Source organism: Gigantopelta aegis, chromosome 12 (assembly GCF_016097555.1).
Source record: "Gigantopelta aegis isolate Gae_Host chromosome 12, Gae_host_genome, whole genome shotgun sequence".
Lineage (NCBI taxonomy): Eukaryota > Metazoa > Mollusca > Gastropoda > Neomphalida > Peltospiridae > Gigantopelta > Gigantopelta aegis.
Window position 1 is genome coordinate 52,528,402 of NC_054710.1, and position 72,089 is coordinate 52,600,490.

Sequence of the window (72,089 nt, forward strand, 5' to 3'; positions counted from 1 at the left end):
GGGACAGGGATGTTTCTTTAAAGATTCGTTCCGGGGAGGAGATACGGATGTTTGTTTAAAAGTTCGTTCAGAGGAGGGGATAGAGATGTTTGTTTAAAGATTCGTTCAGGGGAGGGGATAGGGATGTTTGTTTTAAAATTCGTTCAGGGGATGGGATAGGGATGTTTGTTTAAAGACTCGTTCAGGGGAGGGGACAGGGATGTTTGTTTAAGATTCGTTCAGGGGAGGGGACAGGGGTGTTTGTTTAAAGATTCGTTCAGGGATGGGGATACGGATGTTTGTTTAAAAGTTCGTTCAGGGGAGGGGATAGAGATGTTTGTTTAAAGATTCGTTCAGGAGAGGGGATAGGGATGTTTGTTTTAAAATTCGTTCAGGGGAGGGAATAGGGATGTTTGTTTAAAGATTCGTTCAGGGGAGGGGACAGGGATGTCTGTTTAAAGACACTTGTTCAGGGGAGGGGACAGGGATGTCTGTTTAAAGACACTTGTTCATGGGAGGGGACAGGGATGTCTGTGTAAAGACACTTGTTCAGAGGAGAGGACAGGGATGTTTGTTTAAAGACACTTGTTCAGGGTAGAGGATAGGGATATCTGTTTAAAGACACTTGTTCAGGGGAGGGGACAGGGATGTCTGTTTAAAGACACTTGTTCAGGGGAGGGGACAGGGATGTCTGTGTAAAGACACTTGTTCAGGGGAGAGGACAGGGATGTCTGTTTAAAGACACTTGTTCAGGGGATGGAACAGGGATGTCTGTTTAAAGACACTTGTTCAGGGGAGGGGACAGGGATGTCTGTTTAAAGACACTTGTTCAGGGGAGGGGACAGGTATATCTGTGTAAAGACACTTGTTCAGGGGAGAGGACAGGGATGTCTGTTTAAAGACACTTGTTCAGGGGAGGGGACAGGGATGTGTGTTTAAAGACACTTGTTCAGGGGAGAGCACAGGGATGTGTGTTTAAAGACACTTGTACAGAGGAGAGGACAGGGATGTGTGTTTAAAGACACTTGTTCAGGGAAGAGGACAGGGATCTCTGTTTAAAGACATTCGTTCAGAGGAGAGGATGGGATGTTGTTTAAAGACACTTGTTCAGGGGAGGGGACAGGGATGTCTATTTAAAGACACTTGTTCAGGGGAGAGGACAGGGATGTCTGTTTAAAGACATTTGTTCAGAGGAGAGGACAGGGACAGGGATGTCTGTTTAAAGACACTTGTTCAGGGGAGAGGACAGGGATGTCTGTTTAAAGACACTTGTTCAGGGGAGAGGACATGGATGTCTGTTTAAAGACACTTGTTCAGGGAAGAGGACAGGGATGTCTGTTTAAGACACTTGTTCAGGAGAGAGCACAGGGATGTCTGTTTAAAGACACTGGAGGGGATAGGGATGTCTGTTTAAAAGTTCGTTCAGAGGAGAGGACAGGGATGCCTGTTTAAAGATTCACTTGTTCAGGGGAGGGGACAGTGATGTTTGTTTTAAAATTCGTTCAGGGAAGAGGATAGGGATGTTTGTTTAAAGATTCGTTCAGGGGAGGGGACAGGGATGTCTGTTTAAAGACACTTGTTCAGGGGAGAGGACAGGGATGTCTGTTTAAAGACACTTGTTCATGGGAGGGGACAGGGATGTCTGTGTAAAGACACTTGTTCAGAGGAGAGGACAGGGATGTTTGTTTAAAGACACTTGTTCAGGGTAGAGGATAGGGATATCTGTTTAAAGACACTTGTTCAGGGGAGGGGACAGGGATGTCTGTTTAAAGACACTTGTTCAGGGGAGAGGACAGGGATGTCTGTGTAAAGACACTTGTTCAGGGGAGAGGACAGGGATGTCTGTTTAAGACACTTGTTCAGGGGATGGAACAGGGATGTCTGTTTAAAGACACTTGTTCAGGGGAGGGGACAGGGATGTCTGTTTAAAGACACTTGTTCAGGGGAGGGGACAGGTATATCTGTGTAAAGACACTTGTTCAGGGGAGAGGACAGGGATGTCTGTTTAAAGACACTTGTTCAGGGGAGGGGACAGGGATGTGTGTTTAAAGACACTTGTTCAGGGGAGAGCACAGGGATGTGTGTTTAAAGACACTTGTACAGAGGAGAGGACAGGGATGTGTGTTTAAAGACACTTGTTCAGGGAAGAGGACAGGGATCTCTGTTTAAAGACATTTGTTCAGAGGAGAGGACAGGGATGTCTGTTTAAAGACACTTGTTCAGGGGAGGGGACAGGGATGTCTGTTTAAAGACACTTGTTCAGGGAAGAGGACAGGGATGCTGTTTAAAGACACTTGTTCAGGGAGAGAGCACAGGGATGTCTGTTTAAAGACACTGGAGGGGACAGGGATGTCTGTTTAAAGACATTTGTTCAGAGGAGAGGACAGGGATGCCTGTTTAAAGACACTTGTTCAGGGGAGGGGACAGTGATGTCTGTTTAAAGACACTTGTTCAGGGGAGAGGACAGGGATCTCTGTTTAAAGACATTGTTCAGAGGAGAGGACAGGGATGTCTGTTTAAAGACACTTGTTCAGGGGAGGGGACAGGGATGTCTATTTAAAGACACTTGTTCAGGGGAGAGGACAGGGATGTCTGTTTAAAGACATTTGTTCAGAGGAGAGGACAGGGACAGGGATGTCTGTTTAAAGACACTTGTTCAGGGGAGAGGACAGGGATGTCTGTTTAAAGACATTTGTTCAGAGGAGAGGACAGGGATGTCTGTTTAAAGACATTTGTTCAGGGCAGGGGACAGGGATGTCTGTGTAAAGACACTTGTTCAGAGGAGAGGACAGGGATGTTTGTTTAAACACACTTGTTCAGGGTAGAGGATAGGGATGTCTGTTTAAAGACACTTGTTCAGGGGAGGGGACAGGGATGTATGTTTAAACACACTTGTACAGGGGAGAGGACAGGGATGTCTGTGTAAAGACACTTGTTCAGGGGAGAGGACAGGGATGTCTGTTTTAAGACACTTGTTCAGGGGATGGGACAGGGATGTCTGTTTAAAGACACTTGTTCAGGGGAGGGGACAGGGATGTCTGTTTAAAGACACTTGTTCAGGGGAGGGGACAGGTATATCTGTGTAAAGACACTTGTTCAGGGGAGAGGACAGGGATGTCTGTTTAAAGACACTTGTTATGGGGAGGAGACAGGGATGTGTGTTTAAAGACACTTGTTCAGGGGAGAGCACAGGGATGTGTGTTTAAAGACACTTGTACAGAGGAGAGGACAGGGATGTATGTTTAAAGACACCTGTTCAGAGGAGAGGACAGGGATGTCTGTTTAAAGACACTTGTTATGGTGAGGAGACAGGGATGTGTGTTTAAAGACACTTGTTCAGGGGAGAGGACATGGATGTCTGTTTAAAGACACTTGTTCAGGGAAGAGGACAGGGATGCTGTTTAAAGACACTTGTTCAGGAGAGAGCACAGGGATGTCTGTTTAAAGACACTGGAGGGGACAGGGATGTCTGTTTAAAGACATTTGTTCAGAGGAGAGGACAGGGATGCCTGTTTAAAGACACTTGTTCAGGGGAGGGGACAGTGATGTCTGTTTAAAGACACTTGTTCAGGGGAGAGGACAGGGATCTCTGTTTAAAGACATTTGTTCAGAGGAGAGGACAGGGATGTCTGTTTAAAGACACTTGTTCAGGGGAGGGGACAGGGATGTCTATTTAAAGACACTTGTTCAGGGGAGAGGACAGGGATGTCTGTTTAAAGACATTTGTTCAGAGGAGAGGACAGGACAGGGATGTCTGTTTAAAGACACTTGTTCAGGGGAGAGGACAGGGATGTCTGTTTAAAGACATTTGTTCAGAGGAGAGGACAGGGATGTCTGTTTAAAGACATTTGTTCAGGGCAGGGGACAGGGATGTCTGTGTAAAGACACTTGTTCAGAGGAGAGGACAGGGATGTTTGTTTAAACACACTTGTTCAGGGTAGAGGATAGGGATGTCTGTTTAAAGACACTTGTTCAGGGGAGGGGACAGGGATGTATGTTTAAACACACTTGTACAGGGGAGAGGACAGGGATGTCTGTGTAAAGACACTTGTTCAGGGGAGAGGACAGGGATGTCTGTTTTAAGACACTTGTTCAGGGGATGGGACAGGGATGTCTGTTTAAAGACACTTGTTCAGGGGAGGGGACAGGGATGTCTGTTTAAAGACACTTGTTCAGGGGAGGGGACAGGTATATCTGTGTAAAGACACTTGTTCAGGGGAGAGGACAGGGATGTCTGTTTAAAGACACTTGTTATGGGGAGGAGACAGGGATGTGTGTTTAAAGACACTTGTTCAGGGGAGAGCACAGGGATGTGTGTTTAAAGACACTTGTACAGAGGAGATGACAGGGATGTATGTTTAAAGACACCTGTTCAGAGGAGAGGACAGGGATGTCTGTTTAAAGACACTTGTTATGGTGAGGAGACAGGGATGTGTGTTTAAAGACACTTGTTCAGGGGAGAGGACATGGATGTCTGTTTAAAGACACTTGTTCAGGGAAGAGGACAGGGATGCTGTTTAAAGACACTTGTTCAGGAGAGAGCACAGGGATGTCTGTTTAAAGACACTGGAGGGGACAGGGATGTCTGTTTAAAGACATTTGTTCAGAGGAGAGGACAGGGATGCCTGTTTAAAGACACTTGTTCAGGGGAGGGGACAGTGATGTCTGTTTAAAGACACTTGTTCAGGGGAGAGGACAGGGATCTCTGTTTAAAGACATTTGTTCAGAGGAGAGGACAGGGATGTCTGTTTAAAGACACTTGTTCAGGGGAGGGGACAGGGATGTCTATTTAAAGACACTTGTTCAGGGGAGAGGACAGGGATGTCTGTTTAAAGACATTTGTTCAGAGGAGAGGACAGGGACAGGGATGTCTGTTTAAAGACACTTGTTCAGGGGAGAGGACAGGGATGTCTGTTTAAAGACATTTGTTCAGAGGAGAGGACAGGGATGTCTGTTTAAAGACATTTGTTCAGGGCAGGGGACAGGGATGTCTGTGTAAAGACACTTGTTCAGAGGAGAGGACAGGGATGTTTGTTTAAACACACTTGTTCAGGGTAGAGGATAGGGATGTCTGTTTAAAGACACTTGTTCAGGGGAGGGGACAGGGATGTATGTTTAAACACACTTGTACAGGGGAGAGGACAGGGATGTCTGTGTAAAGACACTTGTTCAGGGGAGAGGACAGGGATGTCTGTTTTAAGACACTTGTTCAGGGGATGGGACAGGGATGTCTGTTTAAAGACACTTGTTCAGGTGAGGGGACAGGGATGTCTGTTTAAAGACACTTGTTCAGGGGAGGGGACAGGTATATCTGTGTAAAGACACTTGTTCAGGGGAGAGGACAGGGATGTCTGTTTAAAGACACTTGTTATGGGGAGGAGACAGGGATGTGTGTTTAAAGACACTTGTTCAGGGGAGAGCACAGGGATGTGTGTTTAAAGACACTTGTACAGAGGAGATGACAGGGATGTATGTTTAAAGACACCTGTTCAGAGGAGAGGACAGGGATGTCTGTTTAAAGACACTTGTACAGAGGAGAGGACAGGGATGTCTTTTTAAAGACACTTGTTCAGGGGAGAGAACAGGGATGTCTGTTTAAAGACACTTGTTCAGGGGAGAGGACAGGTATGTCTGTTTAAAGACACTTGTTCAGGGAAGAGGACAGTGATGTCTGTTTAAAGACACTTGTTCAGGGGCGAGGACAGGGATGTCTGTTTAATGACACTTGTTCTGGTGAGAGGACAGGGATGTCTGTTTAAAGACACTTGTTCAGAGGAGAGGACAGGGATGTCTGTTTAATGACACTTGTTCAGGTGAGGAAAAGGGACAGGGGTGCGAAATGACCAGAGATGACCAAAGGACGGAGGTGTGCTGTAGACACGTTGACCACTGACCTGTCCACATGGCGAAGACAACGATAAGCAGGACGAAGATTGGATCCTTGAACAGCCAGATGTTCGTTTTGTCGATCACCGCGTCCCAGCATGATCGCGACGTCCGCCTCACCGTGGTGTCCGTCTCCACCTCACTCGACTCACGCGTCATCCGTGCTAAGAATGACGTAATGTTGCCACACTGCTTGTAGTCAGGCAGCTGCTGCACGCTACCGCTGTAGTAGATGTCCTTCCGCATCATGGGACGTGACAGGCCGTGCCGGATGTGCTGTATGGCCGTGTTAGACTCGATGTTTGACTGACCCAAGAGCTGGGCGTGGTCGTGGATTACGTGACACGACGTCGACAGCAGACGTGGGCTCACGTCCAGGGCCTGGTCGCCCGCGTACGGCAGATGCTGCGCGCTTTTGTACAGTCTCGATTGCTTGGTGAAAAACTGCGAAATCAGCTCGTCCCTTTTCTCGGGAGCACCACTCAACCCATTTTGTACTTCCGGTCTCGTCATTCCATTTGTTTTCAAAGGCAGTTCCGAATCTTCCAAAGATGTTATCACTCCGTTTGTCCGCAATGCTAAGTCCGCGTTTTCGAGAGAGCCGCTACTGCCTAAATTGCAGTTATGCTGTACCCCTAGAGCCTCGTTTTCTTTCAAATAACGAAGCCTCCGCTTCAGTTTCTGCTCCACGACTGGGCGAAAGACGACCCCGCAGACGACGCAGTTGAGCAGGAGTCCTGACAGGATGAGGATGGTTCCCCGCCAATCGTACTCCTCCAGTAAGTAGTCGCAGAGATAGCCGTACACGAACACCCCGACCCCCGCGCCGCTCGTCGCGATACCAGTGGCGATTGCGCGCTTCTTGTTGAAGTACAGACCTACGATGATGATCGCAGGGATGAATATCATGCCCATCCCAATCCCTGAAACACAGAAAACAAGGCAGTGTGTTACATTCAATATGATGATAGCCAGGATGAATATCATCCCAATCTCTAACACACTGAAATCAAGGCAGTGTGTTACATTCAATATGATGACAGCCAGGATGAATATCATCCCAATCTCTAAAACACAGAAAACAAGGCAGTGTGTTACATTCAATATGATGACAGCCGGGATGAATATCATCCCAATCACAATCCCTGAAACACAGAAAACAAGGCAGTGTGTTACATTCAATATGATGACAGCCAGGATGAATATCATCCCAATCACAATCCCTGAAACACAAAAATCAAGGCAGTGTGTTACATTCAATATGATGACAGCCAGGATGAATATCATCTCAATCACAATCTCTGAAACACAGAAAACAAGGCAGTATGTTACATTCAATATGATGACAGCCAGGATGAATATCATCTCAATCACAATCCCTGAAACACAAAAATCAAGGCAGCGTGTTACATTCAATATGATGACAGCCAGGATGAATATCATCCTAATCACAATCCCTGAAGCAATAAAACAAACAAACAAAAACCTATGTTATAAACATTCCCCCACTGTAACAGAGCAATGCGTACCTCCAATGAATACTTCTGTTATTTCGACCTATGTTATAAACATTCCCCCACTGTAACAGAGCAGTGCGTACCTCCAATGAATACTTCTGTTATTTCGACCTATGTTATAAACATTCGCCCACTGTAACCGAGCAGTGCGTACCTCCAATGTATACTTCTGTTATTTCGACCTATGTTATAAACATTCGCCCACTGTAACCGAGCAGTGCGTACCTCCAATGTATACTTCTGTTATTTCGACCTATGTTATAAACATTCGCCCACTGTAACCGAGCAGTGCGTACCTCCAATGTATACTTCTGTTATTTCGACCTATGTTATAAACATTCGCCCACTGTAACCGAGCAGTGCGTACCTCCAATGTATACTTCTGTTATTTCGACCTATGTTATAAACATTCGCCCACTGTAACAGAGCAGTGCGTACCTCCAATGAATACTTCAGTTATTTCGACCTATGTTATAAACATTCGCCCACTGTAACAGAGCAGTGCGTACCTCCAATGAATACTTCAGTTATTTCGACCTATGTTATAAACATTCGCCCACTGTAACAGAGCAGTGCGTACCTCCAATGAATACTTCAGTTATTTCGACCTATGTTATAAACATTCGCCCACTGTAACAGAGCAGTGCGTACCTCCAATGAATACTTCTGTTATTTCGACCTATGTTATAAACATTCGCCCACTGTAACCGAGCAGTGCGTACCTCCAATGTATACTTCTGTTATTTCGACCTATGTTATAAACATTCGCCCATTGTAACAGAGCAGTGCGTACCTCCAATGAATACTTCAGTTATTTCGACCTATGTTATAAACATTCGCCCACTGTAACAGAGCAATGCGTACCTCCAATGAAGCCGTACGTGAGGATGAGGATGTCGACGGTGGGGGAGAACACGCTGCTGATGAACGAGGCGACGGTCAGGAGCGTTCCGCTGATCACCATCTGCCGACAGCTGAAGTACTTGAGCAGGAAACTCACCACGGGCCCTGCGTAAAGACAACACACAGTCACAAACTCACCACGGGTCCTGCGTAAAGACAACACACAGTCACAAACTCACAACGGGTCCTGCGTAAAGACAACAAATACAAACTCACCACAGGCCCTGCGTAAAGACAACACACACAAACTCACCACGGGCCCTACGTAAAGCCGACACACAAACTCACCACTCAAAGCCGACACACACAAACTCACCACTCAAAGCCGACACGCACACGGTCACAATTTCATTTGATCGGCCTCAGTGGTAGGATCTCAGGCAGCCATTGAAAGTTGGATTATCTTCCAACGGCAATTTTTTAAACCTTTTTTTTTTTTTAAAGTGCATACAAAATGCCACCACAAATAAATTTTGCAACAACTTTTTACAGCGGCACCACTGCTTGCCATCGCGAATTTCGAGGGCCGGGTAACGGCTCCAGTCCAGAGCGAATTTCGAGGGCCGGGTAACGGCTCCAGTCCAGAGCGAAGTTCGAGGGCCGGGTAACGGCTCCAGTCCAGAGCGAAGTTTATGTGTTCAGTGGTGACGTGTAATACCACAGCACCGACCTCTATCACTAACAACTAACCCAGTCCTCGACAGACAGCCCAGATAGCTGAGGTGTGGGTGCCCAGGACAGCGTGCTTGAACCGTAATGTGAAACAAGCATGAATATTGATTCTGAAGCTGATACCCAATGACAGACACTTAACGTCGTCATTGTAAAACTAGCCACAACATCCTATAAAGACCACATACCTGTAACACGTAAATCAAAAGGCTTTACTGTGGGCTACCACCAATAACTTGGCCTGGCATGCCTTTTTAATAAATAGGAGAGAGAGAGAGAGAGAGACAGAGAGACAGAGAGACAGACAGGCAGAGACAGAGAGAGATACACAGACACGGAGAAGAGACAGACACATACACACACACACACACACACCAGAGATCCTAAAATATTTTTTTTAAATCATTAAAAAAACCCAAAAAAACTTTGATATACCAACCATGCGGCAATGGTTGAGAGTTCATTAGTGGGATTCGATCCTACGTACCTCAAGCGTTGTACAACTAACCCCGCGAAGAGAGATAACACCTACCCATGATCATGCTCATCCCGAGGAGGGTGGATCCCACCCAGGCAGTTTTCGCTCGGGTCTCGTGGAAAAAGTCGAGCAGGTCGATGAGGAGAATCCCGAACGAGAAGAACGTCCCGTCCACGATCACGTTGATGAGGAACGAGGCGAAGCACACCATCCAGCCCCATCCGCCATCCGGGGCGATGGAGTCCAGGTCGAAATCATTGAGCAGCTTCTCTTGTGACTCGTCCGAATGTTCCTCGTTAGATTCCGTAACCCGATCGTCGACCTCGTCGTTTGTTTCCGTAACGGGTTCGTAAGACTTGTCGTTGTTTTGCAGACGAGACGAGTTTCGTTCCGTGGCCGGTGAAGATTCCATTGTTCCTTACTGTATATTATCACAGACGTTAGTTAAGGAATATCACAGACGTTAGTTAAGGAATATCACAGTGATTCGTGATTGGCGTTCAATATTCCAGGCCTGCTGTTGAAGCTAACGTGACGTCATACCGGAAGTTACCGTCACTTAACAAGTAGGCCCCTGCTCCTGAAAAGGACAAGAAAAGTGAAGGTGAATTGGATACGTTTGTATGTAACGAGTTGTAAGATAAGTGATATCTACAGGTCACAGATGTGGTAATCTATTCTTTACATGGGGTGAACGAGAAAACGAGGTTAAGCTGCTCATTTCGGACATACCTGGCAGCGTTTATGATTGTCCTAATTCCGCACACAACTTGTCAAGCTATTTTAGTAGGAGCCCGTTCATGCTTCAAGCATGCTGATAGTCGGCACATTGACTTCAAATTAAACACAGGAATTTACAGGCCAGACAAAACAAACAACAAACTCTCTCACATTTATCACAACAAACTCTCTCACATTTTATCACAACAAACTCTGTCACATTCATCACAACAAACTCTCTCACATTTATCACAACAATCTCTCTCACATTTATCACAACAAACAAACTCTCTCACATTTATCACAACAAACAAACTCTCTCACATTTATCACCAATGGCAGGACCGATAGCCTCAACTGTGGGCTGAAGAGTTTCACCCACTCAGATACTATTTGGTGCAGGGTCTCACTACACAGTTTACTTTCGGGTGAAAGTTCGTTGATCATGGTCCACTATAGCCCGAGTACTCTGACGGTAAGAGAGCTAGACGGACATTGGACAGTTATAATACTCTATAACCATCAGATACCACGCTATGTACATTCTGCGCAATCGCTGCCTACCAAACAGTAGTCAAAGATTCCCGCTCTAAAAGAGCAACAATTCTATGTATGACGTCAAATACATTTACATCGGTAATTTTCGAGCTCCCTGATAAACAGACAGTCACATATTAATCACTAATACACACACTACAGGACGAAACCCGTCAGCAAATATGTATTTAAACGGAACATTATTGAAAGGGGTGCAGTCGGCTGTCTTCGTCTGGTGCACAGGCTGGAACGAGAAATTGCCCAATGGGTCCACTGACGGCGATCGATTCCAAACAGACCACTAATCAAGCGAGCACTTTACCACTGGGCTACGTCCCGACCTGGTAAGGGGGAGGGGGTGGGTGAACGTCGGCTGCTGTCACTAGTAGTGGCCTTACACGTCCCAACTGAGTCGTTAAAACTCGCTCTGGGTGGGGGACGGTAGCGGGATGCGAACCGAGAAGCTACCAGCCTTAAGTCCGATTACGTCATAACGGATGGAGGGGCGGGACGTAGCCCAGCGGTAGAGCGTTCGCTTGATGTGCGGTCGGTCTAGGATCGATCCCCGTCGGTGGACCCATTGGGCTATTTCTCGCTCCAGCCAGTGCTCCACAAATGGTGTTACAAAGGCCGTGGTATGTACTATCATGTCTTTGGGATGTTGCATATAAAAGATCCCTTGCTGCTAATCGAAAAGTGTACCTCATGAAGTGGCGACAGCGGGTTTTCTCTCTCAATATCTGTGTGGTCCTTATCCATAAGACTGACGCCATATAACCGTAAATAAAATGTGTTGAGTGCGTCGTTAAATAAAACATTTCCTTACTTCACAGCGGACGGCCTAAATGTTCGCTTCAGACTGTGTGCGTACGCTTAGCAACCGATTTCATTAATTCAAAACATCAGAGGCACAGTGTCGTTACCATGATATAGGTGTTCAAATCGTTCCATGGAATGCTTCAGTGTGTTTCAACACTTCGATCCAATTCGATAATTAGCTAAACGTTTGTGAAATACATAAGATGATATTTAATGACGATGTTTTAACACACGCACAAATCTTGATACGGAGTTTTTGACGCACATATTTACTATGTTCTTGATTAACAACGAGCTAAGTAACTATTCAGTGCTACTGTATAACATTGATGTAACATTTCGTCCGCGTTTCAGACCATCCTCTAATGGTTATGGATGTATTTTATCCTACCGCGTTTTAGACCCTCCTCTATGATGCATGTTAATACGAGGGTACGGTGGCGGGTAACCAGTATTGTGCGGGGGGGGGGGGGGGTATGTAGGTCAAACACAGCGTCGTACAACGCTCCACCTGCTATAGTCATCATCACATCACCAGAGAACTTTGATTCACGACGACCCGACGAAAAACAACAACATGGAACTTTGGACATCAGAGCAAGGGCGGATCCAAGAGGGAGACCAGGGGTCCCATCCCCCGTAAATCTATTTAAGTGCTTCTCTTTTTCTTTTCTTTTTTCTTTCTTTTTCTCTTTTTTTTTGTTCTTCTAGCTTTGAAAAAAAAAATCATGGTGTTGCCCTTTTCACGAGTTGGTTCATGTCATGTCATGTCATTTCATAGGGTTTTACGTGCACATTCAGAACAAGCTGTTGTAGCGCACGCCTGTCGTGGGCACAACAGCCGGCCTTGGCCTTTTATACTTATCCCCCTCCATATATTTCTCGGATCCGCTCCTGAGCACGTAAGTTCAGCCAACAGTTTGTCGCTAAAGGTGACGCCACACTATACGAGAGCCCCATACGATAACAGCCGAGTGCAATACAAGCGATGAAATCGTCATGTGTGTCTTGTCAGTCGGCTATTCTCGCCGTTAGTTTCGTTCGAGACACTTGTCTTGTGTAGCGCCGCGTTAACGCTTGATAGACTGGTTTTAACGCTACACAATAATCCAAATGACAACTGCGGAAACCAATGAAAATGCATTTTGCAAACAGCAAAATAAATAAATAAATAAATAAATAAATAAAACTAAGAAACATGATCGCTAGACTGGTCTATGTGCTTCCAAATGACCACATCGGAGACAACTCAATTAATTTGCGAACGTTGGCGTCATGACTGTCGATGTCCCTGTTTGAACACTTCTCACAAACCTAGCAGTCTGTGGAGGTTGTTTTTATTTCTATTTTAGTTCTCTTTTCTTTTTGGAATGGGTCTTGTTTACGTCTTAAAATTAAAGACTTAAGGTTGAGTTAACGTAGATGAAAAAACAGAATATCTTAGTTATATTACAAATAAAATAAATGGTGAAAACAAACCACCTGTATTTCCAACAATTCTTGCACACTACATATTGCACACCCTACAGTTGAACACGAGCACAGCGACTACCTGTATTAAAGGGAGTAACCTCAGTTTTCTGCCAGTGTGACATGTTTACAACGTAGGGAGCCTCCTGCATTACTACAAGTACACAGTGTGACATGTTTACAACGTAGGGAGGCGCCTGCATTACTACAAATACACAGTGTGACATGTTTACAACGTAGGGAGGCTCCTGCATTACTACAAGTATACAGTGTGACATGTTTACAACGTAGGGAGGCTCCTGCATTACTACAAATACACAGTGTGACATGTTTACAACGCAGGGAGGCTCCTGCATTACTACAAATACATATTAAAGATATTTTCCTCTTTAGAATATCAGTCTTTATATTTACAAGTAGCCTAGGGGCGGGACATAGCCCAGTGGTAAAGCGCTCGCTTGATGCGCGATCGCTTTGGGATCGATCCCTGTCAGTGGGCCCATTAGGCTATTTCTCGCTCCAGCCAGTGTACCACGACTGGTATATCAAAGGCCCAGTTATTTGCTATCATGTCTATAGGATGGTGCATATAAACGATCCCTTGCTGCTAATCGAAAAGAGTAGCCCATGAAGTGGCGACAGCGGGTTTCCTCCCTCAATATCTGTGTGGTCCTTAATCATATGTCTGACGTCATATAACCGTAAATAAAATAAAGTGCGTCGTTAAATAAAATCATTTCCTTCCTTCTGTATTTACAAGCTGTTTGTTGTCCTGATGTGCCTAGTAGTCCTGATGTGCCTAGTAGTCCTAATGTGCCTAGTAGTCCTGATGTGCCTAGTAGTCCTGATGTGCCTAGTAGTCCTGATGTGCCTAGTAGTCCTAATGTGCCTAGTAGTCCTGATGTGCCTAGTAGTCCTGATGTGCCTAGTAGTCCTAATGTGCCTAGTAGTCCTAATGTGCCTAGTAGCCCTAATGTGCCTAGTTGCCCTAATGTCTAGTAGCCCTGATGTGCCTAGTAGCCCTGATGTGCCTAGTAGCCCTGATGTGCCTAGTAGTCCTGATGTGCCTAGTAGTCCTAATGTGCCTAGTAGTCCTAATGTGCCTAGTAGTCCTAATGTGCCTAGTTGCCCTAATGTCTAGTAGCCCTAATGTGCCTAGTAGTCCTAATGTGCCTAGTAGTCCTAATGTGCCTAGTTGCCCTAATGTGCCTAGTTGCCCTAATGTCTAGTAGCCCTAATGTGCCTAGTAGTCCTAATGTGCCTAGTAGCCCTAATGTGCCTAGTTGCCCTAATGTCTAGTAGCCCTAATGTGCCTAGTAGCCCTAATGTGCCTAGTAGCCCTAATGTGCCTAGTAGTCCTAATGTGCCTAGTAGCCCGAATCGGATTTTACCTTCCAAAACTTTCGAACATACGAAAACCTATATAGTGCGAAGTTAAAAATGAGCCGTGGTAGCTACAAACAATAACACACAGTCCCAAATGCATTCGATACACAGACACTGGAATTATATACATAAGACAATGTATTGGATATGTCACTGTAGCCTCTGTTAGTCGCACACATGTTACAATGGCTGCGAACTGAGGACAGTCCCTTTAACAATGACTACATTCAATATTACATTGACATGCGTCTTCTAGTTGGCTAGTACTGTGTCGTACAAGTATGCTTTACTTACTACCGTCAAAATAACCACAATATAGACGTGTTCGAAAATCTGGAGATGTGAATGGGGGGGGGGGGGGGGGGGGGGATGCGATTTTGCTATTTTTAAGTTGAAACAGAAACATATTCTACTAAGTGACCAATTTTAATACTTACGATGAGGGGTGTATTTACACAAACGAGTTATAACTACTGCAGTTAGCTAGGATGTAAATAGTTTATTCTACATTGTTATTACACTAAGTGACCAAGTTTAATACCTACGATGAGGGGTGTATTTACACAAACGAGTTATACCTACTGCAGTAAGCTAGGATGTAAGTAGTTTATGCTGTATTTCTACTACACTGAATAGATCCGTATGACCTCAATCCACCCAGCTGTAATAAATAAACAAAGTATAAATAAATCACTAAATAAAATCGATTCTATAATTATCAATAGCATTTTCATATCAGTGGGGCAATTAGTAGCAACTGCGAGGTTAAAATAAATTAATTAAATGAAAAACCAGCGAATATTCTTAACAACAAAACAGTAGCATATATATTATGTGTGTATGTTTATATGCATGTATGTATGTATGTATGAATGCATGTATATATGTATGCATAGATGTATGAATATTTATATATTGTATGTCGAGGTTGACTATTATATACATCGATATTAACGCACTGGCGCAGGGGATAATTAAATCCTTTCTGGCCTCACAAATTGTCCCATGTATGTATGTATGTACACACACACACACACACACACACACAGAGAGAGAGAGAGAGAGAGAGAGAGAGAGAGAGAGAGAGAGAGAGAGAGAGAGACGCGCGGGCGCACAGACACATACACACATATATACACACAGACACACACACATACACACACATAGAGACAGATACACACACACACATACACACACACACATATATATACACACAGACACGCGCGCATATACACATGTACACACATACAAACAGAGACAGATACACACACACACATACACACACATACATACACATAGAGACAGATACACACACACACACAGAGACAGATACACACACACACACACACACACACACACACACACACACACACACACACACACAATTCTGGGTTCACCCCTGATTATATACACAAATATCAAATATGTACCATCTAAGTAGCTGATTGAACAAAGCGTTGTTTTATTTTGTTTAACGACACCACTAGATCACATAGATTTGCTGGATGTCTAATGGTTAGTAATGTTGCCATATAGTAGTAGAGGGCGGGACGTACCACAGTGCTATAGCGTTCGTTCGAGGTACGGTCGCTCTGGGATCGATCCCCGTCGGCGACCTTATTGGGCTACTTCTCGTTCCAACCTGTGCACAACGGCTGGTAATTCAAAGTCCGTGCTATCCTGTCTGTGGGATATACAAAATATACCCTTGTTACTAATGGGAAAATGTAGCGGGATTCCTCTCTTAGATTATATGTCAGAATTACTAAATGTTTGACATCCAATTGCCGATGATTAATAAATCAATGTGCTCTAGTGGTGTCGTTAAACAAAACAGACTTTAAACTTTCAATATGTTCGGGTTGGGGGTCTCCCTGTGGATCAGCCTTTGAATGGGGATGTCCGGGGGTGGGGTGGGTGGGTAACACTTGTCAACGCCCCATATTATATTGCCCTGGTTATAACTCCCACTCACCCCCTGTAATTTCAGACTAGGTATGACCTTAAAACAATCCGAATTATTACGTTACGTAAACCTACGTGTCAGTAAGCTGCACTAAGGCATTTAACCGTGATCGCGGGACGTCAGAGAGAAAAAACTCACCAAAGAAGGGAATACGTACTTGAAACTCGAGTTCACAAATCGCGTATGGAAATAGAACGCCATAAAATTAACTGCTTCCATAACTGTGCGGTATGCACGAGCGAATACTTTGATGTTTATTCCAGCAGCCAATCAATATTTGTTTTCTTCTGCGACTTGCCGCTTCACCAGTAGTTGGGAAAACTTTTGAATTAGTCCTACGTGAATTACTACTACTAACTACCGGAAGCAGGCTCCGAGTTCTGTGTTACCTCTCTGCCGTCCGTGGTTGTAGCGAATGAAGTGTCGTCAATAGTCCGCATTCACCCATTCAGTGATCACTTGTATTTCTACCGTTTCGCTATCCGTCTCAACGAAAGAACACAGTCTACCCACGAATATCTCCATTACACTCCAACTAGTGTCGGCGACGGCGGCCGATACTCCGCGCGAGATTCGTCAGGAAACTATAGACGAGATTTCGTGTTAAGTATATCGTTTGTCACACCAGTGGGTTAACGCCAGGCGCGGAGCCAAGGGGGTGCCGGGTGCGAAGTCTTCCTCTGAAACTTACAAGGGGGGGGGGGGGGGGGATTCCCAGTATACAAAATAAAATAGTCTCAATTCCGTTTTATAGTTTGTTTAAATATTTGTGACTCGCGTGCACTCGACGTCATTATACTAATAAATAATTTCTTGAAAACCGATTCCTTGTATGTTGCATTTTCAACTCCATCAGTTCAGCCATCATGCATCACTGACTCAAAAGGATGTGCCTATAAAATATTAAAGCCCCTTTACACAGAGCTGCGACCTTTGTGCCAGCTTTGAGCGACCAAAAAATGGCCAGGACGCTCAATGGTCGCCTAAACCCAGAAAATCCTGTTTCTATGTAACTGCTCCAGCGATCCTTGTGCCTCCCTTGAACCATCAAAAATGCAATTATCGGGCATTGTCATGGCGACCTGTGCGTCCACTGAGCCACCTGCCTGCCTCCCCTGTGCTCCCCCTGTGCCACCTATGGCGACCCCCGAGCAATGTTTGGGCAACCATTGAGCCATCATCGACGACCAACGGCAATTACGGCGATCCGTAAAAATTGCAGCAGAACGCATTTATTACCTGGCGACCATTGGGTGACCACTGTGCCTCCATTCTGCAACCACAGCAATGCCTGTGCCTCCCTTCTGCCTCATTTGAGCCACCTTTGAGCAACCAACCTCCTCGGTGACCTTTGTGCAACAGTTTTGAACATGTTCAAAAATTTACGGCGACCATGGCGTCCATGGCGATGTCTGAACCTCCTGTGTACCACCTTTGACCGACCTAGGTAACCATTCTGCCTCCTTTGAGCCTCCAACGGCGACCTGGCACATTTTGTGGTCGCACAAGGGAGGCACAAAGGACGCCATCCTGTGTAAAGGGGCCTTTACTCGCTGCTAGAGGAAAACTGTAGCAGGTTTGTTGTACGACAATGTGCCTAAATTACGAGATGTTTGAGATCCAATAGCCGACGATTACGAAATCAGTAGTGGAGTCGTTAACAAAACAAACCATCGGCGCATTGGATGTCAAACATTTGGTGATTCTGACTCGAAGTCTTGTGAGGAAACCCGCTAGCAGGGAACTTTTATAAGCACTTTCCACATACAGCACAGCACATACCATGACATTTGATATACCAGTCGAGGAGCACTTGCTGGGACGAGGGGGGGGGTACGAGAACCCAATCAGCGAATGGGACCACTGAGATGGTTCGATCCTGGATCGCAAGCGCCTCAGATGAATTATTTTGCGACGTGAGAATATAACATATTGAAAGAATGACGTCACAAATCTCCTATGTCACAAGATATAGCTCGTGACAAATATAACATTTTGAAAGAATGACGTCACGACTCTCCTATGTCACAAGATATAGCTCGTGACAAATATAACATATTGAAAGAATGACGTCACGAATCTCCTATATCACAAGATATAGCTCGTGTTTATCACAAGATATAGCTCGTGTTTATATGGAGTGCGGTCATCTTACTCAGGGACAACCACCCCACCCCCACCCCCCATGCGAACGTGTCATTCCTTATTAGCCGAGACTACATACACGACTGTCGTGTACATAGCCACTTCTGTGTTAAGTGGCAGAGTTGGCGGCTTCCATTGCCGTTTTGTTTTCATAGAATTCATCTTTGTACGAAATATTTTTATAATCGACTGGACCTGAGCGCGAAAAGATCCTTGTGAAGTGCGACATCGGGTAAGTACAAATAATTCTGCAGGCAGTACAGATGAAAAGATCCTTGTGAAGTGCGACATCGGGTAAGTACAAATAATTCTGCAGGCAGTACAGATGAAAAGATCCTTGTGAAGTGCGACATCGGGTAAGTACAAATAATTCTGCAGGCAGTACAGATGAAAAGATCCTTGTGAAGTGCGACATCGGGTAAGTACAAATAATTCTGCAGGCAGTACAGATGAAAAGATCCTTGTGAAGTGCGACATCGGGTAAGTACAAATAATTCTGCAGGCAGTACAGATGAAAAGATCCTTGTGAAGTGCGACATCGGGTAAGTACAAATAATTCTGCAGGCAGTACAGATGAAAAGATCCTTGTGAAGTGCGACATCGGGTAAGTACAAATAATTCTGCAGGCAGTACAGATGAAAAGATCCTTGTGAAGTGCGACATCGGGTAAGTACAAATAATTCTGCAGGCAGTACAGATGAAAAGATCCTTGTGAAGTGCGACATCGGGTAAGTACAAATAATTCTGCAGGCAGTACAGATGAAAAGATCCTTGTGAAGTGCGACATCGGGTAAGTACAAACAATTCTGCAGGCAGTACAGATGAAAAGATCCTTGTGAAGTGCGACATCGGGTAAGTACAAACAATTCTGCAGGCAGTACAGATGAAAAGATCCTTGTGAAGTGCGACATCGGGTAAGTACAAATAATTCTGCAGGCAGTACAGATGAAAAGCGGGAACGCGGTCAGAACGATTGGAAAGTGTTAAAACGACTTGTGTATCATACCAGATATACTACAAACAAGCGAGTGCGTAAACAATGCCGTGTTGTTACGTCTTGGAGCAGATTGAAACAATTCGTTTGGAGAATTAAACAAAAATCTTCAAGACAATTAATATAAAACAGAAATACTTGTCTAATGTTTGCATGTCAGTTAATAAGTAATTAGTCACAAAAAAGCAGTGACATGTTTCTTTGTACTGAAACATCATCACAGAGTTTCATTCTAACACAGTAAGTACTTTGTCACGTCTGCAAAAGTAAATAATGATGTGCAACCGTAACATTTTTTATTAATTTTTTACATCAAGTATCCGATTTAGGTCAGAACTCCTCGTACTTTTTTCACCACTTGAGTGTTGTCGTTTTGTCGGGCAATAGCTTGTGTGTTAAGCTTAGTCAATAACAATGTGAACATTAGACGTCGCGTGGTTTACAGCATCGCACACGTGTGATAGCAATAACAATGTGAACATTAGACGTCGCGTGGTTTACAACATCTCACACGTGTGATAGCAATAACAATGTGAACATTAGACGTCGCGTGGTTTACAACATCTCACACGTGTGATAGCAATAACAATGTGGGTGGGGGTAATCACATTCTGCTTCACCTCCGCGCATGTTAAGGCGTCTCGGACGTATTTGCCTGGGATTATGTTATGATTATATAACTGCTGCGGGTGCTTATAAAAGTGTGAACCGGCCTCGGCGGTGGTGTGGTTAAATGAATGTTTAACGCTACCCCAGCACGAAACATACACCGGCTATTGGGTGTCAAACTATGGTAATGCAAACAAACAAAGTCATGATCAACATCAATAGAAAAATTCCAAATTTAAATAAAAACAGTGTAAAGAACTGTGCAAAAACACAAACATCACAGATAGATACTGACTTTTACTAAAAATTTCAATTATATCTCGAAAAAAACAAAGGGATTTGTGCTGTATTGGCCATTCTCAAAGAGAATGTTACACCCCTTCACCACGGTGAGGTTACAGCACGCGCAGGGGTTCTCGAAGTGAATGTTACACCCCTGCACCACGGTGAGGTCACAGCACGCGCAGGGGTTCTCAAATAGAATGTTACACCCCTGCACCACGGTAAGGTCACAGCACGCGCAGGGGGAGTGTTGTGGTTACACCCATGCACCACGGCGAGGTCACAGCACGCGCAGGGGGAGTGTTGTGGTTACACCCCTGCACCACGACGAGGTCACAGCGTGCGCAGGGGGAGTGTTGTGGTTACACCCCTGCACCACGGCGAGGTCACAGCACGCGCAGGGGGAGTGTTGTGGTTACACCCCTGCACCACGGCGAGGTCACAGCATGCGCAGGGGGAGTGTTGTGGTTACACCCCTGCACGACGGTGAGGTTACAGAACGCGCAGTGGGAGTGTTGTGGTTACGCCATCGGACCTCAGGTTGGGTTCGCATCCCGGTACGATTTCAACGACTCACTGGGTAGTTTTAAGACCACTATCACCGACCTCTCTCTCACTAACAACTAACCACTGACCTCTCTCTCACTAACAACTAACCACTGACCTCTCTCTCACTAACAACTAACCACTGACCTCTCTCTCACTAACAACTAACCACCGACCTCTCTCTCACTAACAACTAACCACTGACCTCTCTCTCACTAACAACTAACCACTGACCTCTCTCTCACTAACAAGTAACCACTGACCTCTCACTAACAACTAACCACTGACCCTCTCACTAACAACTAACCACTGACCTCTCTCTCACTAACAACTAACCACTGACCTCTCTCTCACTAACAACTAACCACTGACCCTCTCACTAACAACTAACCACTGACCTCTCTCTCACTAACAACTAACCACTGACCCTCTCACTAACAACTAACCACTGACCTCTCTCTCACTAACAACTAACCTCTGACCCTCTCACTAACAACTAACCACTGACTTCTCTCTCACTAACAACTAACCACTGAACCCTTTCTCACTAACAACTAACCACCGACCTCTCTCTCACTAACAACTAACCACTGACCTCTCTCTCACTAACAACTAACAACTGACCCTCTCACTAACAACTAACCACTGACAACTCACTAACAACTAACCACTGACTTCTCTCTCACTAACAACTAACCACTAACCTCTTTCTCACTAACAACTAACCACCGACCTCTCTCTCACTAACAACTAACCACTGACCCTCTCATTAATAACTAACCACTGAGCTCTCTCTCACTAACAACTAACCACTGACCCTCTCTAACAACTAACCACTGACCCTCTCACTAACAACTAACCACTGACCTCTCTCTCACTAACAACTAACCACTGACCTCTCTCTCTCTCTCACTAACAACTAACCACTGACCTCTCTCTCACTAACAAGTAACCACTTACCTCTCTCTCACTAACAACTAACCACCGACCTCTCTCTCACTAACAAGTAACCACTGACCCTCTCACTAACAAGTAACCACTGACCTCTCTCTCACTAACAACTAACCACCGACCTCTCACTCACTAACAACTGACCACCGACCTCTCTCTCACTAACAACTGACCACCGACCTCTCACTCACTAACAACTGACCACCGACCTCTCACTCACTAACAACTGACCACCGACCTCTCTCTCACTAACAACTGACCACCGACCTCTCTCTCACTAACAACTAACCACCGACCTCTCTCTCACTAACAACTAACCACTGACCCTTTCACTAACAACTAACCACTGACCTCTCACTAACCACTGACCACTGACCTCTCTCTCACTAAGAACTAACCACTGACCCTCTCATTAACAACTAACCACTAACATATCTCTCACTAACAACTAACCACCGACCTCTCTCTCACTAACAACTAACCACTGACCTCTCTCTCACTAACAACTAACCACTGACCCTCTCACTAACAACTAACCACTGACCTCTCTCTCACTAACAACTAACCACTGACCTCTCTCACTAACAACTAACCACTGACCTCTCTCTCACTAACAACTAACCTCTGACCCTCTCACTAACAACTAACCACTGACATCTCACTAACAACTAACCACTGACTTCTCTCTCACTAACAACTAACCACTGAACTACCTCTCTCTCACTAACAACTAACCACTGACCTCTCTCTCACTAACAACTAACAACTGACCCTCTCACTAACAACTAACCACTGACAACTCACTAACAACTAACCACTGACTTCTCTCTCACTAACAACTAACCACTAACCTCTCTCTCACTAACAACTAACCACCGACCTCTCTCTCACTAACAACTAACCACTGACCCTCTCATTAATAACTAACCACTGAGCTCTCTCTCACTAACAACTAACCACTGACCCTCTCTAACAACTAACCACTGACCCTCTCACTAACAACTAACCACTGACCTCTCTCTCACTAACAACTAACCACTGACCTCTCTCTCTCTCTCACTAACAACTAACCACTGACCTCTCTCTCACTAACAAGTAACCACTTACCTCTCTCTCACTAACAACTAACCACCGACCTCTCTCTCACTAACAAGTAACCACTGACCCTCTCACTAACAAGTAACCACTGACCTCTCTCTCACTAACACTAACCACCGACCTCTCACTCACTAACAACTGACCACCGACCTCTCTCTCACTAACAACTGACCACCGACCTCTCACTCACTAACAACTGACCACCGACCTCTCACTCACTAACAACTGACCACCGACCTCTCTCTCACTAACAACTGACCACCGACCTCTCTCTCACTAACAACTAACCACCGACCTCTCTCTCACTAACAACTAACCACTGACCCTTTCACTAACAACTAACCACTGACCTCTCACTAACCACTGACCACTGACCTCTCTCTCACTAACAACTAACCACTGACCTCTCTCTCACTAACAACTAACCACTGACCTCTCTCTCTCACTAAGAACTAACCACTGACCCTCTCATTAACAACTAACCACTAACATATCTCTCACTAACAACTAACCACCGACCTCTCTCTCACTAACAACTAACCACTGACTTCTCTCTCACCAACAACTAACCACCGACCTCTCTCTCACTAACAACTAACCACTGACCTCTCTCTCACTAACAACTAACCACCGACCTCTCTCTCACTAACAACTAACCACCGACCTCACTCTCACTAACAACTAACCACCGACCTCTCTCTCACTAACAACTAACCACCGACCTCACTCTCACTAACAACTAACCACTGACCTCTCTCTCACTAACAACTAACCACTGACCTCTCTCTCACTAACAACTAACCACTGACCTCTCACTAACAACTAACCACTGACCTCTCTCTCACTAACAACTAACCACCGACCTCACTCTCACTAACAACTAACCACCGACCTCTCTCTCACTAACAACTAACCACCGACCTCACTCTCACTAACAACTAACCACTGACCTCTCTCTCACTAACAACTAACCACTGACCTCTCTCTCACTAACAACTAACCACTGACCTCTCACTAACAACTAACCACTGACCTCTCTCTCACTAACAACTAACCACTGACCCTCTGCACTGGACAGACAACCCACAGGGGCGTAGGCTAGGGGGATTCGGGGGTTCAGACGCACACACACACACACACACACACACACACACACACACACGCTGAAGCAAATGGTCCGCTTTCAGAACTAACACATACAGGTTTATACATATGACGTTTCTGGTGGTGCAAAATCAAAGTAGAAAAAGGTCCAATTGGATCATATTCGAACCCCCCGGTCCAGATGACGCTACGCCCCTGGTCCAGATAGCTGAGACGTGACCAGGACAGCGTACTTGAATCTTAATTGGATATAAGCACGAAAATAAACAACAGCAACAATGTCCTAATATAGTTGTACAATACCAAATAAGAAACCGGGACCACAAGCTATTTCAGATCGGGTGTTTCTAAAATTAAAAATAAATTAAAGTTTAAATTTGAAAGCTTTAAAATTAATTTAGCCCTAAGGAGGAAAGGAGGGGGTTGGATCCAGGCCTAAATTAGTGGATGATTTAAAAAGGACCACTGTTCCTATCCGGACCTTCAGTGCGTGTGTGTGTGTGTGTGTGGGGGGGGGGGGGGGGTCTAAATTAGTGGGTGATTTAAAAATGACCACTGTTCCTATCCGGACCTTCAGTGGGGGGGGGGGGAGGGGGCCTAAATTAGTGGGTGATTTAAAAAGGACCACTGTTCCTATCCGGACCTTCAGTGGGAGGGGGGAGGGGGCCTAAATTAGTGGGTGATTTAAAAAGGACCACTGTTCCTATCCGGACCTTCAGTGGGGGGGGGGCCTAAATTAGTGGGTGATTTAAAAAGGACCACTGTTCCTATCCGGAACTTCAGTGGGGGGGGGGGGGGAGGGAGCCTAAATTAGTGGATGATTTAAAAAGGACCACTGTTCCTATCCGGACCTTCAGTGCGTGTGTGTGTGGGGGGGGGGGGGGGGGGTCTAAATTAGTGGGTGATTTAAAAATGACCACTGTTCCTATCCGGACCTTCAGTGTGGGGGGGGGGGGGAGGGGGCCTAAATTAGTGGGTGATTTAAAAAGGACCACTGTTCCTATCCGGACCTTCAGTGGGAGGGGGGAGGGGGCCTAAATTAGTGGGTGATTTAAAAAGGACCACTGTTCCTATCCGGACCTTCAGTGGGGGGGGGGGGGGAGGGAGCCTAAATTAGTGGGTGATTTAAAAATGACCACTGTTCTATCCGGAACTTCAGTGTGGGGGGGGGGTGGAGGAGGCGGGGGGATCTGGTGGGTGGTCTGTTGCCTACTGCGCTATCGAACGTTTGACCTTCATTAACCAGTCATCTTCATACTGAACCATGTCCTCATATATAGCTCTTAATATACTGTTATTTGTGTTACGGTAAGCAACTTTATCCAATATTTAAAAATCTGTAATTTTCTTATAATGTGCATTGGGAATTGTTCTAATTCACTATAAACAAAGTCATTACAAGTTCTTTTTTGTACCCCTAATAGTCTTTTACAGAACTGTATATGATTTTGTTCAATGTTTTGGCCAGGATGAAAACCCCACACTTCAGATCCGTAACTAAGAATACTTTTAACATAGGTGTCAAACACAGATAGCATTTTTTCACTATTAATTCCCGAGTTTGCTACAGTTTTTTTAATATGTTATCGACTAATATACTTTTTAACGATTGTATTTACATATGAAATATATTGTTCTGCATAAAATATTAGTGGCTGTATATTAAACGTGTTTCTGATGGTTCTAATATTTGTACTAGGTACTGAAAAAAATATTTTCGTACGTACAAAATTATTTGAAGACAAAATCCAGTTTGGGTTTCTTACAAATATTAAGACGATCGGAAACACATTGAATATACAGACACTGATATTCCAAACAAGAAAATATATTTAATATGTAAGTTGAATCGTAGAACTATTTTATTAGTCGGAAACATCTTACAGTGCATCAAACTCAGGAATGTACCTTTAAAATAATTAACATAATTATTATTACACACTTTCAGAACTGACAATAAAGCTTTTCCACCCTGTTCTGCTACTCTCTTCTCTGTACGACTAAATGTTTCATTATCAAAGAATAATATGCCTAGGTAATTAAATTCATCTACAACGTCTATCTGGCAACCATTATAAAAAACATTTCTAATTTTCATCGCACTTTCAAAGACCACGGTATGTGCTATCCTGTCTATGCGAGTGCTTATAAAAGATCCCTTGCAACAAATGGAACAAAAGTAGCGGGTTTCCTTTCTAAGACTATATTATGCAAACATTGCAAAACGTTTGACATCCAATAGCCGATGTGCTTTGTTAAATAAAACAAACCGTTTTTATGGAGCATATTAAAAGAATTACCTGTAGAACAATTACCTGTAGAACAATTACCTGTAGGCTAAACGACAACTAGTCAGCTATAAACATTTGAAAAGACTATTTCATTGTGTACATAAAAGTCGATATTACCGCAGTAACAATATGCAAATATATGTGTGTGTGTGTTTGTAAAAGCTCAGGCTTACTCACGCGACTGAACACGCAACAGTTGTTGCGCAGTTCGGACTAGTGTGAAACGCTTAGCGAAGAAGCCTCTTATTTGTCTATTTCCCCCGTGGTACGTGTACATGGTTCTACTGAGCCAAATCAACTGCCTTTGTTGATAATGTTAACATTTTGTAATGAAGCTGATATATTATTTAAAGAACCCAAAGTGTTAATCGGCACAATTTGAACCTACTGCATCGATACCCATGGCATTTTACAGACCACGCCCTTAACCACTCGACTAACGGGGACATCCAAACAAATGGAATCCCAGTTGACTGTACATAGTTAAATATGTGTGCTGTCAAATCCCAGTTGACTGTATATAGTTAAATATGTGTGCCGTCAAACAAGTGGAATCCCAGTTGACTGAACGTAGTTAAATATGTGTGCCGTCAAACAAGTGGAATCCCAGTTGACTGCACATAGTTAAATATGTCTGCCGTCAAACAAGTGGAATTCCAGTTGACTGTACATAGTTAAATGTGTGTGCCGTCAAACAAGTGGAATCCCAGTTGACTGTACATAGTTAAATGTGTGTGCCGTCAAAAAAGTGGAATCCCAGTTGACAGTACATAGTTAAATATGTCTGCTGTCAAACAAGTGGAATCCCAGTTGACTGTACATAGTTAAATATGTGTGCTGTCAAATCCCAGTTGATTGTACATAGTTAAATATGTGTGCTGTCAAACAAGTGGAATCCCAGTTGACTGTACATAGTTAAATATGTGTGCCGTCAAACAGGTGGAAGCCCAGTTCACTGTAAATAGTTAAATATGTGTGCCGTCAAACAAGTGGAAGCCCAGTTGACTGTAAATGGTTAAATATGTGTGCCGTCAAAGAAGTGGAAGCCCAGTTGACTGTACATGGTTAAATATGTGTGCCGTCAAAGAAGTGGAAGCCCAGTTGACTGTAAATAGTTAAATATGTGTGCCGTCAAACAAGTGGAAGCCCAGTTGACTGTACATAGTTAAATATGTGTGCCGTCAAACAAGTGGAAGCCCAGTTGACTGTACATAGTTAAATATGTGTGCCGTCAAACAAGTGGAAGCCCAGTTGACTGTACATAGTTAAATATGTGTGCCGTCAAACAAGTGGAAGCCCAGTTGACTGTACATAGTTAAATATGTGTGCCGTCAAACAAGTGGAAGCCCAGTTGACTGTACATAGTTAAATATGTGTGCTGTCAAGTGGAAGCCCAGTTGACTGTACATAGTTAAATATGTGTGCTGTCAAACAAGTGGAAGCCCAGTTGACTGTACATAGTTAAATATGTGTGCCGTCAAACAAGTGGAAGCCCAGTTGACTGTACCTAGTTAAATATGTGTGCTTTCAAACAAGTGGAAGCCCAGTTGACTGTACATAGTTAAATATTTGTGCTGTCAAATCCCAGTTGACTGTACATAGTTAAATATGTGTGCTGTCAAACAAGTGGAATCCCAGTTGACTGTACATGGTTAAATATGTGTGCCGTCAAACAAGTGGAAGCCCAGTTGACTGTACATAGTTAAATTTGTGTGCTTTCAAACAAGTGGAATCCCAGTTGACTGTACATAGTTAAATATGTGTGCTGTCAAACAAGTGGAAGCCCAGTTGACTGTACATGGTTAAATATGTGTGCCGTCAAACAAGTGGAATCCCAGTTGACTGTAAATGGTTAAATATGTGTGCCGTCAAACAAGTGGAATCCCAGTTGACTGTACATAGTTAAATATGTGTGCTGTCAAACAAGTGGGAGCCCAGTTGACTGTACATAGTTAAATATGTGTGCTGTCAAACACTGCGTACGAAACAATTAACGTAACAGTTTGGTATTACAGCAATTGTTAAATTGCATAGGAGCTGAAGTTTGTTTTGTTTAACGACACCAGCCAGGTGATAGAGCAGACAGCCAGGTGATAGAGCTGACAGCCAGGCGATAGAGCAGACACCCAGGTGATAGAGCAGATAGCCAGGTGATACAGCCAGGTGATAGAGCAGACAGCCAGACGATAGAGCAGACAGCCAGGTGATAGAGCAGACAGCCAGGCGATAGAGTAGACAGCCAGGCGATAGAGCAGACGGCCAGGCGATAGAGCAAGGTGATAGAGCAGACAGCCAGGCGATGGAGCAGACAGCCAGGCGATAGAGCAGACAGCCCATGCGAAAGTAGTGTTTTTAATGTAAAATGGGTGTACTCCGGCCTGGTTTAGAGGGTGTGTTTGTTTAAACCAATATGTTGGCAGAAAGAGCTGGACAACAGGGGTTGTCCTATTCAGGGCATGTGTCCCCCAGGCAGGCAAAGGTACATACCAAAATCCATGGGCCTGCTGATATTAATAAAAATGTTATAGCCACTAACGCTATATAAAAACATATAGCGAAATTAATTGTGGTCTGATTAAGCAAACTTCGTGTCCATTTCCACGTGGTACAACGAGTATCCGCGAGCTCATCGCACAATGAAATGTGTTTTAAGTTTCTGAATTAGTGTGTGTGTGTGTGTGGGGGGGGGGGGGGGGGGGGGTACTCCAAATAGTACATTGTGCATGAGTAGACCACCACCTGTGTACTGACGCGAGCACACTGCGTTAACATGTTTAACATGCTCGTCCTGTAGCTAGCGGAGCTGGGATCCCAGCCCTGAATGCACTCAGTAGAACGAGACGTCATTAACACATTAACATGGCGGCTACGATGCATGCGGGTTGGCTTCACGTATTTCCGATAGTGTCCGTTTATCACCTGGTTCTCGGGTACACTGGTTCTCATTCCGTGGTTCCCTCAAGCGTGCTAATAACTCATTCACGTCGTTACCCATCCACGACTGCACACCAGTAACCAGTTTGAATATTATATGTAGTTTGGAAATCAGGACTTATCCTCATAGGGGCGTAGGCGGATCCAAAGGGGGGAGGTGTCTTTTTTTTAATTAAATTAATCCTCCACAATATTCCACATTTTATTGACTTGAAAACGCGTCTCTAAGTATCTTTATTCATTGATTCATTTCAACTTATGTTCGTGCTTATATCCAATTAAGGTTCAAGCACGCTGTTAGAAAGAGAGAGAGAGAGAGAGAGAGAGAGAGAGAGAGAGAGAGAGAGAGAGAGAGAGAGAGAGAGAGAGAGAGAGAGAGAGAGAGAGAGAGAGAGAGAGAAGAGAGAGAGAGAGAGAGAGAGAGAGAGAGAGAGAGAGAGAGAGAGAGAGAGAGAGAGAGAGAGAGAGAGAGAGAGAGAGAGAGAGGAGACACACATACCTCTTTAGAAAATCCTGAATCCGTCCCTTTTACATACCATATCTCACAATGGCTTGTTTTAAAACTTAACTAACGGGCGAAAACGAGCTTGATACGTTTTTAAACAACGAGTTGTAAGACAAATGGTATCTAACGGGCGAAAACGAGCTTGATACGTTTTTAAACAACGAGTTGTGAGACAAATGGTCTCTAACGGGCGAAAACGAGCTTGATTCGTTTTTAAACAACGAGTTGTAAGATAGATGGTATCTAACGGGCTAAAACGAGCTTGATACGTTTTTAAACAACGAGTTGTAAGATAGATGGTATGTAACGGACACGAATGTAGTATTCTATTTCTTACATATTTTCAAAAACCAGGTTTTAAACAAATTCCCCTAAAACCTATTTACCACCCTAGCCCTTGACGTTATCTTATGCGTCACGGAGAAGTCAGTTTCCTCTTATTTTATACGTCACAGAGCGATCAATTTCGACAGTGCTTATTTTTCATTGGGTGGAATGACATTGGCGACCTAGACCCAATTTCACAAAACATCGCAAGCTTAGTTTTGCACGTAAACGTAAATCTACGACTAAACATCGCAAGCTTAGTTTTGCACGTAAACGTAAATCTACGACTAAACATCGCAAGCTTAGTTTTGCACGTAAACGTAAATCTACGACGAAACGACAATTCTATTACAACAAATATAGATAGAAATACACATATTTCAGTTTGTTTATTTTTAAAATGCTTCATTTTCCTTAATGGTGTAATATTCTTCGTGAAATAGATGTGAAACACTTGTATAGTATAGTATAGTTTATTAGCTTTAAGCCTTACGGCTCATAGGCATATACATATACATTCAATAAACAATGATACAAACAGATAATATATACAATGGGTGATTGTGTAATTGGAGGATGGACAGTTATATGCTTAGAACGTAAAAAGGTTGCATGTTTGAGAAATTTACCGAGATTACATAGTTCTTTTCTGTTTTGAACTGATAATAATTGTACAATTTTAAACATAGATGGTTTGAACCAATAATATTTTTTTATGTAAGTAATTCGTAAACCTGTATACAATGGACATATCAGAATAAAATGGTATTCGTCTTCTATATCGTCCTTATTGCACAATTTACATTTTCTTTCCGATCTTTCTATACCATAATATCTTCCTTGTTCAATGAGCAATTGATGGGAAGATACACGAAATTTTGTAATAAGCGTGGCATAACATTCAGGAATTGATATTCTAAGATAATATTGCAAACAAAAAGTGTCTATTAGCAGTTTATATAATGTACATTTTGGAGATTTGTCTATTGTAACATCTTTCTCTTGAATAAACTGGTCCGTTAGACGTATTTCTAAACATTTTAAAAATGAGTTAGCACTATCTACATGCTGACTACACCAAACATCTCCGAAACCTATTGATAGTAGTAAATATCTTACCTGGTATAGCCAATTAGAGGGATTCATGTGTTCTAACATATCTTCATATAACGATTTTAAGATACAATTTCTGGTTTGTAGTAATTTCAACCAATATTTAACTATTCTAATTTTTCGCATAATACTTAAAGGAACTCTTCCAAGTTCTGTCAAAACAACTACATTTGTGGTGCATTTCTTGACATTCAAAATTCGTTTACAAAAATCCATATGTACATGTTCAATATCATGAGCAGGATGAAAACCCCATATTTCGCATCCATAATTTAAAACACTAGAAACATAGGTATCGAAATGTATATCCGGTTTAACTCCTAGTCGTAGCCGTAAACGTACGATGTTTTGTGAACTTGTCCCGTGGTCGTCACCTAGGAGATACCAGTCGCATGTCTTTAAAATGTGATCACACATAACGAATGATGTTCTCACCAACGGGTGTGTAAGAAGACGCGTTAATGACGCTGTGAAACATGAATGACAAGCGCTAATTGTCGGATGACATACAAATGAGTTAACACAAGCACACAAACACACGCATTGGTGCAATCAGCGTCCACGGTCGCTGCTGACCTTTCGGCTGACCTTTCCAGACTCTCTCTCAGACCGTCCGCACACAGGAAGAGGAAACTGAAATGAATGTTAGTTTAATGACACCCCAGCACATTGTTTAGTAGGAAGCTATTGGATGTCGGGGTGGTAAAGGGTGTAGCCCAGGGGTAGAGCGCTTACGTCGTATGTGTTGTCCTGTCCAAGAAAAAGTCCATATCAATCGTCCCTTGCTGCAATCGGTAGACTATGTAGCCGCTTTGCTCTCTCTCTCTCTCTCTCTCTCTCTCTCTCTCTCTCTCTCTCTCTCTCTCACACACACACACACACAATCTCTCTCTCTCTCTCTCTCTCTCTCTCTCTCTCTCTCTCTCTCTCTCTCTCTCTCTCACACACACACACACACACACACACACTCTCTCTCTCTCTCTCTCTCTCTCTCTCTCTCTCTCTCTCTCTCTCTCACACACACACACACACACACACACACAATCTCTCTCGCTCGCTCTCTCTCTCTCTCACACACACTCTCTCTCTCTCTCTCTCTCTCTCTCTCTCTCTCTCTCTCTCTCTCTCTCTCTCTCTCTCTCTCACACACACACACACAAACACACACACACTCTCTCTCTCTCTCTCTCTCTCTCTCTCTCTCTCTCTCTCTCTCTCTCTCTCTCTCTCTCTCTCTCTCTCTCTCTCTCTCTCTCTCTCTCTCTCTCTCTCTCTCTCACACACACACACACACTCTCTCTCTCTCTCTCTCTCTCTCTCTCTCTCTCTCTCTCTCTCTCTCTCTCTCTCTCTCTCTCTCTCTGTCTCTCTCTCTCTCTCTCTCTCACCAAATATAGAAATAAACTCATTTTAGAAACCAGATAACCCAATATACACATAATACACAATATGTATTATAATATAACAGTGTTAGAAGCAGTAGTATACTTTAGATGTTAACCATTACGTATTGTCTATAATTATGCTGTATAGATATATTTGAAAACAGCCAATGTGTATTAAAATGTTCATATACCACTGGACTTTGACTTAATCACATTTAGGAACACATATAATTTCTTTGTCGTTGATAGCTTTTTCGAAGTAAATAATTGATAGAATTTATAAGTATTGGGTCTGTCATAATAATATTTTTTTAGATATATGAATCTCTAATTTGCAAAATATGTACATTGAAATAAATAATGATATTCATCACCTAAAGTGCTGTTACAGAGAGGACATTTTCGTTCTTGTCTATCGATGTTTTGCCGTCGGCCAGTTTCAATTGGTAGATAGTGATTACAAGTCCTGAATCGGCAATATGTTGTTCGCAGTTTTTCAGGTAAATATAGAAGATAATTCTCGCATGAATTTTCAGATATGAATTTAAGTTATATCATTCCCTGATTTAATTGTTCCTCCCGTTTAGATGATGGTTTGTTGTGAATAATTTAGGATGGTGTTAGATTCCATGTGTACATAGAGGAGAAAAGGCTATTAGATAGTTATTAAAGTAAATATAACAATATGTAGGGTCTGTTCCGGTGAATACGACAATAGGTGCATGGTGTTTATAATTCATATTCTTCTTTATCTTCCTCTAACTGTAACCGATTGTGTGATGGATCGGTTGGTATATACAAACCGATTATAACGAAAATCGATAATGAAATCCCAACCGAAGCCCAGCACTACTCTACCCACTGAGATTCACTAAGATATAGGACGCCATATATATTGTATATTGTATGAATATAGAAGAGGGCCTCGTAAGTTGTCAATCTTGTGAATAATTATTTTGTTCTTTGTACAATCAAATATCTTTGCAATCAAACTAAGATTCACAATAAATGTTGTGGTATTATATTTGTCTGTTCTATGTTTGCTTGGTCTGAACACTAAGATTCACAATAACTGTTGTGGTATTATATTTGTCTATTGTATGTTTGTTTGGTCTGAACTTTAAGATTCACAATAAATGTTATGGTATTATATTTGTCTGTTGTATGTTTGTTTGCTCTGAACTTTAAGATTCACAATAAATGTTGTGGTATTATATTAGTCTGTTGTATGTTTGCTTGGTCTGAACACTAAGATTCACAATAACTGTTGTGGTATTATATTTGTCTGTTGTATGTTTGCTTGGTCTGAACACTAAGATTCACAATAACTGTTGTGGTATTATATTTGTCTGTTGTATGTTCGTTTGGTCTGAACTTTAAGATTCACAATAAATGTTGTGGTATTATATGTGTCTGTTGTATGTTTGTTTGGTCTGAACACTAAGATTCACAATAAATGTTGTGGTGTTATATTTGTCTGTTGTATGTTTGTTTAGTCTGAACACTAAGATTCACAATAAATGTTGTGGTGTTATATTTGTCTGTTGTATGTTTGTTTGCCTTGAACACTAAGATTCACAATAAATGTTGTGGTGTTATATTTGTCTGTTGTATGTTTGTTTGCCTTGAACACTAAGATTCACAATAAATGTTGTGGTATTATATTTGTCTGTTGTATGTTTGTTTGGTCTGAACACTAAGATTCACAATACATGTTGTGGTATTATATTTGTCTGTTCTATGTTTGTTTGGTCTGAACACTAAGATTCACAATAAATGTTGTGGTATTATATTTGTCTGTTGTATGTTTGTTTGGTCTGAACAGTAAGATTCACAATAAATGTTGTGGTATTATATTTGTCTGTTGTATGTTTGTTTGCTCTGAACACTAACATTCACAATAAATGTTGTGGTATTATATTTGTCTGTTGTATGTTTGTTTGGTCTGAACAGTAAGATTCACAATAAATGTTGTGGTATTATATTTGTCTGTTGTATGTTTGTTTGTTCTGAACACTAAGATTCACAATAAATATTGTGGTATTATATTTGTCTGTTCTATGTTTGTTTGGTCTGAACAGTAAGATTCACAATAACTGTTGTGGTATTATATTTGTCTGTTCTATGTTTGTTTGGTCTGAACACTAAGATTCACAATAATTGTTGTGGTATTATATTTGTCTGTTCTATGTTTGTTTGGTCTGAACAGTAAGATTCACAATACATGCTGTGGTGTTATATTTGTCTGTTGTATGTTTGTTTGGTCTGAACTTTAAGATTAAAATAAATATTGTGGTATTATATTTGTCTGTTCTATGTTTGTTTGCTCTGAACACTAAGATTCACAATACATTTTGTGGTATTATATTTGTCTGTTGTATGTTTGTTTGGTCTGAACAGTAAGATTCACAATACATGTTGTGGTATTATATTTGTCTGTTGTATGTTTGTTTGGTCTGAACACTAAGATTCACAATAACTGTTGTGGTATTATATTTGTCTGTTGTATGTTTGTTTGGTCTGAACAGTAAGATTCACAATACATGTTGTGGTATTATATTTGTCTGTTCTATGTTTGTTTGCCTTGAACACTAAGATTCACAATAACTGTTGTGGTATTATATTTGTCTGTTGTATGTTTGTTTGGTCTGAACACTAAGATTCACAATACATGTTGTGGTATTATATTTGTCTGTTCTATGTTTGTTTGGTCTGAACACTAAGATTCACAATAAATGTTGTGGTATTATATTTGTCTGTTCTATGTTTGTTTGGTCTGAACACTAAGATTCACAATAATTGTTGTGGTATTATATTTGTCTGTTCTATGTTTGTTTGGTCTGAACAGTAAGATTCACAATACATGCTGTGGTGTTATATTTGTCTGTTGTATGTTTGTTTGGTCTGAACTTTAAGATTCACAATAAATATTGTGGTATTATATTTGTCTGTTCTATGTTTGTTTGCTCTGAACACTAAGATTCACAATAACTGTTGTGGTATTATATTTGTCTGTTGTATGTTTGTTTGGTCTGAACACTAAGATTCACAATACATGTTGTGGTATTATATTTGTCTGTTGTATGTTTGCTTGGTCTGAACACTACGATTCACAATAACTGTTGAGGTGTTATATTTGTCTGTTCTATGTTTGTTTGGTCTGAACACTAAGATTCACAATAAATGTTGTGGTATTATATTTGTCTGTTATATATTTGTTTGGTCTGAACACTAAGATTCACAATAAATGTTGTGGTATTATATTTGTCAGTTGTATGTTTGTTCGGTCTGAACACTCACTACGATTTCACAATAAATGTTCTTGTGTTAAATCTGTAAATTTTATGTTTTTGTTTTTTTAAAGAATGGTTGAATCTGGATAAAAACATTTATTCATATTAGCATCAGAAGGCCTAGTAAGTTGTATAACCTGTGCCTAATCTATGTATTGTTTAAAAAGCAATACAATACGTGTCAACCAATTCATATTAGCATCACTTCGAGACAGCTATATAGGATTGCAAACGAATCTAAATGCATTTTTAAAACTAATTTTGCGAGTAGAATGACAGAAATGCATGGTAAAAAGGTCTCAGGTTAGCTCGAAATTTGCCCTAATATCTGTATAATTTTTGCTTGAATTTGAGGTTTTTCTCAAGCACTTATTTCGCACCGCCTCCCCCCCCCCCCCCGCCACATGTCCCCCGTCTCGTACGCTTATGGGAACTGCCCTGAGTTTGTTGCCACCGTTAAATTGTAACCGACTAACCCGACTATAATTACATATTAAATATAGTTCTGTGCATTAAATATGAGAAAACTGTGTCCCCCCCCCCCCCCCCCCCCCCATATACAATGATACATCAATATAAATATATACCTAAAAGATTGTGTTTTTGGAGGATGGACATTAAAATGAGTTGAGAACGTAAATATGTTGACTGTTTGAGATATTTACAAAGATTACAGAGTTCTTGTTTGTTTTGAACAGATAATAATTGTACAACTTTATACACCGATGGTTTGAAGCAATAATATTTCTTAGTATAACGAGATCGTGGATCTACATACAATGGATGTATCAAAATAAAATGATATTCATCTTCTATATATGTCCTGTTCTCATGCCGAAATTTAATCATGTACGTATATTTCCGTATGGATTATAAATACATAAACAAAAGTATGTGGTAATAGTAACAGATAATCTGATAGGGCATATATCGATTTTGCCAAAACGTCAGTTGGTTAACAGCATCCGACATGAGTAGTCGACCTATTGCAATGAAGAGGGGAGATTTTCAATATTACTTTAGCCCAGGTCTTGTTCTTGAATTTGCTCAGACAACGTTTGATCATGATCAGTGGGTTAAACACTTTCCAATGACAAAAGAAACGTTCTATTTTCTCTGTGAAAAGATACGCCCAAGTGTGTCCAAACCTGTTACACCATGTGTCTGGCTGTCAGTGTCAAACTATGTCTAGACATGTGCCTGTTGATGTATTAGATTGTAATTGTATCACATAGCAAAGTTGTTAAATATCTAGACATGTGCCTGTTGATGTACTAGATTGTAATTGTATCACATAGCAAAGTTGTAAAATCTGTTTTCAATTCTCTTGCGCACATGAACAAATAAGAATCCTGTTCACATGACAAGATTTGCGTAGCAAGTAAATTTACTCATACTCAGATGTACTTTTGACTGACCCCTAATGGTCGTGCAAATATAATCAAGGAGTATATATAAACCCGTATATATTAATGCGTTCTCGTGACAGATATACTCACGTGTAGTATATTTACTTAAGAGTTTATAAATACTCGAGTATGTATGCCATAATATCTCCCTTGTTCAGTGAACTAGGTCAAACTGCACAATGTATACTGTTTCGTGCATACAGAGGAAGAACAACACTTTATTTTCAAATATCCCCTGCACGTGCATTTACGTGCAATGTTAAAGGGACTGCCATAGGCGTTCGGGCCCCCATTGTAAGGAGGGGCGAGGCGTAGCCCAGTGGTAAAGCGCTCGCTTGATGCGCGGTCGGTTTGGGATCGATCCCCGCTAGTGGGCCCATTGCGCTATTTCTCGCTCCAGCCAGTGCACCACGACTGGTACATAAAAGGCCGTGGTATGTGCTATCCTGTCTATGGGATGGTGCATATAAAAGATCCCTTGCTGCTAATCGGAAAGAGTAGCCCATGGAGTGGCGACAGCAGGTTTCCTCTCTCAATATCTGTGTGGTCCGTAACCATATGTCTGACGCCATATAACCGTAAATAAAATGTGTTGAGCGCGTCGTTAAATAAAACATTTTCTTCCTTCCCATTCTAAGGATGGGGTGGGGGGCAGGCTGGTTTCTGCCCCAATAAAACGAAAATGGTTGAATCTGGACAACAACATTTATTCATATTAGCATTTCTACCAAACAGCCATATAAGGTTGCAAACGAATCACTACGCATTGTTACATGCATTACAATTAATTTTGAGGGTAGAATGATGGAAATGCATGGTAAAAAGGTCTCAGGTTAGCACATTTTGGCCGAATATATGTATAATTTTTGCCCGTTTTCTGTGGTTTCGTAGACAAGAAAACCGATTTGTCGGAAAAAGTTTCACAACTCGAGTCAGTCGCTTTAAACCTATTATTGACGCAAACCATCTGTGTTTAAACTATTATTGACGCAAACCATCTGTGTTTAAACTATTATTGACGCAAACCATCTGTGTTTAAACTATTATTGACGCAAACCATCTGTGTTTAAACTATTATTGACGCAAAACATCTGTGTTTAAACTATTATTGACGCAAAACATCTGTGTTTAAAGTATTATTGACGCAAAAGGTGGACCCTAATCTGACATCTCGAGGGTGCGGCCATGGTTCTGTGTTAGGCTGCCAGGCTGAAGCGCGATGGCTCGTAGGATCGATCCCTAACGGTGGACCCTAATCTGACATCTCGAGGGTGCGGCCATGGTTCTGTGTTAGGCTGCCAGGCTGAAGCGCGATGGCTCGTAGGATCGATCCCTAACGGTGGACCCTAATCTGACATCTCGAGGGTGCGGCCATGGTTCTGTGTTAGGCTGCCAGGCTGAAGCGCGATGGCTCGTAGGATCGATCCCTAACGGTGGACCCTAATCTGACATCTCGAGGGTGCGGCCATAGTTCTGTGTTAGGCTGCCAGGCTGAAGCGCGATGGCTCGTAGGATCGATCCCTAACGGTGGACCCTAATCTGACATCTCGAGGGTGCGGCCATAGTTCTGTGTTAGGCTGCCAGGCTGAAGCGCGATGGCTCGTAGGATCGATCCCTAACGGTGGACCCTAATCTGACATCTCGAGGGTGCGGCCATAGTTCTGTGTTAGGCTGCCAGACTGATGCGCGATGGCTCGTAGGATCGATCCCTAACGGTGGACCCTAATAGATTTTTCTTTGCATTCCAACCAGTGCTCAACATCTGGTACATCAAAGACCGTGGTATGTAGTGCCCTGTCTGTGAGGAAGTGAATATAAAAACAATTCTTCCTAATCTGGCGCCTATACGTGTGATAGAATTATACCACAAGCTTTACGTTTGGGGGTTTAACGACACTACTAGAGCACACTGAAGAATTAATCATCGGTTACTGCAATGTCAAACATTTGGTTATTATAAGTTGAAAACAAAAACACATTTTGTTTTCCCATAAGAAGTTAGACGTATTTTACATGCACTTTGACAACTCACGGACACAACACACGCGAACAGGAGCTTTGAAGAACCAGAGCCGGATTTAGCCCAGTGGTAGAGCGCTCGCTTGATGCTCGGTCGGTCTAGGATCGATCCCCGTCGGTGGGCCCATTAGGTTATTTCCTGTCCCACCCAGTGCACTGCGACTAGTATGGCAAAGGCCGTGGTATGTGCTACTGTGTCTGTGGAATGGTGTATATAAAAGAAGCTCTGCTAACTAACGCAAACATACGGCATGTTTTCTCTCTAAGGCTATATGTCAAATGTTTAACATACGGCATGTTTTCTCTCTAAGGCTATATGTCAAATGTATAACATACGGCATGTTTTCTCTCTAAGGCTATATGTCAAATGCTTAACATACGGCATGTTTTCTCTCTAAGGCTATATGTCAAATGCTTAACATACGGCATGTTTTCTCTCTAAGGCTATATGTCAAATGCTTAACATACGGCATGTTTTCTCTCTAAGGCTATATGTCAAATGCTTAACATACGGCATGTTTTCTCTCTAAGGCTATATGTCAAATGCTTAACATACGGCATGTTTTCTCTCTAAGACTATATGTCAAATGTTTAACTTTATCGACAATTATCTCATCCTAAGATAAATGTTCGATATTCCTCATTATTGGTATGCTGTGCACAAACTGTCAACTGTCACGACGAAGTTGGCCAACTCTACGGTTGTGTTGTAATTTCGCCAACTCCCGACTTACGACGGGTGCGCTCAGATTAACAAATGAATGAATGAATGAATGAATGTTTAACGACACCCCAGCACGAAAAATACATCGGCTATTGGGTGTCAAACTATGGTAATGCAAACAAATAAAGTGATGATCAACATCAATATAAAAATTCAAGATTTAAATAAAACTTGTGTAAAGAACTGTGCAAAAATTCAAATATCACAGACAGATACTGACTTTTACTCAAAATTTCAATTGTATCTCGAAGAAAACAAGGGGATTTGTGCTGTATTGGCCATTCTCAAAGAGAATGTTACACCCCTGCACCACGGTGAGGTCACAGCACTCGCAGGGGTCAGATTAACAACTAATGGGTTATACGATGAGCGCTCTGACCAGCAAATGGCCAGTCGTAGAAGTCGTGAGAGCAGAAGGTTGAGAGTTGGTAGTCTGTGCCTAGCACTAGTCGAAGCTGACGCTGTCTCTGTGAAGAGCGATATTATTGTACGATTATCACTGACTCCGATACCAGACATTACATGTATGTGACGAGATGAAGATTAGGAGACTTAACCGCGGTGTCGGTCATAGTTACCGGAAGTATATCCTTACACATTCCTAACTTTTAGAATGCATTACAAGCGTTAAATTGGTTCTGTTTAACGACACTACAAGAGCACATTGAATAATGAATCATCGGCTACTGGAATGTGAAACATTTGGTTATTTCTGGGGAAACCCGCAACGTCATTGTTTTACATATACAACATCATTGTTTTACATATACAACGTCATTGTTTTACATATACAACATCATTGTTTTACATATACAACATCATTGTTTTACATATACAACGTTATTGTTTTGGATTTGCATTAGCAACAAAGAATCTTTTACATGCACTTCCACACAGCAAGGACAGCGCAAACAGCGACCTCCTTTGAGGAACCAGTTGCGTGGTGGGAAATTAAAAATATCAATGGATCCACCTATGAGATTCGACCCCATGAGCCGAGCACGTCAGGCGAACGCTATACCGACCGAGCTAGAACGTCTTGCACCCAGCAAATGAAAGTGTGAGTGAAAGTTTGACTTACTGCGAGGGACTTGGGTTATTCTCGGCAGCCTTGCTTCCCTCCACAATATATATGATACAGGTGAACACTTTTTCAGCGGTTCAATAATTTACAGAAGACGCAACTGGCAGAAATCGGCGTCAACCGACGGAAAACCAGTCAGGCTTAAAATCAGTAATGTAAAAATCACCACCCATCTGTGACGGCGGCTTTGTGTATTCATTCCACCAGGTCCCCTCCCCCCCCCCCCCCCCTCACATACACACAAACACACACACACACACGTTCTCCCGCCAACCAATCCCGTGAGTAATCATGATGATATGACGTTGTTGTTTGCCGGTACATTTGCATGAAATGGAAGGTGCATTAAACAAGATTGAACGATGTTATTGTGGTGGTGTCGTGGTTAAGCCATCGATATAGGGCTGGTAGGTACAGGGTTCGTAACTTGGTACCGTACCTGCTCCCACCCAGAGTGAGTTTTAACGACTCAGTGGGTAGGTGCAAGACCACTACACCCTCTTCTCTCTCACTAACCACTAATAGTTAACAACTAACCCACTGTCCTGGACAGGCAGCCCAGATAGCTGAGGTGTGTGTCCAGGACAGCGTGTTTGTACCTTAATTGGATATAAGCTCGAAAATAAGTTAAAATGAAAAATAAAATGCACAGACAGGAGTGGTTCAGTTTTCTTGACACGTCGCCAGAAGCAGTTATTTATAGATTATTTAAAACTGAACATGTATGTGAGACATACAGGTATTTTAATATTACTTCTAATTAATACAGAATTATATTTACTAGATTTAGACTATGTAATCTCTTGCTACCAAGCTCTATGGCAACAAGGAGGACCTACACAGGACGATACTCTTCGTCGTACGATCAAATTTGGAAGTGTAGTCAGCCAAGAAGAAGAGCACTATGTAATCACTGACTACCAACTGAAACAGGAGATGGCTAAATATACCAACATATGACGATTATACAATAGTTGTAAACTTGGTTGTATTGGCGACGAATTCAATTTTTTGTTTCAATGCAACACACTAAATGATCTTAGAAAACGATATTTACCTAGCTAGTATTGTAGAAATCATAACGTAATAAAAATGAAACTATTGTTTAACAATGAAGATTTATTAGTAAAACTTTGTGGATATATAAGACAAAGTTTGAAAAGAATGCGTGAAATTGTGTGAATGTACGTGTATATACATATAACATAATTATACTACTTTCGTAATGTTCTCCAAGTGCAAACTCATGTACGTGTACATACATGTAACATAATTATACTACTTTCGCAATGTTCTCCCAGTGCAAACTCATGTACGTGTACATACATATAACATAATTATAATACTTTCGTAATGTTCTCCAAGTGCAAACTCATTTACGTGTACATACATATAACATAATTATACTACTTTCGTAATGTTCTCCCAGTGCAAACTCATGTACCGTGTATATACATATAACATAATTATACTACTTTCGTAATGTTCTCCCAGTGCAAACTCATGTACGTGTATATACATATAACATAATTATACTACTTTCGTAATGTTCTCCCAGTGCGAACTCATGTACGTGTATATACATATAACATAATTATACTACTTTCGTAATGTTCTCCCAGTGCAAACTCATGTACCGTGTATATATATATAACATAATTATACTACTTTCGTAATGTTCTCCCAGTGCAAACTCATGTACGTGTATATATATATAACATAATTATACTACTTTCGTAATGTTCTCACAGTGCAAACTCATGTAAGTGTACATACATATAACATAATTATAATACTTTCGTAATGTTCTCCCAGTGCGAACTCATGTACGTGTATATATATATAACATAATTATAATACTTTCGTAATGTTCTCCCAGTGCAAACTCGTGTAAGTGTACATACATATAACATAATTATAATACTTTCGTAATGTTCTCCCAGTGCAAACTCGTGTACCGTGTACATACATATAACATAATTATACTACTTTCGTAATGTTCTCCCAGTGCAAACTCATGTACGTGTACATACATATAACATAATTATACTACTTTCGTAATGTTCTCCCAGTGCGAACTCATGTACCGTGTACATACATATAACATAATTATACTACTTTCGTAATGTTCTCCCAGTGCAAACTCATTTACGTGTATACAATACCGCAGTATCTTTTATGAGTATGGAGTGTATTTAACGTAGGAAGGAACGCCATTCAACACAGATAGTTTGTTAGAATAGGTGTGATTTGTGAACCACATTTCCATGTAGGAAGGAACGCCACTCAGCATAGATAGGTTGTTAAAATAGGTGTGATTTGTGTATTTAACGTAGGAAGGAACGCCACTCAGCACAGATAGGTTGTTAGAATAGGTGTGATTTGTGTATTTAACGTAGGAAGGAACGCCACTCAGCACAGATAGGTTGTTAGAATAGGTGTGATTTGTGAACCACATTTCCATGTGATGCTAATGTGTGTATGGAATCAATATTAAAGCTATACAGTATAAATTAAAGGGGTTCTGTAAAAGTCACTCCTGTCAGTTATTAAATACGTGTGTTGTGTGTGTTTGTGTTGTGTGTGTATTGTGTGTATGTATGTGTGTTATGTGTGTGTTTTGTGTGTTGTGTGTGTGTGCGTGCGTGCTTAGTCAATCTGTGTGTGTGTGTGTGTGTGTGTGTGTGTGTGTGTGTGTTTCTGTGTGTGTTTCTGTGTGTGCGCGTGAGTATTATACCTTGAATTATATGTCAATACAAATTGTATCCAAATAACTTTATTTAGAAGTATAAACAAAGTCAGCTTATAAGAAAATCTATACAGTGAAACTAATGGAAGTGAACTAGAGATTATTGCCTGCCAATTCTGGCACAATGCCTTCCCATTGTTTTCTGATGGATGTTTGTGTTTACCAGACTGTGACACAGTATTGCAATATTAATATTATCCCGTGAATAAATCCATGATTGATTGATGTGTAGAGTTTACGGTTTCTCGCACATACAGGAGTGAACTAGCGCTGTACCGCACGTCCAGCGATAATAACGCAACTTTTAGAATGCTAGTCGCAGTGGCGGGACGTAACCTGATGCGCTGTCGATCATGGATCGATCCCCGTCGATTGACACATTAGGCTCTCTTTCCAGCTATGCACTACAACTACTGTAACAAATTAAAGGCCGTGGTATGTGCTATCCTGTCTGTGGGATAGTGCATATAAAATATCCCTTGCTGCTAATCGAAAACAGTAGCCCATGGAGTAGCAGGATCGGGTTTCCTCTCTGTGGTCCAGAGATATCGTCAGTAAGCAGGGCGTTGGAAGCACAATTACCGAACCACGTTTTGTGCCAGCAACGTTTTCTTCTCGTCCTATGGAGTTGGCATAGTACATATCTCATCATATACATTGCTTTCCTGGCCGTACTAACTTTTAATTGCTTCCGACGCTCTTGGTAAGGTGAGAAATCGCGGTCCTATCATCCGCTAGACTGGTTTCTAAACGAAACCGGAGATAAATGTGATAAGATAAGCAGACGATGGAACCAGTCCAATAATGGCGCGTGCTCGGCCTCCTGAACGCATAATGATAGTTGTCTGTATCAGAGAGAATAATCGGTTACTGTCAGGATATCGGCGAAATCCTTCGAAGGATAGAATGGCGATTTATCCTGCAAACCTATATAACACGAGAAACAAATGAAACGAACAGTTCTTATTACACAACTTTACCGTTTTTACTAAGTAGTTACTAAGCTTTAAATGCATATTGTCACAGACCTCTGACCTATTTAATGGTCTAACTAAGTATTACCTGAACAAAAATAATTTGATTTGTCCCTAAATGTATTTTATTCAACCATCTTCATAACCACCATACTCCATTTATTAATAACATTTTGTAAAAATAATTGAATCATGGCAATGGTCCATAATTCAAAAACTAAAATTGCCGAGAGGGATGACATGGATTTCTCTCCATCATGGTTCAGTTAAGGAGATGCGATAGCTAGATTTGGTTTCCAACAATTAATGTAATTTTTATTTATTATCCATTTTTAGAGAAATAAGATCTTAAATCCGTGACCTTCAGAGTGGTTACTAGGCGTATTGAGTTTTAATCTACAGAAGTTCAGTTTGGTTTACTAGGCGTATTGAGCTTTAATCTACACAAGTTCAGAGTGGTTTACTGGGCGTATTGAGCTTTAATCTATACAAGTTCAGAGTGGTTTACTAGGCGTATTGAGCTTTAATCTACAGAAGTTCAGAGTGGTTTACTAGGCGTATTGAGCTTTAATCTACAGAAGTTCAGAGTGGTTTACTAGGCGTAGTGAGCTTTAATCTACAGAAGTTCAGAGTGGTTTACTAGGCGTATTGAGCTTTAATCTATACAAGTTCAGAGTGGTTTACTAGGCGTATTGAGCTTTAATCTACAGAAGTTCAGAGTGGTTTACTAGGCGTAGTGAGCTTTAATCTACACAAGTTCAGAGTGGTTTACTGGGCGTATTGAGCTTTAATCTATACAAGTTCAGAGTGGTTTACTAGGCGTATTGAGCTTTAATCTACAGAAGTTCAGAGTGGTTTACTAGGCGTATTGAGCTTTAATCTACACAAGTTCAGAGTGGTTTACTAGGCATATTGAGCTTAAATCTACAGAAGTTCAGAGTGGCTTAATAGGCGTATTGAGCTTTAATCTACAGAAGTTCAGAGTGGTTTACTAGGCGTATTGAGCTTTAATCTACAGAAGTTCAGAGTGGTTTACTAGGCGTTTTGAGTTTTAAACTACACAAATTCAGAGTGGTTTACACAGGCGTATTTATGCGTATAAATACAACAATTCTGTTCAACCTGCCATCAAACTACATAGGATAAATCTCCTGTTTGATACAGGGATGACGTGAAGTGACGGAACAGCCGAGGTGGAAGGAAGGAAGGAAGGAAATACAGCAATTCTGTTCAACCTGCCATCAAATACATAGGTTAAATCTCCTGTTTGATACAGGGATGAAGTGAAGTGACGGAACAGCCGAGGTGGAAGGAAGGAAGGAAGGAAATACAGCAATTCTGTTCAACCTGCCATCAAACTACATAGGATAAATCTCCTGGTTGATACAGGGATGAAGTGAAGTGACGGAACAGCCGAGGTGGAAGGAAGGAAGGAAATACAGCAATTCTGTTCAACCTGCCATCAAACTACATAGGATAAATCTCCTGGTTGGTACAGGGATGAAGTGAAGTGACGGAACAGCCGAGGTGGAAGGAAGGAAGGAAGGAAATACAGTAATTCTGTTCAACCTGCCATCAAACTACACAGGATAAATCTCCTGGTTGATACAGGGATGAAGTGAAGTGACGGAACAGCCGAGGTGGAATGAAGGAAGGAAATACAGCAATTCTGTTCAACCTGCCATCAAACTACATAGGTTAAATCCCCTGGTTGATACAGGGATGAAGTGAAGTGACGGAACAGCCGAGGTGGAAGGAAGGAAGGAAGGAAATACAGCAATTCTGTTCAACCTGCCATCAAACTACATAGGTTAAATCCCCTGGTTGATACAGGGATGAAGTGAAGTGACGGAACAGCCGAGGTGGAAGGAAGGAAGGAAATGATTTACTTAACGACGCACATTGTATTTACGGTTATATGGCGTCAGACATATGATTAAGGACCACACAGATATTGAGAGAGGAATCCCCCTGTTGCCACGTCATGGGCTACTCTTTTCGATTAGCAGCAAGGGATCTTTTATATGCACCATCCCATAGACTGGGTAGTACATTCCACGGCCTTTGATGTACCAGTCAGCCGAGGTGGATCACCCGCTATTCTGTGTTTAGTCTCTGTGTCATGCAATATCGATTACTTGAAGCGATATTGCTTAGCTTAGTAACTAGTTTAACGTGTCCATATACCACTAGGGTTTGGAACACGCGATACTGCTTAGCTTATTTACTAGTTTAACGTGTCCATATACCACTAGGGTTTCGAACAAGCGATACTGCTTAGCTTATTAACTAGTTTAACGTGTCCATATACCACTAGGGTTTCGAACAAGCGATACTGCTTTGCTTATTAACTAGTTTAACGTGTCCATATACCACTAGGGTTTCGAACAAGCGATACTGCTTTGCTTATTAACTAGTTTAACGTGTCCATATACCAGTAGGGTTTCGAACAAGCGATACTGCTTAGCTTAGTAACTAGTTTAACGTGTCCATATATCACTAGGGTTTCGAACACGCGATACTGCTTAGCTTAGTAACTAGTTTAACGTGTCCATATACCACTAGGGTTTCGAACACGCGATACTGCTTAGCTTAGTAACTAGTTTAACGTGTCCATATACCACTAGGGTTTCGAACAAGCGATACTGCTTAGCTTAGTAACTAGTTTAACGTGTCCATATACCACTAGGGTTTCGAACAAGCGATACTGCTTAGCTTAGTAACTAGTTTAACGTGTCCATATACCACTAGGGTTTCGAACAAGCGATACTGCTTAGCTTAGTAACTAGTTTAACGTGTCCATATACCACTAGGGTTTCGAACACGCGATACTGCATACCTCGGCTGTTCCACCACTGTATATGAAATGAGCTTTACATAATGTACAATTTCATGATCATTTGGTAATGTTTTCTCATAATTAAATAATTAAAAAAGTAACAGTATTAGAAATGAGTTTTAATCTATACAATTCCATGAACATTTGTTAAAAGTAACAGTATTAGAAATGAGCTTTAATCTATACAATTCCATGAACATTTGTTAAAGTTAACAGTATTAGAAATGAGTTTTAATCTATACAATTCCATGAACATTTGTTAAAGTTAACAGTATTAGAAATGAGTTTTAATCTATACAATTCCATGAACATTTGTTAAAGTTAACAGTATTAGAAATGAGTTTTAATCTATACAATTCCATGAACATTTGTTAAAAGTAACAATATTAGAAATGAGTTTTAATCTATACAATTCCATGAACATTTGTTAAAAGTAACAATATTAGAAATGAGTTTTAATCTATACAATTCCATGATCATTTGTTAATGTTTTGTTTTAATTAAAACCAATAACAGTATAATGAGAGTTGGTGCGGGTGTAAAACTTAATAATACGTCATAAAGTCGCAAACCCTAGTTTCAACCCATAAAGAAAGGAATGTTTTATTTAACGACGCATTCAACACATTTTATTTACGGTTATATGGCGTCAGACATATGGTTAAGGACCACACAGATTTTGAGAGGAAACCCGCTGTCGCCACTACATTGGCTACTCTTCCGATTAGCAGCAAGGGATCTTTTATTTGCGCTTCCCACAGACAGGATAGCACAAACCATGGCCTTTGTTGAACCAGTTATGGATCACTGGTCGGTGCAAGTGGTTTACACCTACCCACTGAGCCTTGCGGAGCACTCACTCAGGGTTTGGAGTCGGTATCTGGATTAAAAATCATATGCCTCGACTTGGATCCGAACCCAGTACCTACCAGCATGTAGACCGATGGCCTACCACGACGCCACCGAGGCCGGTACACCCATAAAATAATGCACACTAAGTTTCGTTACTCTACACCACTAGAGCGCATTGATTTATGAATCTCATAAAATGATGCACACTAAGTTCCGTTACTCTACACCACTAGAGCGCATTGATTTATGAATTTCATAAAATGATGCACACTAAGTTCCGTTACTCTACACCACTAGAGCACATTGATTTATGAATCTCATAAAATACTGCACACTAAGTTCCGTTACTCTACACCACTAGAGCACATTGATTTATGAATCTCATTTGGATGGAGTTTACAATAAATAGAAACGAGAGTTTGTGACGTCAAAACGGGGAAATCTCCTTTTCAAATAGACTGGAACTCGTCTCCATAACCGTTACTTCTCAAACGCATGTACGTTTAAAATAATATGATAACCAGAACACTTGGGATGTTCAGAACTTGACAATTTAAACAATAACATCTAAGTAAAATATGATTTCAGTTATCAAAAACGGCGTTAATAGTTACACAAATATATGTGTGTGTGTGTGTGTGTGTGTGTGTGTGTCTCTCTCTCTCTCTCTCTCTCTCTCTCTCTCTCTCTCTCTCTCTCTCTCTCTCTCTCTATATATATATATATATATATATATATATATATATATATATACATACATATAAACCTTAGTGATATACCTTAGTGTTTAAAAAGTAGCATCTGTTACTTCAAACTGGCCTCAGTGGCGTCGTGGTTAGGCCATCGGTTTACAGGCTGGTAGGTACTGGGTTCGGTTCCCAGTCGAGGCATGGGATTTTTTAATCCAGATACCGACTCCAAACCCTGAGTGAGTGCTCCGCAAGGCTCAATGGGTAGGTGTAAACCACTTGCACCGACCAGTGATCCATAACTAGCTCAACAAAGGCCATGGTTTGTGCTATCCTGCCTGTGGGAAGCGCAAATAAAAGATCCCTTGCTGCTAATCGGAAAGGGTGGCCCATGTAGTGGCGACAGAGGGTTTCCTTTCAAAATCTGTGTGGTCCTTAACCATATGTCTGACGCCATATAACCGTACATAAAATGTGTTGAGTGCGTCGTTAAATAAAACATTTCTTTCTTTCTGTTACTTCAATATGAGTTTTACAAATAAAAAATTCGTAATTATAATGAGCACTATGTAGTTTTACGCCAATTCATTGATTCACGTTAGTAGATATAATAAGCACTATGTAGTTATACGCCAATTCATCGGTTCATGTTAGTAGATATAATAAGCACTATGTAGTTATACGCCAATTCATCGGTTCACGTTCATAGATATAATAAGACTATGTAGTTATACGCCAATTCATCGGTTCACGTTAGTAGATATAATAAGCACTATGTAGTTATACGCCAATTCATCGGTTCACGTTCGTAGATATAATAAGACTATGTAGTTATACGCCCATTCATCGGTTCACGTTTGCCGCAAGCAGACTATACAGAGACCTGTGTAATTATTCCTGTTTTGTCCTCGAAAACGATTTAAATCATGTATAATAATCTTTATGAGTATTTACGTTCCAAGACGAGTTCATATATATCTTCAATCTATTGACCCTCATCTGCAGGGCGACCAATTTTCCAGAATTTTTAACCCATATCCGGAATTCCGGAATTAATGCCAAATATGTGGAATTTTTTTCCAAATTGGCTATCATTAATTTGTTTTGTAAGCAACCATTTCTGAATATATTTTTAATTTTCTATATTTTTAAATCCCGAGTTTATTAAACCGAGTTTATCATTCTGCATTCTCCATTTCTACCTGAAGTTGGTAGTATCTACCGTTTTGTGCTTTTACTAAGACGTTTGTCTATTGAATGTATTAGTCAACAGCCGCCCAATGAAAATATTTTCGACAATCGAGTAAACTGAAGCCATGTATGAAATTTATCTTACTTGCTATGCAGTTTATGTATTTATTTTAAAAATATTTCAAATATCATATAGTAATTACTACGGGACAGACATCGGTTCTATGGCGATGCATGCAACTTCGCCACGGTGTGTAAAAACCTGAACATATAACAGAACACTTGCGATCGTACGAAAACAAAAGAAACGAATTCACAATACTCTTCTTTTTGTATGTTTTCACCTGCAACATTTCACTAAATAATATTTGGCTACTAGTAATCTGACACATTCCCCTGCGCGTGCTGTAACCTCACCGTGGTGCAGGGGTGTAACATTCTCTTTGAGAATGGCCAATACAGCACAGAATTGAACTTTTGAGTAAAAGTCAGTATCTGTTGTGTGATATTTGTGTTTTTGCACAGTTCTTTACACCGTTTTTATTTAAATCTTGAATTTTTGTATTAATGTTGATCATCACTTTATTTGTTTGCATTACCATAGTTTGACACCCAATAGCCGATGTATTTTTCGTGCTGGGGTGTCGTTAAACATTCATTCATTCATTCATTCTGTGACACATTCAGGACATTAATATACCCACCGATCGTGGTTTATTCAAGTAAGTTAAACTATAAACAATGTAATTTCTTACAAACCATTGTTAGATTTTGCCGCGATATTTTTCTTTACACTGGCACCCCAAAAGTGCTACTCTAATAGTAATGTAAGCGTAATGCAGAACAATAGCCAGTCTTAATGTGGGTACCAGACGTATCGTCTCCGATTCAGATAACCACAAATTAGTTCGACCCTACTGATGGAATATGCAAATGTGGCAATACACCTACATAAAAATAACATTGATCCCAAGTTTGTTTGTCACTTTATTACTAATCTGTAGGTGGGAGTGAAACCGTACTACACTATTTGCTAATAAAGTGGGTTTAGGGGTTTTTTGGTTGATGTTTGTGTGTGTGTGTGTGTGTGTGTGTGTGTGTGTGTGTGTGTGTGTGTGTGTGATAATGCTGTTAATTGCTGTACTAGGTATAGTAACTTTATTTACACTGATGAATATATTTAGCATGTTTTACTAGACAAACCATACAGTAGGTCTATGCATAAAAAGGAAGTAGGAAAAGGTTTGTTACTTATGTGGATTGATTGTTTTATTATTATTGTTATGTAGCTCTTTGGTTGTTGTTGTTTTTAGATATGTCAAACATGGCGCTGTTTAAATTATTGTTTTTATTTTTGAAAATGACGTTTTTGCGTGTTTTAAACTATTGTTTTGAAAGGGGCGTTCGTGTACTTAAAAATTAAAATATCAGAAAATTCCGGAAAAATATTTCCATTAGGTTAGTTGCCCTGCAACTGGAAGATAGCACACATCGCTCCAATATGTAACGCGTGATTAGATAGCACACACCTGTCCAATATGTAACGCGTAATTAGATAGCACACACCTGTCCAATATGTAACGCCTCATTAGATAGCACACACCTGTCCAATATGTAACGCGTGATTAGATAGCACACACATGTCCAATATGTAACGCGTCATTAGATAGCACATACCTGTCCAATATGTAACGCGTGATAAGATAGCACACACCTGTCCAATATGTAACGCGTGATTAGATAGCACACACCTGTCCAATATGTAAGGCGTGATTAGACAGAAAACACCTGTCCAATATGTAACGCGTCATTAGATAGCACACACCTGTCCAATATGTAACACGTGATTAGATAGCACACACCTGCACACACCTGTCCAATATGTAACGCGTGATTAGATAGCACACACCTGTCCAATATGTAACGCGTGATTAGATGGGCAGAAAGAGACAAGAACGTATGTAACAATTTGGAAGGTTTTATTTACGACAACTCGACACAATGAAAACAACTTGGGTTAGTTAGGTGCCTTGACATAGTCATTGTATTTCTAGCTTGTATAGTTGCGTAGTTTGAATAACGTTGACTAATCAATCATCGGCTACCGGATGTGAAACATTTGATAATTCTACAGCACGTTGACTAATCAATCATCGGCTACCGGATGTGAAACATTTGATAATTCTACAGCACGTTGACTAATCAATCATCGGCTACCGGATGTGAAACATTTGATAATTCTACAGCACGTTGACTAATCAATCATCGGCTACCGGATGTGAAACATTTGATAATTCTACAGCACGTTGACTAATCAATCATCGGCTATTCTGCAGCACGTTGACTGATCAATCATCGGCTATTCTGCAGCACGTTGACTAATCAATCATCGGCTACCGGATGTGAAACGTTTGATAATTCTAACACGCAGTCTTCAGAGGAGACCCGCCATAAACAAGACAGCACATACCACGACTTTATCAAGCCGATTGGTCCGCCGATTGGACCCCAGCAGCTCGCCGAGGTGGTTACTTGACCCTAGCAGCTCGCCGAGGCGGTTCCTTGACCCCAGCAGCTCGCCGAGGTGGTTACTAGACCCCAGCAGCTCGCCGAGGTGGTTACTAGACCCCAGCAGCTCGCCGAGGTGGTTACTAGACCCCAGCAGATCGCCTAGGTGGTTTCTCAGCTATTTGAGTTATCTGTTATCACATACCTCAGCTATTTGAGTTATTTGTTATCACATACCTCAGCTATTTGAGTTATCTGCTGTCACACACCTCAGCTATTTGAGTTATCTGTTATCACATACCTCAGCTATTTGAGTTATCTGCTGTCACACACCTCAGCTATTTGAGCTATCTGCTGTCACACACCTCAGCTATTCGAGTTTTCTGCTGTCACACACCTCAGCTATTTGAGCTATCTGCTGTCACACACCTCAGCTATTTGAGCTATCTGCTGTCACACACCTCAGCTATTTGAGCTATCTGCTGAAACACACCTCAGCTATTTGAGCTATCTGCTGTCACACACCTCAGCTATTTGAGCTATCTGCTGTCACACACCTCAGCTATTTGAGCTATCTGCTGTCACACACCTCAGCTATTTGAGCTATCTGCTGAAACACACCTCAGATTTTTGAGGACGATGGGACAGTGGGTTAGTTGTTAGCGATTAGTGAGAGAGGCCGACGCAATGCACGCGCTAAAATTCCAATTAATATATAGCCAGGCCCGAAACTGGGTGGGTGGGGTGGAGCGGGGAGGGGGCGTCGCTACCCTGAACAAGGATTGCTCTCTAGAATTGCTATTATTAATTACGTCTGCCCTTGACTGCCCGCCAGTCATACTAATTAGCCACGTCATTGGTTCTTGTTTATAGCTGTCTCGCGCACCACTCCTCACCCCCTGTCCGTTGTTGTGATATTCCGACACGTGTGTTGTTTACGTGATATTCACATTCATGTTTACATTATTTATGATCGTCTCCCTTGATATCTCCTGCAAGGCTAATGGTTTTCTCTATTATATTTTATATTACAACACTCTGCTGATGCGCGGTCGGTCTAATATCGAACCCCGTCAGTGGGCCTATTAAGCTATGTCTCGCTCAAGCCTGTACTCCACGACTGGTATATCAAAGGCCTTGGTATGTGCTATCCTGTCTGTGGGATGGTGCATATAAAAGATCCCATGCTACTAATGAAACAATGTAGCGGGTTTCCTCTCTAAGACTACACGAGTATATGTTAGAATCAATGTCTACACGAGTATATGTTAGAATCAATGTAGCGGGTTTCCTCTCTAAGACTACACGAGTATATGTTAGAATCAATGTAGCGGGTTTCCTCTCTAAGACTACACGAGTATATGTTAGAAACAATGTAGCGGGTTTCCTCTCTAAGACTACACGAGTATATGTTAGAATCAATGTAGCGGGTTTCCTCTCTAAGACTACACGAGTATATGTTAGAATCAATATAGCGGGTTTCCTCTCTAAGACTACACGAGTATATGTTAGAATCACCAAACCTTTGACATCCAATGGCCGATGATTAATAAATCAATGTCCTCTAGTGGTGTCGTTAAACAAAAGAATGGGGCTTTTATTACATTTTACTATAAAATATATCTTCGTCTGTCTGTCCGTCTGTCTGTCTGTCTGACTCTCTGTATAAAAAATAAAAAAAAGGTCGCGGACAGTAAAGCTGTATTGTAACAAGCCGCGAGCGATGCGAGCGATTATTTCAGAAATCATTGATTTCAATTGCCGCATCCAAACCGCACGCGTGCAACGAGACAGATAAATATGTCGCATCGCACGCGTCCTGTTAGGATACTGCAATTAAAATCAATGATTTCTAAAATAATCGCTCGCATCGCTCGCGTTCAGTTAGGATACAGCTTAATAGAGTCGTCCCGGTCAGGTCCCAATGCCCGATTTCTTGTTGAATGTCAAACATTATTCATTGTTTAAATTCGGTTTCAGGGAAGACCCAGTGAACTTTGTATTTCACGTTCTCGGTTTAATCTCTAAATCTGTTTGAACTGGACGGTGTTGCACGACAAACTCTTTCTGGTATGATCAACTGTTCACTGTAGCCGAGTTCACCCGAGCAGGTCAAAGTTCAAGTTAAGTCTGTCATAGATCGGATATAACTGTATAATTGTGGGAACGCGTGAAGCTTAGATCAATTTCAGTAGGTTTTCCGCCATTTTAACTAATCCCGGGGTGTCCTCAAGTATCAACCAATCAATCAACCAGTTCATTCATTCATTCATTCATCCATTCATTCATTCAGGGACTCTATAAATTCGCCATTAGCAGCAAGGGATCTTTCTTATGCGCGTTCCCACAGACATAACAGTACATACCATGGTCTTTGTTATACCAGTCATGGGGGAACTGGTTGGAACGGGGGGAAAGCCAGTCAGAGAACGGGTCTGTCGAGGAGGTTCGATCCTGCTTCCCATGCACCTCAGGCGAGCGCTCGACCGACTGACACAATGTTTGACATCCTATAGCCGATGATTTAGACATCAATGTGCTCTAGTGGTGTCGTTAAATAAAACCAATTATAACTATACTCGACCGACTGGGCTTGTGTCGTTAAGTTAACAATAGTAGCATTCCTTTCCTTTCCTCACGCGTGTCTGCTGTCAGTAAACTCGGCTATAGGTGCTGACAGTTTAATAATTCACGCATGGTCGCCCAATGAAAACAACCGTTCATCTCGTGCTAACACTGACACATAAATAATTCAGTCATATACTTCTGGACATCACCAGCAGAATGCTTTGCAGACCGCGTGGTTCTACTATGCGAAATAGCAGCCCGCAGTCGACCATGTTAACATAAGTAGCTAAACATACTACATGTGTATATGAACTAGAACCATATATTTGTCAATGTTTACGGAAAAGTTTGTTTTGTTTAACGACAACACTAGACACATTGACGTATTAATCATCGGCTATTGGATGTCAAACATTTGGTAATTGTGACATATAGTCTTAGAGATGAAATCCGCTACATTTGTTCCATTAGTAGCAAGGGATATTTTTTTTATACAGGATAGTAGATACCACGGTGTTTGATATGCCAGTCGTAGTGCACTGGTAATGACGGGCGAAACCCCAGTCAGCGAATGGGTCCACTGGGGTGGTTCGATCCTACAACGCAAGCACCACGGGCGGCTGTTAATCCGACTGAGTTAAATATCACGCATGTTTACGTATGTTCATAAAAACACTATATGTAGATACAAACACTATATGTAAATACAGACACTAGGTGTAGATACAAACACTAGGTGTAGATACAAACACTAGGTGTAGATACAAACACTATGTGTAGATACAAACACTAGGTGTAGATACAAACACTAGGTGTAGATACAAACACTATATGTAAATACAGACACTAGGTGTAGATACAAACACTAGGTGTAGATACAAACACTAGGTGTAGATACAAACACTATGTGTAGATACAAACACTAGGTGTAGATACAAACACTAGGTGTAGATACAAACACTATATGTAGATACAGACACTATATGTAAATACAGACACTAGGTGTAGATACAAACACTAGGTGTAGATACAAACACTATGTGTAGATACAAACACTAGGTGTAGATACAAACACTAGGTGTAGATACAAGCACTATGTGTAGATACAAACACTAGGTGTAGATACAAACACTAGGTGTAGATACAAACACTATGTGTATATACAAACACTATGTGTAGATACAAACATTATGTGTAGATACAAACACTATATGTAGATACAAACACTATATACAATATATAAACCAAATTATGATCCATAAATATGAATACTGCAACACCTCTAAACTATTAACTGACAATTTAATTTTACTCAAGAAAGTAAAGTTTGTTTTTAATTAACGACGCCACTAGAGCACATTGATTTTTTTTATCTTATCATCGGCTATTGGACGTCAAACACATGGTCATTCTGACACTGTTTTTTACAGGAAACCCGCTGTCGCCACATAGGCTACTCTTTTACGACAAGCAGCAAGGGATCTTTTATTTGCGCTTCCCACAGAATAGCACAAACCATGGCCTTTGTTGAACCAGTTATGGATCACTGGTCGGTGCAAGTGGTTTACACCTACCCATTGAGCCTTGCGGAGCACTCACTCAGGGTTTGGAGTCGGTATCTGGATTAAAAACCCTATGCCTTGACTGGGATCCGAACCCAGTGCCTACCAGCCTGTAGACCGATGGCCTAACCACGACGCCACCGAGGCCGGTTCTACTGAAGGAAGTGGAACCTTTCATGGCCCATTTCCGATGACACACAATTGTCGTACATGTATTTAGCTGTACGGGTACCCCAAACATGTTTCAAGTTCTCGACACAGTAAATAGCAACACTACATTGCATCTCTATGCACCTTTATTCAAAACGTTTTCAGTGAGTATGTTACAGACCCCCCCCCCCCCCCCCCCCCCCCCCCCACACACACACGTCCACACACTACATATCTCGGCTACAAATTCATTGGGGATAAAATAAAATTGCAAACACACTGCCCAGATAAAATTAAAAATACCAGAGTGTGTTTTGGTATCGTCAGAATCATATATTAGGAATAAAACGTGTATTAAGCGAGCCACTTGGGCCAATGTGACAGTGTCACGTGTCATAGTGTCACGTGTGACAGTGTCACATTTGTCACGAGCGCAGGCCTGGCAGCATTATTTACATTATTAAAAGTTAATCACCAAATATGTGCATTAGTTTTTTTGTGAAATACAAAGATTATATTTGCCAATAAATAATTCATCTAAAAATTATGTACTACTATTAACACGTGACGTCACTGATTTACAGGTACATACAGGCCTTAATCTGGGCCAAAAGTCAGCTCCAGTCATCGAGTTATTAGCAGTAATCATTAATTCATTCATTCACTCATTCATTCTTTCCAATAAGTATATGCGAGCTTCATATACTTATTGGAAAGAATGAATGAGTGAATGAATGAATGAATGAAAGAATGAATGAATGAATGATTACAGTTATATGGGGTCGGACAAATAGTTAAGGACCACACAGATAATGAGAGGAAACCCGCTGTCGCCACGCAATGGGTATTTCCGATTAGCAGCAATTTTTTTTTTTTTATAAGCAGCATCCCACAGACAGGATAGCATATACCACAGCTTTTGTTACATCACTTGCGGAGCACTACCTGGAACGAGAAAAGGTCCAATGGGTCCAGCAACGTGCATCGATCCTAGACCGACCGCACATCAGCTTTGTTAACACTTTCCACGTGCATCGATCCTAGACCGACCGCACATCAGCTTTGTTAACACTTTCCACGTGCATCGATCCTAGACCGACCGCACATCAGCTTTGTTAACACTTTCCACGTGCATCGATCCTAGACCGACCGCACATCAGCTTTGTTAACACTTTCCACGTGCATCGATCCTAGACCGACCGCACATCAGCTTTGTTAACACTTTCCACGTGCATCGATCCTAGACCGACCGCACATCAGCTTTGTTAACACTTTCCACTTGTTCGTTGTAATTCCAACCCATGTAAATGTGGCACTTATTGGTCTGAACCGATATCCAGTCCTCGGGGGCGGATCAAGGATTTGGTACATTTGGAGTTTTCCCTAGGAAAATGAGCCGCGATCTGTAGTGGTAGGGGGGTGGGGGGTGGGGGGGGGGTGGGTAAGGGGGCCAGTAACACCCTGGAAACGTTTGGAATAAACATGCACATAGACGCGTTTTCAGGGTAATTTAGTGTTGATTGAGTAAAAAATAAATAAATAAAACAGTTATTAGAGAGGACACTCCAAACGGGATGGTGCTCGCTTGAGGCGCTTACATCGCTAGATCGAACCACCACGGTGGATCCATTCAACTGATTGGGTTTCTGCGCGTTCCAACCAGGTCACTACAACTGGTCAAGGGCCGTGATATGTGTTTCCTGTATGTGGAATACAGGACACCACTAGAGCACATTGATTTATTAATCATCGGCTAGTGGATGTCAAACATATGGTCATTTCGACATATAGTCTTAGAGAGGAAACCCGCTATAATTTTCCATTAGTAGAAAAGGGATCTTTATACCCCAACAGGCCCACTGACGGGGATCGATCCCACATCGACCGCCCCTCAGAACCACAGAGTATAAACACCAACTGTTGCCTGTTATCTCTAGGTAGTACTCCACCAAATAGCATCTCGGCTGGGTCAAAGTTCGAAGTAACCCGAACTTTTAATGGAGGAGTTAAAGCCGTGAGTCCTGCCATTGGTGATAAATGTGACAGTGGTTGCTTGCATCAAGTACAGTTTTATGTTGGTAATAAATGCATGCAATTTTATTTTGTGCAGTATCAGTGTGTCAGGCACATGTGTGCCTGTAAAACTAAGCACTACCATTTTGTGCGGAATTGACGGGGCTTGTAACAACATTCTGTTATCTCGAAAATGAGCCATGAAAGGTGTCATTTAACTCAGTCACTACTTTGGGTGAGGTGTTGTAGTATTCATATCTATGGTTCCTATTTTGGTTGATACGTTGTGTATAGTAGTTTTAGGCCAATATGTTAACACTGTCACCAATGGGGTTTTAATTGGTATAGTCCTGTAGCCGCCGACCTGCGATATTATTCATCAGGGAGGTCATATCACGATCACGTCATAGAGATGGGTTTTCCCCACTGCGACCTGCGATATTATTCATCAGGGAGGTCATATCACGACACGTCATACAGATGGGTTTTCCCCACTGCGACCTGCGATATTATTCATCAGGGCGGTCATATCACGACACGTCATAGAGATGGGTTTTCCCCACTGCGACCTGCGATATTATTCATCAGGGCGGTCATATCACGATCACGTCATAGAGATGGGTTTTCCCCACTGCGACCAGCGATATTATTCATCAGGGCGGTCATATCACGATCACGTCATAGAGATGGGTTTTCCCCACTGCGACCAGCGATATTATTCATCAGGGCGGTCATATCACGATCACGTCATAGAGATGGGTTTTCCCCACTGCGACCTGCGATATTATTCATCAGGGCGGTCATATCACGATCACGTCATAGAGATGGGTTTTCCCCACTGCGACCTGCGATATTATTCATCAGGGCGGTCATATCACGATTACGTCATAGAGATGGGTTTTCCCCACTGCGACCTGTGATATTATTCATCAGGGCGGTCATATCACGATTACGTCATACAGATGGGTTTTTCCCCACTGCGAACTGCGATTAGGTCTCTTTGAAGAGTGGTCTGACTAGTGACGCGGGTGTTGAAGGGCGTACCAAGTGGGGAGAGGGGGCGGAATAAAGCGCGTATTTTGGAAGGCCGCAGCATTAATGTGATATTGTGCGGTAGAAAAAAATTATTACATTAAAAAAAAAATACGAACGTGTCACCCACCGCCACCCCCGGGCCCTTGTCTAAACCCATGCATGGGAAGTGTACAGTGGCGCATGTACACCCCCAGAACCCCCCCTCCACACACACACACACACACACACAGATAGAGACAGAGACAGAGACAGAGAGAGAGAGAAAGAGACACAAAAACAACAACCAGCGCAATCACCACCACCAAATCCCATGCATGGGGAATGTTTCTGAGTCCCCCACCCCCCATCCCCCACCCTCGACTCAAGACAATTTTCCTTTTCCCAATATATTTTTCGGGGACGCATGGCACGACCTCTCTAGAAACTTCGCAACTTAGCCACAGTCTACCCCCCCCCCCCCTTCATCCACCCACCATCTGAATAAATTCCTGCACTGAAAACCCCATAAAAATAAAATATATACATTGTATGTATGTATGTATGTATGTGTGTATGTATGTATGTATGTATGTATGTATGTATGTGTATATATATATATATATATAATCCACCAAAAATCTGCCTCTTTTGTTTTAAGATTCTCTTTTGTTTTAAGATTGAGCAGACTAAATATCACTATTCTCTGTTAATGCATCCACCTCCATCCCTCACCCCCACCCTGTTTTAGACAAGGTACGGCCCTCGAGTCTCACACGATATCCGTGTCGAGTAAAGGTAAGTTGATATAGTTGATCGTCAAGCGTGCGTTGAACCGAGTTCAAGTGTTCCACATACTCCACATTAACAATCTTATATCTTAGATATATCCGTGGGGTGGGGTGCCAGTTTAGTTAAACCAGTTTAGTTATACGAGTTTGCTTAAACCAGTTTAGTTATACCAGTTTAGTTATACCAGTTTTCTTAAACCAGTTTAGTTATACCAGTTTAGTTATACCAGTTTTCTTAAACCAGTTTAGTTATACCAGTTTTCTTAAACCAGTTTAGCTATACCAGTTTAGTTAAACCAGCTTAGTTAAACCAGTTTTCTTAAACCAGTTTAGTTATACCAGTTTAGTTAAACCAGTTTAGTTATACCAGTTTTGTTAAACCAGTTTAGTTATACCAGTTTAGTTAAACCAGTTTAGTTACACCAGTTTAGTTATACCAGTTTTCTTATACCAGTTTAGTTATACCAGTTTTCTTAACCAGTTTAGTTATACCAGTTTTGTTAAACCAGTTTAATTATACCAGTTTAGTTATACCAGTTTTCTTAAACCAGTTTAATTATACCAGTTTAGTTAAACCAGTTTTCTTAAACCAGTTTAGTTAAACCAATTTAGTTATTCCAGTTTTGTTAAACCAGTTTAGTTATACCAGTTTTCTTAACCAGTTTAGTTATACCAGTTTAGTTATACCAGTTTTCTTAAACCAGTTTAGTTATACCAGTTTAGTTATACCAGTTTTCTTAAACCAGTTTAGTTAAACCAATTTAGTTATTCCAGTTTTGTTAAAGCAGTTTAAACAGTAAAGTGTAAACACAGATAGAGTATTGGTGTCTTGATCTGTTGCCGATAAATGAATATCTTTCATCAAGTGTGCAATCGTGACGTAGTATACACTAGAGTTGGCTTCCGGTTCAGAGTGCGATAAGTAAATGTTTTTATTGTCAATGCCCTGTGATATCCCACTGTTTTGTAATTAGATTATATGTGACACCTGATGCACGGTTGGTCTAGGATCGATCCCCGTCGGTGGACCATTGGAATATGTCTCGTTCCAACCAGTACATCACGACTGGTATATTAAAAGCCGTTGTAGGTGCTATCCTGTCTGTGGGATGGTGCATATAAAAGATCCCTTGCTACTAATGGGGAAACAAATATAGCGGGTTTCCTCTCTAAGACAATATGTCAAAATTACCAAATATTTGACATCCAATAGCCGATGATTGTAAATAAATCAATGTTCTAGTGGTATCGTTAAACAAAACAAACAAACTTTTTTCACTGTTATATGCATACACATGCCTTAGCCAGAACTCTCTTAGGAAGTCAGAGGATGTGTACACGACAGGCGTACTTGAACACAACGCAGAATGACTGCTTGGGTGTGTCTTATGGAAAGTGTTAACATTTTCGGCAATGGTAATTAAGTTGGTTCAACAGAACACACTCACAAATAAAGGGGGAGGGGGAGGGGGAGGAGGAGTCTCACGCTGTTGAGTGGTAGACCGATATCCTTCTATAACCTAGATAAGCGTCTACAAGTCGTGCCGTCCCGCTTGTCGATAATTCCTATTTCGTCTAAGTGCCAAATTGGTGAGAACAAAATACACGGAAAAAAAGCAGCACAAAAACAACACACAAAAAAGTGGTTACGGCTTGTATTACAAGAACGCAGTTTAGCATTGTCGCTCCGGCATAGCTAGGGGATGGACTTAGGGCAATACCCCCGAGTCACACCTCTTCTCTGTGCACCCCCACTCCCCACCCCCTCCCCCCCCCATAGACCTCATCGACAATGTGGGTGCCCTCCCCCCTCGTAGACCTCATCGACAATGTGGGTGCTCTCCCCCCTCGTAGACCTCATCGACAATGTGGGTGCTCTCCCCCCTCGTAGACCTCATCGACAATATGGGTCCCCCCCACCACTCATACAACTCATGGACAATGTGGGTGTCTCCCCGCCCCCCATACAACTCATCCACAATGTGGGTGCCCACACAGTGAATATATAGACACTGATATTGTAAACACAGTGAATATACAGACACTGGTATTGTAAACAAAGTGAATATACAGACACTGGTATTGTAAACAAAGTGAATATACAGACACTGGTATTGTAAACACAGTTAATATACAGACACTGGTATTGTAAACATTGTGAATATACAGACATTGATATTGTAAACATAGTGCATGCACAGACACTGATATTGTAAACATAGTGAATATACAGATACTGATATTGTAAACACAGCGAATATGCAGACACCGATATTGTAAACACAGTGACTATACAGACACTGATATTGTAAACACAATGAATATACAGACACTGATATTGTAAACACAGTGAATATACAGACACTGATATTGTGAACACAGTGAATATACACAGGCCTCGGTGGCGTCGTGGTTAGGCCATCGGTCAACAGGCTGGTAGGTACTGGGTTCGGATCCCAGTCGAGGCATGGGATTTTTAATCCAGATACCGACTCCAAACCCTGAGAGAGTGCTCCGCAAGACTCAATCGGTAGCTGTAAACCTCTTGCACCGCCTAGTGATCCATAACTGGTTCAACAAAGGTCATGGTTTGTGCTATCCTGCCTGTGGGAAGTGCAAATAAAAGATCCCTTGCTGCTAATCGGAAAGAGTAGCCCATGAAGTGGCGACAGCGGGTTTCCTCTCATAATCTGTGTGGTTCTTAACCATTTTTCTGACGCCATATAACCGTAAATAAAATGTGTTCAGTGCGTCGTTAAATAAAACATTTCTTTATTTCTTTCGGTGAATATACAGACACTGATATTGTAAACACAATGAATATACAGACACTGATATTGTAAACACAATGAATATACAGACACTGATATTGTAGACACAGTGAATATACAGACACTGATATTGTAGACACAGTAAATATACAGACACTGATATTGTAAACACAATGAATATACAGACACTGATATTGTAAACACAATGAATATACAGACACTGATATTGTAAACACAGTGAATATACAGACACTGATATTGTAAACACAGTGAATATACAGACTCTGATATTGTAAACACTGTGAATATACAGACATTGATATTGTAAACATTGTGAATATACAGAAACTGATATTGTAAACACAATGAATATACAGACACTGATATTGTAAACACAATGAATATACAGACACTGATATTGTAAACACAGTGAATATACAGACACTGATATTGTAAACACAGTGAATATACAGACACTGATATTGTAAACACAGTGAATATACAGACACTGATATTGTAAACACAATGAATATACAGCCACTGATATTGTAAACACAGTGAATATACAGACACTGATATTGTAAACACAATGAATATACAGACACTGATATTGTAAACACAATGAATATACAGACACTGATATTGTAAACACAGTGAATATACAGACACTGATATTGTAAACACAGTGAATATACAGACACTGATATTGTAAACACAATGAATATACAGACACTGATATTGTAAACACAATGAATATACAGACACTGATATTGTAGACACAGTGAATATACAGACACTGATATTGTAGACACAGTAAATATACAGACACTGATATTGTAAACACAATGAATATACAGACACTGATATTGTAAACACAGTGAATATACAGACACTGATATTGTAGACACAGTGAATATACAGACACTGATATTGTAGACACAGTAAATATACAGACACTGATATTGTAAACACAATGAATATACAGACACTGATATTGTAAACACAGTGAATATACAGACACTGATATTGTAGACACAGTGAATATACAGACACTGATATTGTAAACACAATGAATATACAGACACTGATATTGTAGACACAGTAAATATACAGACACTGATATTGTAGACACAATGAATAAACAGACACTGATATTGTAAACACAATGAATATACAGACACTGATATTGTAAACACAATGAATAAACAGACACTGATATTGTAAACACAATGAATATACAGACACTGATATTGTAAACACAATGAATATACAGACACTGATATTGTAAACACAGTGAATATACAGACACTGATATTGTAAACACAATGAATATACAGACACTGATATTGTAAACACAGTGAATACACAGACTCTGATATTGTAAACACAGTGAATATACATACATTGATATTGTAAACATTGTGAATATACAGACACTGATATTGTAAACACAGTGAATATACAGACACAGTGAATATACAGCACTGATATTGTAAACACAGAGATTATACAGACACTGATATTGTAAACACAGAGAATATACAGACACTGGTATTGTAAACACAGTAAATATACAGTTGTAAACACAGTGAATATACAGACACTGATATTGTAGACACAGTAAATATACAGACACTGATATTGTAGACACAATGAATAAACAGACACTGATATTGTAAACACAATGAATATACAGACACTGATATTGTAAACACAATGAATAAACAGACACTGATATTGTAAACACAATGAATATACAGACACTGATATTGTAAACACAATGAATATACAGACACTGATATTGTAAACACAGTGAATATACAGACACTGATATTGTAAACACAATGAATATACAGACACTGATATTGTAAACACAGTGAATACACAGACTCTGATATTGTAAACACAGTGAATATACATACATTGATATTGTAAACATTGTGAATATACAGACACTGATATTGTAAACACAGTGAATATACAGACACAGTGAATATACAGCACTGATATTGTAAACACAGAGATTATACAGACACTGATATTGTAAACACAGAGAATATACAGACACTGGTATTGTAAACACAGTAAATATACAGTTGTAAACACAGTGAATATACAGACACTGATATTGTAAACACAGAGAATATACAGACACTGATATTGTAAACACATTGAATATACAGACACTGATATTGTAAACATTGTGAATATACAGACGCTGATATTGTAAACACAGTGAATATACAGACACTGGTATTGTAAACACAGTATATATACAGACACTGATATTGTAAACACAGTGAATATATAGACACTGGTATTGTAAACACAGTGAATATACAGACACTGATATTATAAACACAGTGAATATACAGACACTGATATTGTAAACCTTGCGAATATACAGACACTGATATTGTAAACCTTGTGAATATACAGACACTGATATTGTAAACACAGTTAATATATAGACACTGATATTGTAAACATTGTGAATATACAGACACTGATATTGTAAACACAGTGACTATAGAGACACTGATATTGTAAACACAGTGAATATACAGATAGTGTAAACAGAGAGAATATACAGGCACTGATATTGTAAACACTGTTAATATACAGACTCTGATATTGTAAACACAGTGAATATCCAGACACTGGTATTGTAAACACAGTGAATATAGGGATAGTGTAAACACAGAGAATATACAGACACTGATATTGTAAACACAGTGAATATACAGACACTGATATTGTAAACCTTGTGAATATACAGACACTGATATTGTAAACCTTGTGAATATACAGACACTGATATTGTAAACACGGTGAATATACAGACACTGATATTGTAAACACAGTGAATACCCAGACGCTGATATTGTAAACAAGAAAACGCATTTCAAGTCTCTAATCGCAGCAAGGGGCGAGCTTTAGCTCAGTCAGATGAGTGATCGCTTGAGGTGTTTGCGACGCAGGATCGAACCGCCTCAGTGGATCCATTCAACTGACTGGGTTCTTTATCGTTCTAACCAGTGCACCACAACCGGTCAAAGGCCGTGGCATGTGCTTCCCTGTCAGTGGGAAATGCATATAAAAAATCCTTTGCTGCATTAGGAAAAATGTAGCTGGTTTTCTCTGATGACTAAGATTCAGAATTACCAAAATATTTGACATCTAATAACCGATGATAATTAATCAATATGCTCTAGAGGTGGCGTTAAACAAAACAAAGTTTAACTTTAATGACAGACAGCCTGTTTAAATGAATGAAAGCAACAACAACTAATCACATATCGTCTTTTTCATGCCAGCCAATCACCCGCTGCAGAAGCAATCTGCTCACAATGCAATTACCGGAAGAAAAAAACCAAACATATATTGCATTCCACATTTTATCCTATTTGTGTAATAGCGAAATAGATGTTTTCGCGTGACGACGGTAACACCACCACGTGACTTAAACGCAGAGAAATATGTACTGCTTAACCACATGGCGCGGCGATCGGAATGTTATATAAATAGCATAATGCCGGCTAGATAACTAGGCGCGTTCTGGAGACCGTGCGCTCGCGAACAGTTTGACATTCATACCTTGGTAGCTGTTCCAGCTAAGAATGTGTTTTTGGTGTCAAACACTTTGTTTTTGTTGTCATTGAACATGAAAATAATATTGGTAAGACGATTTGGTGTCAATTGGACTATGTAAAAATGTAGAAAAATGGCCCTCCCTTTTTCCACGAGCTATATATCCGGTCCCATTTTTATCCCAGACTCTGATTTGTATGCCCACGGACCCTGCAGCCACCCCACTCGACGCCCTGACTTCTATATCCACAAACCCTGCAGCCACCCCACCCGACGTCCTGACTTCTATATCCACGGACCCTGCAGCCACCCCACTCGACGCCCTGACTTCTATATCCACGGACCCTGCAGCCACCCCACCCGACGTCCTGACTTCTATGTCCACGGACCCTGCAGCCACCCCACTCGACGCCCTGACTTCTATGTCCACGGATCCTGCAGCCAACTCACTCGACGCTCTGACTTCTATGTCCACGGATCCTGCAGCCAACTCACTCGACCCCCTGACTTCTATATCCACGGACCCTGCAGCCACCTCACTCGACGCCCTGACTTCTATGTCCACGGATCCTGCAGCCAACTCACTCGACCCCCTGACTTCTATGTCCACGAACCCTGCAGCCACCTCACTCGACGTCCTGACTTCTATGTCCACAAACCCTGCAGCCACCTCACTCGACGCCCTGACTTCTATGTCCACAAACCCTGCAGCCACCTCACTCGACGCCCTGACTTCTATGTCCACAAACCCTGCAGCCACCCCACTCGACGCCCTGACTTCTATGTCCACAAACCCTGCAGCCACCTCACTCGACGCCCTGACTTATATGTCCACAAACCCTGCAGCCACCCCACTCGACGCCCTGACTTCTATGTCCACAAACCCTGCAGCCACCCCACTCGACGCCCTGACTTCTATGTCCACAAACCCTGCAGCCACCTCACTCGACGCCCTGACTTCTATGTCCACAAACCCTGCAGCCACCTCACTCGACGCCCTGACTTCTATGTCCACGAACCCTGCAGCCACCTCACTCGACGCCCTGACTTCTATGTCCACAAACCCTGCAGCCACCTACTTACCGGATGCTAGACGCCCACTACGCACGCGCGGACAATCATCGCGACCTCAAGTTGGGCTCTACTGATATGGTGATGGATTAAGAACCTCCATCAATGATTGTCGCAGAAATATTAACTGTAATTGTTCCTTCGGTTTGAACCACGGAGTTGCTGTGAATATGCTAGGGTTTGTGTTTTCATGTATACACAATGAATATTATGAGGTTTGGGTTTGCTGTTATGTGTACACCAAAAAAAATAGAAATTGAATACGTATTAAATGTAAATTAGCGATCTGCAGTCTTTCCCAATGGACACAACTACTTTATATCACTTTGCACTGCATGCATAGATATATGTATGTATGTATGTATGTATATATATATATATAGGCTCGTAGGAACAATAGTTTAAGGGTGTGCGCAATCTCTAGTAGTCTCTAGATTTTTATCTTTATTTAATCTGTATATTTTCGTCGTAGAGTGGGAGCACGGTTTCTAATGGTCTGGTAGGACATGATTAGTATATTGCTTGAATGTGGTCAAAATGTTTCAAGTTTTACTTTGAAGTGTCAATCCTATAGCCGTAATCTTTTAATGATTTGAAGTCCAATTTAAGTGTAACATCTGTAACTTTTAGGTTTCCTGTGTACTGCGTTACATCCCAGTGAATTGAAAACATCAAACTGATGTACAGTGGTGTCATTAAATATTTTAACATTAGAAAACAATCAAGCCTTCAGAGATGCATGCTTGCTCACGAGTTTGACTGCAGAATTCTGTTGAAAATTACCCCAGGTCTGGCAGCCTTTGGACATCGAAACCCACAAAAAGGTTAAGACTGTGAAACGAATTGTGATGAAGGATCGAAGAGTAACAGTGTGACAGATTGTAGTCATCTGGGGTTTAGTTATGGCCAAGTGAAATCCATTTTCTATGAACAGATATCAAACATGGATTCATAACTATGACCTGAGTCTAAGCATCACTTAGTAACCAGATATCAAACATGGATTCATAACTATGGCCTGAGTCTAAGCAACATTTAGTAACCATAACCAGATATCAAACATGGATTCATAACTATGACCTGAGTCTAAGCAACATTTAGTAACCAGATATCAAACATGGATTCATAACTATGGCCTGAGTCTAAGCAACATTTAGTAACGAGATATCAAACATGGATTCATAACTACGACCTGAGTCTAAATAACACTTAGTAACGAGATATCAAACATGGATTCATAACTATGACCTGAGTCTAAGCAACATTTAGTAACCAGATATCAAACATGGATTCATAACTACGACCTGAGTCTAAATAACACTTAGTAACGAGATATCAAACATGGATTCATAACTATGACCTGAGTCTAAGCAACAATTGAAACGGTGAAAAAATGTCAATTACCCAGCACTAAATATATCCAATATGCTGAACAACGGCGAGGAAAGCTATTCTCTGCTGATTAAAGAAAAGGAACCAGCAGACAAGACATGGCTTGCAAAGGCTGCTCTGCGAAACTGGATTCCATTTGTTGCACCCACCCTACACCGACAATGTTCTCCCATGACTATCCGGGTTTGGACAGTCAGGTCCCTATCTCACCCACGGAGACCTGGTATGATATGGAAAGGGGCACGCCTTGTAGGGCCTAATCATACTGCCATACTGAATCAATTACAGGAAATATCAAAGTTGAAATTAGTTGTGAGGAATGTACCACAGGATGACTGAATGTAGCTTGTACAATATATCAGATTACGGTCACTGGGTTTGAAACCTAAACGGTCACTCCGAAACACGAGTGTCAAGTTAACCCGTTGTTTGCAAATTATATTGCAGAATTGTTTAATTTTCTAAATAGCAAATGTCAATGGAATCAATCACATGTTCCAGAGAAATATGTGTGTAGCATTGTTAGTAGGATGGGTGGCGCTACGTAGCCCAGTGGTACAGCGCTCGCTCGATGCGTGGTCGGTGTGGGATCGATCCCCGTCAGTGGACACATTGGGCTATTTCTCGTTCCAGCCAGTGCACCACGACTGGTTTATCGAAGGCCGTGGTATGACTACCCTGTCTGTGGGATGGTGCATATAAAAGATCCCTTGCTGCTAATCGAAAAGAGTAGCCCATGAAGTGGCGACATCGGGTTTCCTCTCTCAATATCTGTGTGGTTCTTAACCATATGTCTGGCGCCATATAACCGTAAATAAAATATGTTGAGTGCGTCGCTAAATAAAACATTTCTTTCTTTCTTTCTGTTAGTACGATATTAGTATGTCAAAAATACAGTGATAAGTGTTTATGTTTTGTGAAATCATCTAAAAAGTGGTTCACAATACACCTACTTGGTCTGGGAGTATGTTCTTCGTATTCGACATCCCCCAAAACATATGTGTTGATATCAACATCACCTCAATATGCGAACAAGTGGCAGATATATGGCTTACTTTCATTTGGCGGCAGCCATCTTGAAAAATGGCCGCCACGCGAAACGCACGCAGTTTTGAACGTGTTATCAGATGGTTTCATGATCCCCACACCATAATGAACAAGTGTAACTAATGTTACCCTGCGTGTACCGGTAACACCCCCCACCCCCATCCCCACCCCCATCCCCACCCCCACACCATAATGAACAAGTCTAACTAATGTTAACCTGCCGGTACTGGTAACACCCCCCATCCCCACCCCCACCCCAACCCACCCCCATCCCCACACCATAATGAACAAGTGTAACTAATGTTACCCTGCGGGTACCGGTAACCCCCCCCCACACACACACACACACACACACACACCACCTCCACCACCACCACCACCACCACCCCACACCATAATGAACAAGTGTAACTAATGTTACCCTGTGGGTACCGGTAACCCCCCCCCCCCCCACACACACACACACACACACCACCTCCTCCACCACCACCACCACCACCTCACACCATAATGAACAAGTGTAACTAATGTTACCCTGTCGGTACCGGTAACACCCCACACACACCCCCACCCCCACCCCATTTAGGTGGCACCGTTTGCAGGACTATACCGTCGTCACATTCATTCCATGGCCTCTCGAACGCGTCTGTTGGTAACTAGACTATTATACACATCACTAAATAATATCACAAAGTTATATAATATGTAAACATTGCGTCGTAAGTTAGTTACGTTTAAATTACTATTGAATATCACACAGTTATATAATATGTAAACACTGCGTCGTAAGTTAGTTACGTTAAAATACTATTGAGAGAGATTAACAAAAACAACAAGTAATTGTTTCAGACTCCCATAAGGTCTGTAGAAAATAATATTTGCAGGGGGGGGGGGGGGGGGGTCTAGTAGTGGCGCAACAAAATATTGTCTTAGGGTGAGATCAGACACGATTTGCAAAACACAGCAATGTTTAATATCGCAATATTGTTTTAATATTCCAAATTGTAGGCGCCCGTAGCGAGGGCTGGGGTAACAGGGAGGCACCACCCCATTGCCAAAATTTGAAGATTAGGTACCCACCCCCCATTAAATGGCGAATATAATTACCTTATGATTATTCACATTGTTTTACCTATGAATTAGTAAAACGAGATAGCACATTTTTTATAGAGGG

General features: G+C 41.5%; 1 protein-coding gene across 1 annotated transcript; it reads right to left on the reverse strand.

The window, feature by feature from the left end:
• Positions 1-5,748: 5,748 nt before the first annotated feature.
• LOC121386156 (monocarboxylate transporter 7-like) lies at positions 5,749-41,294 on the reverse strand. Its single transcript, XM_041516955.1, has 4 exons — positions 41,144-41,294; positions 9,490-10,015; positions 8,247-8,390; positions 5,749-6,788 (listed from the first exon to the last, which is right to left on the reverse strand). Exons 2-4 carry the CDS (start codon positions 9,845-9,847, stop codon positions 5,749-5,751), a joined length of 1,542 nt encoding a protein of 513 aa, XP_041372889.1. The 5' UTR covers positions 9,848-10,015; positions 41,144-41,294.
• Positions 41,295-72,089: the final 30,795 nt, after the last annotated feature.

Coding starts and splice junctions, on each gene's coding strand:
- LOC121386156 (XM_041516955.1), bottom strand. CDS start 9,847: ATGGAATCTTCACCGGCCACGGAACGAAACTCGTCTCGTCTGCAAAAC. Junction 8,391..9,489: donor CGGGATGAGCATGATCATGG/GTAGGTGTTATC, acceptor GTCTTTACGCAG/GGCCCGTGGTGAGTTTCCTG. Junction 6,789..8,246: donor CACGTACGGCTTCATTGGAG/GTACGCATTGCT, acceptor TCTGTGTTTCAG/GGATTGGGATGGGCATGATA.